Consider the following 72,089-nt stretch of genomic DNA (forward strand, 5'->3'; position numbering starts at 1 on the left):
TTATTAATGCCAATAAGATTACGATGTAGGTATTCTTCAGTATTCGTTTAGCAGTTGCTTTTCTTCCGATGGTCGCGGGTTTGATTCCTTGCATGATGCAAACATTTGTATTCATGAGTCTGATTGTTTGTATCGGTCTGGGTGTTTTCTATATATAATATGTATGCATTTACGAAAAAAATGTATGATTTATATCAGTTATCTAGTACCCATAACACAAGCTCTGCTTACCGTGACGCTCTGTTAATTGTCCAGATTTTTTTTTTCAGACTTCTCTAATGCTGTTGGCCGCAGCTGGCCTTCACAGCTTTACCGGACGATAGAGGCGAGTGCAGATGGCACTCCAAACCAAAGGAAGGACTTATGGAGCGGCTGAAGGCCAACTCCTGCCCGACGGATACGACTTTAGTCTGAGGGCACCACTAGGGGTTCGAACCTCGGCTCAGGGTGTCGTAATTTCGATCCCTGTATGAATTGGACGGGGGATCGATCGGAGGGCGATTATTATTATTTATATTTGTTTTATATATCTCATTCTTTACGGGGGTAATACGTTCAAACACGGGGGCCTTAGCCAAGCGTGGATGAGTGTAAGAGTTATATGCTATGCTACAGGATGATGCATGTGATGACGATTATAATATAAAGTTAATTATTTTTTCTTCAACTTCTTTTCGAAATCGGTTATCTAACAAGAAAACTGAAGACCAGACGCCAAAATACTGATTATAATTCAAAAATTGCGCAATTAAAACGTGGAAAGTTCCACTTACTAGTTACGCAAACAATTAAAAGAATAAAAAATTGTTATAATAAAAAAGAATTGTTGGTAATTTTTAATTGCTTTCCTTGTTACATCTTATATTTTATTATAATGTTGTTTTTACGACGACTTTTTATTGAACTTTCGCTAGATTAAATACTGATATTATAGCCGAGCCCAAATAATGGGATAAAGGCAAGGCAATGATGATTATAAATGCTGAGTGTCTGTTTGTTTGTTACTTAAACTAATGAATTTATTTAATAATTAACCCTTTATTAATAACTAGCTTTTGCCCGCGGCTTCACTCGCGGTAATTTATCCTTTTAGGGGTGGAATTCATCAAAATCCTTTCTTAGGGAATGCCTACGTCATAGTAGCTTTATGCATGCAAAATCTCAGCCCGATTATTTCATATTTCATATTTCATATTACTTTATTCACAAATGTAACAAATCTCGTTACACAACAGCATGTCAATAGTAATTACATTTTCAAGATAATTATGTCACAATTACAATTTTAAGTATTCAAAATAATAAATTAAATAATATATAATATAATAATAAAAGTCACTTAATGGAAAATGTCATAATTGTACATTGGAATTCAGATATTCCGTCACATTGTAAAAAGGATGTTGTTCGAAATATGATTTTATTTTGTTCTTAAATTCTGTTGATGTTAATTGCATTGTTTTATTTGATAGTTTATTGTACATTTTTATTTTTAAGTAAATACCTTGTTTTATTGTTTTTGTAAGTCGTAATCTTGGTAATTCTAATTTATGTCCATTTCGTGTCATGTAATTATGGTTATCCGCCTTTTTACGCAGTGTTTTGCTCTTTTCGTGTATGTCTAACAAGGAATAGTATATGAACAATGATGTAACTGTCATTATACGCTGTTCAATGAAATACGGTCTCACAGAGGTGCGTCTATGGATTCCGCATATAATTCTGATAGCTCTTTTTTGTTGCCTCAGGACTTTTGCTATGAGACTTGCATTACCCCAGACTGTAATACCATATGACAATGAAGACTGAAAATATGCGAAGTACACAGTTTTCAGTACTTTTTTTGATAATACTTGCTTCAGTTTATTCAAAGCATAATTGGCTGATGCTAATTTATTACATAATCTTTCGATATGTGATGCATGACTTACTGTACTATCAATAGTGTATCCTAAAAATGTGGTACTTTGACTATATGTGTTGTCAGAACAGACAGAATTTTGCTTCTTACGTCTGGTGGAGTAAGACATTAAAATACTTTTAGCGGCATTTAATACAATACCATTCGATTGAAACCACTCATGCAGCGTTTCTACAGTGTTAGTCATCATTCTATCTAGTTCCGTTTTATTTGTATTTCTTATTCCTACATGCGTATCATCTGCAAATAAAGTTACAAACGCCTCTTCTGGTAAATTAGCTGGCAGGTCGTTTACATATATAAGAAAAAGAATAGGTCCAAGGATGGAACCTTGAGGAATACCAATACTAATGTTCTGCATTTCTGATACTGTATTGTCATTTAACGATACTATCTGTTTTCTGTTATTTAAATATGATTTCATTATTTTAATAGCATTATGTCTAAGTCCATAGTAATCTAATTTATCAAATAATATGTCATGTCTCAAACAGTCAAAGGCTTTAGTGAGGTCACAAAAAATGCTACCGCATTTCATAGATTTATCAAGAGATTCCAGTATAAATTCCATGGTGTTAGTAATTGCCACACCTGTCGACCTTCCTGATCTAAAACCATATTGTTTGTCTGTGAAGAGATTATTTTCCTCGAAATACTGCACCATATATTTCTTTAATATTGTTTCCATAATTTTAGAAAGTACAGGCAAAATACATATTGGACGATAATTTGTAGGTTCTTCAGCGTCACCTTTTTTGAATACTGGGATAATCTTACCAAATTTGAAAACATCCGGGAATACTCCTTCGTCAATACATGAATTTACAACAATAAGTAATAAATTAATTAATTTGTCATTATTTAATATTAATTCAATTATTCTATAATCCATGTCATAAATATCTTTAGATTTTTTAGACTTTATAGAGCGCATAATATATTCCAATTCTTGTAAAGTAATTCCATGAAAAGTTAGTGATGTACATGGTTTTTTTATCATGGATAGAAATTTCGTGCATTTTATTTTGTCCATCTTTACAGTATTGCTTATTTTTTCTCCAACATTACAGTAAAAATTATTTAAAAAATTTGCGATTAAAATCGGGTTTGTAGCAACTGTTCCATTTTCTGTTTTAATTTTGTCAATCGTACCTTTTGAGAATTGTTTTCCATTGTTTCGCGTCAACTTAGAAATTATATTCCAGCATTCTTTTATCTTGTTATTGGATTGTTTAATTTTATATGATATCTGTATTTTTTTCGCAGTTACCATTACTTTTTTTAAACATTTTTTGAATTTATTGATTTTTTGTTTTCGTCTATTGGATGGGTAAATGCATTGTAATAATTCAAGTTTATTTAAAGTGTCCTTTGATTTGAGTATTCCTTTGGTTTCCCATCTAGATTGGTTTTTTCTTACATACATTTTCTTCTTAGGGAAAGCGATATCATAAAAATATTTTAATCCAAGTATAAAAATCTCAGCTTTTTTGTTTGAGTCAATACAATTATCTACTTCGTCATAAAAATGTTTGTCAGTGTTTACTAGATAGTGAAAATAATAACAGTTACTTTTAGAGAAATTACGTCCTATAAAAATATTATTAACATCCTTTTTACCATTATGTTTTGATTTACATGTATAACTAAGTTTAATAACATTATGATCTGATATTTTATAGTCTAGAACTCTGCTTTTCACAGATTTGTCATGAAAATTAGTTACAAAATTATCTATACAAGATGCAGTACATTCTGTAACACGAGTAGGCTCTTTGATAAGAACGTGTTTCATGCCGAAATTATTTAGTATTATTTTAAAGTCTGTTAAATGTTTACTTTTAAGTTGGAAGTCTAAATTGAAGTCACCTAACAAAACTATTTGTTTATTTTCTTTACTGATTTTATTTAAAACTTTAGAAATCGTGTCGTAAAATATATTTATGTCATAATTTGCCCGGTATATACAAACAATTATAGTATTTGATGACTTCAGTTCAATTGCTGTTAATTCGCAGTGTAACTCTTCAGATAAACGTCCTATATCATTTCTAGTGCGATATTTCATTTCATTTCTGACATATATGGCAACACCGCCATGCTTATTTTTTCTTCTGCAAAAATATGACCCTAATTGAAAGTTATTAATATTTATTATATTAATTTGCAACTCGGACACCCAAGGTTCACTTAAACACATCACATCACAATTCATATTGTTTGTTAATAATTCAATGTCTTCTATTTTATTATTCATGCTTTGTACATTAGAATGTAAAATTATTATTTCTTCATCCTTAGTGGAGGCAGCATTGTAAAATTTTGGGTTTCAGGGTTGTATTCTTCACTATGATACTTGAGAAAGCTGAGTGAAGATGAATTTTGAAACTTATTGTTGATCATATTTGATATTATCAGAAGCTTCCTGTTACGTGGAAGGATACCCTCATTATCATCATTTGATTCAATGTATTTTATTTTATTATAATTGGTAGCTAAAGAATATAACTTTTTATTAATATCATATATATGTAAGTCGTTCCTTTTATTATACTTTAAACTTACAAACATTATTCCATATTCACGGGAGCTATCAGTATGTAAGATATTACTCAAAAGTAATTAGATTAGTTTGAAATTGACAAAGTTTCATACAAACTTTCATCCCCTATTTTATCCCCTTGGGGCTAGAATTAATCAAAATCCTTTCTTAGCGGATGCGTACGTCATAACTTCTACCTGCATGCCAAATTTCAATGCGATCCGTCCAGTGGTTTAGGCTGTGCGTTGCAGAGTGCATGCATAAAGCTACTATGACGTAGGCATCCTCTAAGAAAGGATTTTGATAAATTCCACCCATAAGGGGACAAAATAGGGAATGAAAGTTTGTATAAATCTTCTTAGATTTTCGACTGATTGAACTAAAATAAAAAATTGGAGCTACTTTGATGAAGACGTTCACTTAAATAGGATTTTGATAAATTCAACCCCCATGGGGATAAAATATGGGATGATGCAGGATGTAAATGTATTATGTAGTTTGATCAGTACCTAATGGAACGAATAAATTAAGACGAACAAAATAATTGTTAGTTCTTTAGGCTACTTTATTTTAGAAAAATAAAGTTAAATTCCATGCGGACGAAGTCGCGGGTACAGCTAGTTATTGTATATTCTAGGTCCCATTCCTAAAACTGTACTGTACTGTACTCTGTACAACTTTTACATGTTCTCTGTTTTTATATTATCTGCGATTTTTCACCTTGACCTTCCTTCTTCCGGCTTGTTTGTCAATTAGAGATGTCGTCTTTTGTTCCGATAAGTTTTTAAATAAATAAATACGTAAGTATCAAGTAAATTATTTCACAGTTGTCATCAATTATAATCATTCCAATAAAATAATCAATTACATGTCTTATTTGTGTAATATATAGCAGTCTAACGAAATGGCAACCTACTTTGCCATTACCGGCGGTCATTCACAAATGACGTGGTGCTAACGTTTAAAAAGTTGAAAAAAAAAACTGACGTAACACAAATATAAGTGACCGAGTGACAGTGATCCAGTTTTTATAGCTAACTACATGAACTTATATTGAATACTTAGACAACGATCTCAGCGGCTTGGATGCTGCGATCTTACTTTCAACCGACTTCAAAAAACGAGGCGCTAATTTATTCCACAACATTTTTTTATATGTCATACCTCAGAATTTTAGTTAAATATTATTTTATTGACGGGTGATCTAACGGTCTAGCACACCTGGAAGTAAGGCGTTGCTGGTCGCGGGTTCGATTCCTCGCACGGTACAAATATGTGTATTGATGAGTGTGATTGTTTGTATCGGTCTGGATGTTTTTTTATGTATATTATGTATATACAAAAAAATGTATCTATGTATTTATATCAATTCTACCCATAACATAAGTTTTTGGCTTGGGACTAGATGGCGCTGTGTGTATTATCGTAAGATATTATTATTATATAGAAAACCGATGCTTTTCATATGGAATATAAATTTGATTAAGTTCTGATAGGTAATTATTGAGTTATCTTTAATAATGTAACTTAAAACGATTTTTTATAGTGTATTTGCCACGATGTTCTATCTGACCTGACTTCATGTTCATCTTATCATCCTCCACTGTTTTTTTTATAGTGATATTGCCCCGATATGAGATGAGCATGAGGTCAAGTTAATTACTACAATTAACCTGACCTCATGCTCATCTTATCATCCTCCACTGGTGCCCCGCCAGCCTAAACCGTTAGCGCAGGCGGGTGCACCATTATCGATTAACAAAAAGAAAAATTAACTAACTACTGTCGATTTTTGAAATTGATAGTTTCAATTTAGAACTGGTTTTCTTTAAAAAAACACTCCATGGTCAATTGGCCGTATTTGTCTTCACCCAAATACGTGCGGAATAAAAAAATAAGTTATCTATTTGGTCTATGCTAACCATAGCTATACAGAATAATGTAGTGGACTCGTTAGGTAGCGGCACATCAAAAAAATGGATTAAGTTTTTATGCCATTCATGGGTTTTTTATACAAAACTGTAGCAAAACGTACTCTATTTATACTAGAAAGCCTAAAACGGATATAAGTTTTTATATAGTGGTCCAATTTTGATGATGCTTTTTTGTCCAATAGAATAAAAATTTTTGTTAAATAATATAAACGAAGTAGGTTGCAAAAATGTAATTTTAAACGTTGAAAGAATAGAAATAGATTATAAAATCTTTAGTACTAGATTTTTGTAGAATTTTATGACACTTAGTAAACATCGTTTAAAAAGAATCATCATAAGAAAAGAGCATATTCTTCCTTAAAAAGCACTCTTAAATATAATCGTTTTTATTGTGTTGTGATGTGTGATGTAATAAATGTTATTCTATTCTATTCTATAAATATCCTGGAATTGTGTACTGCCTTTTTTAAATGGTATGAATATTAATCTGTGCGCATATTAAACTATAGAGTAGTCTCTGTATAGTTTTTACTCTGTGCATAATCACTTTCACTGGTTAATGTTATTAAAATGTAGATTATAAATTCGTGTCAGCGCCCAACTGAACTTTCGGTTTCAGTTTCAGTCAGTTTAGTTGCGTCAGTCAATAGCATTTATTAATAAATTAATATTTGAAGCTAACCTTTGTACCTCTTTTTAAGATATACATTTAGATGCATATATCTGAAAGATACTTCTGTTATGAAATTAACTTGGTAATAAATAGTCGTTTTAGGAGTTTAATAATTGTAAAAATATAATTATTGTAAAATTATTGCGTTTAGAAACATTTTCATATTTCAGTTTAGTTAATATATATGTGACGGGAGGTCCGAGTAAGTTTGTTCGTGTCGAAAGTTTATAGTATTTCGTATGTATGTATCGTTAGCATAAGGCTAGCCTGTATTACAGTGTAAATAAATAAATGTAATACTTAAGATAATTGCACACTTATAGTTTATATAGAGACGGAATGCAAAATGATAATATCTTTTTTAAATTATGCCTAAAAATACATTAAATCAATAAAAAAACATACATACCGTGTATATACGCGTGTGTCAAACACGCGTATATACTCTTTTGTTTATTATTAAAGTCTGTGGTCAAGTTGAGAATAGATTAATGTTGTTTGTCTTTAATAGAATTTGTCTATAATTTTTGATAATAGAACCTTAATAACGTTGAAAGTTATAATTTAAATTAATTATAATCGAATTTCGAGCACTAATTAATACAAATACAAAACAAATATATATTTCTATATTTGTATTACTTCAAATTCAAATTCATTGTTTGTGAGGTAAATGTAACAAAGTTTTTTAGAATAAATAACATGTTTCACTTTCTTCTGCAATTACATTTTCGAATATATATATGATAGTAATAATAATAATCTCAGGACAATTCACACAGCGCCATCTAGACCCAAGTTAAGCTAGCTGAACTTTGTGTTATGGGTACTAGATAACTGATAAAAATACATAGATATTTTTTTTCGTAGATAGAGTTTTGAAAGGTCGGTCATTTCCCGCGAAAAGGCTGGTTACAGCGAGGGCCTGACGCATGCCCTAACTCCAAAAAGTTATTATTTAAAAGAGCAACAAATAAGTTTCTTGCTCGTTTTTCTTGCCATGAGACAGTTTTCTGAATAAACGGTAGATTACAAAAAATATTTATATTTTAAATATTCAAAAGTGCTGAAATTTAAGTTTTTTTGAATAAAGAATTTTTTTATTCTATTCATCAAATTGAAAGTGTCAGTAACAGTTTCCGCTAACCCCAAATGGTAACTAATAATCGGTTTCGATTACAAGAACTAGTTTCGTTCGTTACATACTAGTTGCTACTATGTACTGATAATCACTTTCACTCAAGTGTAATGTAGTTTTGCGTGTGTTACGTTCTTAATTGCATGAGATTGGTATCTGTGGGACCTTGAAATAGTTCGACTATTAAGTAGTTCCGTTCATATGATATGAACTAATAGATGCGTGTTAGCGTTGAACTAGTTCTGCTCATATTATATGAACTTGAAACAATCAATCAACAAAAAGTTTTTTAGTTCATGACTGTAATATGTATGTTTATATAAAAAATATCTAAGTTGTCTAGTACCCATAACACAAGCTCTGCTAACCGTGGGACTAGATGGCGCTGTGTTAGTTGTCCACGGTTATTTATATACATTTTGTTGCACAATTCTCCGTAGACTATCAGAAGGTGGTCGCGGGTTCGATTCGTCGCGCGGTACAAACATTTGTATTCATGAGTATTATTGTTTGTATTAATCCGGGGGGTTTCTAAGTATATTATATATGTATTAACAAAATTAAAATGTATTTAAGTATTTATATCAGTTGTCTTGGACTTATAACACAAGCTCTGCTTAGTTTGGGACTAGATGGCGCTGTGTGCATTGTCCTGAGATATTAGTACTATTATTACAAATGCAAGCGACTTATTGTATATTGAACTATGAATGAGTATTCTAAATAAGTTTATACAGGACTTATTAGAAAGATATATGGATCGCTATCAATTAGATATTAATTTTCAATGCAATCAGTCAAAATAATCTGCAAACTCCAAATGGTAACTAATAATCGGTTCGATAACCAGATATAGTTTCGTTCGTTACATACTAGTTGCTACTATGTATAAGTTCATGTAATACCTTGTAACAATCAATCAATTAACAAATAGTTATTTAGTTCATGACTGTAATATATAAAAATATCTAAGTATTTATTTATATCAGTTGTTTAGTACCTTATATACTATACGGTACACAAGCTCTGCTTAGTTTGGGACTAGATGGCGCTGTGTGAAATGTCCAGGGTAATTATTACTATTATTACAAATGCAAGCGCCTTGTTGTTTATTAAATTCTGGATGTGTATTGTAAATAATGTTTCACAGGACCTATCGATACTATATATCGATTAGATTTCGTAATTATCAATGTTTAACAACAGTTTCAGCAAAGCCTACCTTGTAACTAATAATCGTTTTGGATAACAAGAACTAGTTTCGTTCGTTACATACTAGTTGCTACTATGTACTAATCACTTTCACTCAAGTGTAATATAATTTTGCGTGTGTTACGTTCCTAATTGCATGTGATTGATATCTCTGGAACCTTGAAATGTATGTTTAGGGATGCCAGCATACGGATGAGAAGTGGCTTCCACCCTTAATATCCTACAAGTGAGTCTGGGCTACAGAAGCACTGCAGTATTTGACGGTCTCAGTGGTCTAGCGGATTACTTCCAATGGTCGCCTGTTCGATTCCTCGCACGGTACAAACATTTGTATTTATGCATATGATTGTTAGTATCGATCTGGGTGTTGTCTACGTATATATTTACAAAAAAATAGTATCTGTATATTTATATCAGTTGTCTGGTACCCATAACATAAGCTCTGCTTAACTTGGGACTGGATGGCTCTGTGTTAATTGTCCTGAGATATTATATATATATATATATATATATACATATATTACTAACTGACCCCACAATCGTTGTTTTGTCATATAAATGAAAATAGCTATTTAAAAATAGGTGTTAATAGTAGAAGGGTGAAAATTGAGGGTTATATGTATGTTTAATTTATTTTTTATTTTAATAAAAAATAAATTAAACATACATATAAAACATACATATACATTAAAATAGATAGTAGCCGATACTCAGACCTACTGAATATGCAATAAAATTTCATATAAATCGGTCAGGCCATTTCGGAGGAGTATATTAACTAACATTGTGACACGTAGTAGTAGTAGTAGATAGTAGCCGATACTCAGACCCACTGAATATGCAATAAAATTTCATATAAATCGGTCAGGCCATTTCGGAGGAGTATATTAACTAACATTGTGACACGTAGTAGTAGTAGTAGATAGTAGCCGATACTCAGACCCACTGAATATGCAATAAAATTTCATATAAATCGGTCAGGCCATTTCGGAGCAGTATATTAACTAACATTGTGACACGTAGTAGTAGTAGTAGATAGTAGCCGATACTCAGACCCACTGAATATGCATTAAAATTTCAGTCACATTCAGCGTTACTAGTTTTAGCTTTTAGCTTTTCTCCTCTCAAGGAGAGGAGATGGCAACATACCCCCGGCAGATTTATTATTATTATTATTATTATTATTATTATATAAATCGGTCAGGCCATTTCGGAGGAGTATATTAACTAACATTGTGACACGAGAAATTTATTACGGGTCTAAGCGTTTTTGACAACCCTATGCCTTGAACCAGTTTCGTTCATACACATGAACTTCAACCAATCAGTCAATCAATTTAAAATTAGTTTCATTCAATATTATAATTGACATATATATCTATATACATACATATATATTGGACGTAAATCTTCAATCTATTTAATTAAACATATGACTTGCTATATGATGTTGTTGTAGTTATTAGAGTTCTGTACTTAGTTTTTTTTATACTAAGTACCTAGGTGGCACTACGCAAGCATACGATACAATTCTCGTAATAGTAATAATAATAAATAATAATAACAACCCTGGTCAATTTACTTTACCGCTAAAAAGAATCCATTTATCGTATCTCCTCAGTTTCAAGACACTCTCCTTGATGTGACGCCAAATCTCGAGGTCCTTGGCGTTGATATATCCAGTGACGTTCAGTTTTGCGGTCATTTGGAGGACAAGGCTAAAATAGCCTCGAAAAAGCTTGGTGTGCTCAGTAGAGTGAGACGGTATTTCACGGCGGCCCATCGCTTGCAATTATACAAGGCGCAGATCCGGCCGCATATGGAATACTGTTCTCACCTCTGGGCGGGAGCACTACAATACCAGCTACTTCCATTTGACCGCATTCAGAACCGAGCAGCCAGAATCATTGGTAATCAACGTCTATATGACAGACTCGACCCATTGGCTTTGCGGCGTGATATTGCACCTCTGTGCATTTTCTACCGCATATATCACGTGGAGTGTTCTGAGGAATTGTTCGGATTAATACCAGCTGCTGAGTTTCACCACCGTACCACCCGCCAGAAACTGAAATACCATCCTGATCATCTGGATGAATATTATTATTATTATACACTTCTCCGTCTTCCACAGTGCGGTTTTCTAGAAACTTTATGCCTCCCACAACCACATTGTGGAATCACCTTCCAGCAATGGTATTTCCGAACCGATACGATATTGAAACCTTCAAGAAAAGAGCTTATTCCTTTTTAAAAGGCCGACAAAGTACTTGCAATTCCCCTGGTGTTGCGGGTGCTCATGGGCGGCAGTAATCACTTACCATCAGGTGAGCTGCATGCTCGTTTGTCCCCTGTGTTACAAAAAAAAATCAACACAGCGCCATCTAGTCCCAAGCTAATCAGAGCTTGTGTTATGAGTACTAGTCTACTAATCTACTAATACATGTATTTTTTGTAAATACATACATAGAAATACACAGCACAATACAAACAATCATTGTCATGAATAAAAATGATTGTACCGTGCGAGGAATCGAACCCACGATCGGAACTAAGGCGGTATAATAATAATAATATCTCACGATGATTCACACAGCGCCATCTAGTCCCAAGCTAAGCAATGCTTGTGTTATGGGTACTAGACAACTGATATAAATACATCTTTATTTTTGTAACCATATCTATATATACATAATATAAATAAAAAAACATCTACATCCGTACAAATAATCATACTCATGAATACAAAAGTTTGTATGTGCGCGGAATCGAACCCGCGACTGTTTGAATTAAGACGGTGTTTAAACAGCTACACAACCGAAACCCAAGATTTATAATACTAATATAGATGGATAAAGAGTTAACAAATACATTATTTCCACAAAAAAACAGATAATAAATCGTGACGAAACATGTATCGAATTAACAACGAAATAAACTCAATAGTTTACAAAAAGAATCATCGAAAATCGATTCACAATTGGCAAAAATAACGCGTAACGTAACGTAATAAATCGATTGGACCTTCCTTTCTTGAAGAGGTTTAACAAAGATGTCTTGCCGATCTATATAATTCAATTATCTAGAATAACCAACTTCAGTTAAATCTTATTTATATTATAAACGCTATATAATAGTTTGTGACTTTGGTTTGAAAGATGGATGGGTGTTTGTTGGTCTTTCACGCAAAAACTACTGAACGGATTTTGAAACTTTACAGTAACATCCTTACTTCCTTACTAATATTATAAATGCGAAAGTAACTCTGTCTGTCTGTCTGTCTCGCTTTCACGTCAAAACTACAGAACCGATTTAAATGAAATTTGGTACACAGATAGTCTGGACCCTGAGAAAGGACATAGGCTACTTTTGAATGCGACAAAAGGGTTGTAAGGGGTTGAAAGTGGGGATGAAAAATTTGTATGAAAAAATTTTTGAAGCTAAAAGCTATCATATATGCTATAATTTAAAAATATCTTATATATAAAATTCTCGTGTCACAGTTTTCGTTCCCATACACCTCCGAAACGGCTTGACCGATTCTCATGAAATTTTGTGAGCGTATTGAGTAGGTCAGAGAATCGGCCAACATCTATTTTTCATCCCCCTAAATGTTAGGGGTACTCCACCCCTAAATTTTTTTTTTATTACAGTAGTTTTATAGTAGTATGCCTTTTTTATTTCTCTAATACATTTTTGCGCCATCTACCACTTTCTGTCTTCTCTCCTCTACGTTACCTAAAGTTTGTCTGGAAGAGATTACTTAAGCGATAAGACGCCTTTTGTACCTTATTACTTATTATTTGTTTGTTCTTTGTACAATTGTTTGTCTCTCTGGTGCAATAAAGTGTTAATAAATAAATAAAAATTCTAGTACATTAGATATATATTATAAATCTTATGCGGGAAACCGCGGGCACAGCTAATGAACTAGTGTGTGAAATTTCATACTCGTCCGCGCAATTGTTTTAAAAGGGGTACAAAGTTTTTGCTTTAAATATTAATTTAAGTTTTTATTTTGGTTCGGTTTTTTCCTTTTCAGGGAAAGGCAAAAGGACTCAACTTTATTAATAAATGCTATCGACTGACGCAACAAAACTGACTGAAACTGAAACCGAAAGTTCAGTCGGGCGCTGACACGAATTTATAATCTACATTTTAATATTTATAATGTAGATTTCAATAGAAATTTATTCATATAAATAAAATTAGAGTGTCTGTTTGTAATATTGAAATAACTACTTGCATATGAATATTTTTTACTACATGCGTATGAATATAAATACGGTACATACACTAAAATAACATTTTTTACAATTTTTGTCTGTCTGTCTGTTTGTTCCGGCTAATCTCTGAAATGACTGGTGAGTCCATCATCTGCTTCTTCCTTATCCCATTTATTTGTGGTCGGCGTTATATGTTTTTCTCTTACATTTATCTCTGTTCGCAGTCATCTCGTTAATTACTCCCTTTCTCACCATATAATCGTTCACACAGTCCATCCATCTCTTTTTCGGCCTTCCTCTGCCCTTATAACCATCCACATTCATAACATATGCTGAGTGTAGGCGTAATACCAACGACCCTACAACACAGCCTGTGTGTTTTGAATCTACCGTCGAATACATATATCACAATGCAGAAAGCAGCAATATTAAACACCTGTCGTATCATACGTAGATATTTGCAGGAAGACAAAACAACTATAAATTAAATATCTAGACACGCAGTAGCGTGTCAAAGCCGAGTTTCAAGTAAGAGAACTGGCGAGCAGCATCGTGTGTACATTTACATGAACCATTTGGAGCCACTTTTGACCCCCTCATAACTCAAAAACTTTTTCACATAAACTTGTCAAATTTGGTTCATATATTGAGACTTGCGAGATAAATATGTGTTCCAAATTTCATAAACATATTAGAATTCATTGGTCAGTATGATCCGTAACTCTAAACTACAATACCAAAGAACTTCGAAAAAATTTATGAGAAAATAATAAATTATTTATTACGCACGTAAAAGAAATACAATATTATGTACCTTGTTTAATAGATCTATCCACATAGATAAACAATTAGAAAGCAAAAGTACCTATTAAGTAAGTACCAACTACATCTAATTCAAAATGGTTCGCATATCTTTAGGCATAGCAATAAAAAAAGTAATTTAACAATCAAAAAGTACATTAACGAGTTAATCAGGTTTTATCTTGAAGACCACAAGTAGGCTTAGGTTAGGGGTAAGCAGTAGAATGTATAAAACGGTACTGACTTATTAGAGCGATCGAATTGTAATATTGAATAGAGGTCGAATGGTTTTTTTTTATGTAATTGGAAAGCTTAGGCCTACTTAATAGAAAGTGGCTATTTTAACATGAATAAAATTAGTTAATGTAGAGTGGTAACATCAAATATGAACAGTATATTGTTATCATTTCCAATCTGAACCACTGGCACTGCACCCATAGGCCCAAGGTCCTGCTGCTTGCTGCTACACTGACTATGATTGACTGATTAATCTTATTGTGTACTAGCTTATGCCTGCGGCTTCGCTTGCGTTTATTTTTTTTTTATAACACAGGGTACAAATGAGCATGCGACTCACCTGATGGTAAGTGATTACCGCCGCCCATGAGTACCCGCAACACCAGGGGAAATGCAAGTACGTTGTCGGCCTTTTAAAAAGGAATAAGCTCTTTTCTTGAAGGTTACAATATCGTATCGGTTCGGAAATACCATTGCTGGAAGGAGAAAATTTATTATAATATAATAATAAGAAGGAAAAAATGTATTAGGGGTGGAATTTATCAAAATCCTTTCTTAGGGGATGCCTACGTCATAGTAGCTTTATGCATGCAAAGTCTCAGCCCGATCGGTTTAAAATTGACAAAGTTTCATGCAAACCTTCATCCCCTATTTTATCCCTTGGGGGGTAGAATTAATCAAAATCCTATCTTTAGGATTAGGATGTCATAACATCTACCTGCATGCCAAATTTCAGCCTGATGCGTCCAGTGGTTTGGGCTGTGCGTTGATAGATCACTACGTCAGTCACCTATGATTGAGTTATATATCATCATTGCCTTGCCTTTATCCCATTATTTAGGGTCGGCGCAGTATGTCATTCTCTTCCACTGATCTCTATCAATCGTCATATCTAAACATACTCTTCTTTTATTCATATCATCTTTCACACATTTGAGTTATATATATTTAGATTTATATTTGACCCTAATCAAATAGTGCTAGTTGGTAGTTTGTATTCACACGTGTCGACTTGAAAAATGTGAACTTACAATGATTATTTAAAAGAGCAACACGCAAGTTTCTTGCTTGTTCTTCTTGTGATGAGACAGCTTTCCGAATGAGCGGTAGATAAAAAAAATTGTTAGGACTATTTAAAAGTTAAGCACTTATAAATTTATTTAAATAAAGGATTTTCTATACTATTCTATTCATAGCTTCTCAATACATTTATGAAAATATCATCTATGTCAGAAGGAATATAGACAGTTTCAAAAGAGTTAGTGATTGCACTAATAAAAGCTTACGTAACAATAACAAACTGATTTTACCTAAATGTCGTTTGGCTAAAGTTAGTAATTCGTTTTATGGCAATTGCGTAAGGTTTTACAATAAAATACCAGAGTCTGTTATAAATCTGCCAGAAAAAAAATTTAAATGTCAAATAAAACAGTTCCTTTGTAAAAAAGCTTACTATAAAATTGAAGAATTCGTTAACGATAATAATGTTTTTATAGAAAAACTTTAAATCTATAGCACTGACAATATTATCTGATTACATTAATAATGAGTGCGTAGCGACTTTTATGTTGATTATCGCATGCCTCTTACTTGTTATACTGTAATTATTTATATAAAAAAAGCATCTATTAAAAAGATCAACATACAAGTTTCTTGCTCATTCTTCTTGTGATGAATCTGCATTCCGAATGAGTGGTAGAATCAAAATATGACTATTCAAAAGTGCTTGTAATGAGTTTATTTGAATAAAGATTATTTCTACTTCTATTTCTATTTCATAGTAAAGTGCCTGTCCCGTCTACACTACGACACCAAGGATCAGGACATTGTCGACTACATACAGACCAGAAGTGACCTGATATTGAGGGTGACGCAGTTGGCATCGAGCCACAACGCGAGCTTCAAAGCGTTCGTGGCCCGGGTCCCCACCAACTTGCTGCCCACCGTCATGAAGGAGGACTACTGGCCGAAGGGTGTGGTGTATCGGCGCTACCGTGGCAGATTGCCGTCGTCAGTGCCGTGACCATATAGACAATTTATATTTATATTATTATTACATATGTATGTTAGTCTTGAGTTTAGACGACGAGATATCTATGTTAGTTTTGAGATTAGACCTCGGTGGTCTAGCAGTCTAGCACTCCGCTTTACTTCTGATGGTCCAGGGTTCGATTTCTCGCACGGCACAAACATTTGTATTCATGAGTATGATTGTATGTATCGGTCTGGGTGTTTTCTATGTGTAATATGTATGTATTTACAAAAAAATATCTATGTATATGTATCAGTTATCTAGTACCCATAACACAAGCTTTAGATAGCTTAACTTGGATCTAGATGGCGCTGTGTGAATTGTCCTGAGTCTATAAGGTATTCATAATATACGCCATTAGTAGCCTGAAATAAATGAATAAATAAAATATGATGTCGTCGTGTGACGGTCATGGCAACCCTAATATTTTTGGGAAAGGGATAGTTAGAAATGTGGACTAATAAACTTATAGCTAGCAATGTACCATGTCAAGTGGCCTCCACGTAGTTTCCCCTGGATACCATCATGACAAATTCCTGGTTAATTTGCCACGATGGACTATTTTTTTAATAGAAGGGTTAGGGATATTTTTAGGTGCTACAGGGTTGTACAGGTCTACCCTGTAGAACAGCTACCTACATAGATCTATTATGCTATCTGTTTTTCAAAGTTTGCTACCTAGATCTGTCAGGACTGTCTTGGGACAAGAATTGCAGGATATTCTTAGGAGCGATGGTTTTTATCTCCTCAGGATAGAGTGTAAACTTTCCAAAGCAGATATTTCATTTATGCATGAGTGGGCTACAACCACATAGGATGTGAGGTGGCGTCTCCTCTTCAGCTTGGTAATATTTGTAGATTTTTGGACGAGGGATTAACTGGTCTGATCTCATCATATCATCCTCCACTGGTGCCCCGCCAGCGTAAACTATTAGCGAAACGGGTGCACCTTTACATTATCATCCGTTAAAAGTTAAATCCCTCGGGAATTTGTTATTATGGGGTAACTGACCTGACCTCATGCTCTTCTTATCATCCTCCACTGGTGCCCCGCCAGCGTAAACTATTAGCGAAGCGGGTGCACCATTCCATTATCATCCGTTAAAAGATACATTCCTCGGGAATTTGTTATTATGTGCTAACTGACCTGACCTCATGCTCATCTTATCATCCTCCACTGGTGCCCCGCCAGCGTAAACTATTAGCGAAGCGGGTGCACCATTCCATTATCATCCGTTAAAAGATACATTCCTCGGGAATTTGTTATTATGTGCTAACTGACCTGACCTCATGCTCATCTTATCATCCTCCACTGGTGCCCCGCCAGCGTAAACTATTAGCGAAGCGGGTGCACCATTCCATTATCATCCGTTAAAAGATACATTCCTCTTGAATTTGTTATTATGGGCTAACTGACCTGACCTCATGCTCATCTTATCATCCTCCACTGGTGCCCCGCCAGCGTAAACTATTAGCGAAGCGGGTGCACCATTCCATTATCATCCGTTAAAAGATACATTCCTCGGGAATTTGTTATTATGTGCTAACTGACCTGACCTCATGCTCATCTTATCATCCTCCACTGGTGCCCCGCCAGCGTAAACTATTAGCGAAGCGGGTGCACCATTCCATTATCATCCGTTAAAAGATACATTCCTCGGGAATTTGTTATTATGTGCTAACTGACCTGACCTCATGCTCATCTTATCATCCTCCACTGGTGCCCCGCCAGCGTAAACTATTAGCGAAGCGGGTGCACCATTCCATTATCATCCGTTAAAAGATACATTCCTCTTGAATTTGTTATTATGGGCTAACTGACCTGACCTCATGCTCATCTTATCATCCTCCACTGGTGCCCCGCCAGCGTAAACTATCAGCGCAGGCGGGAGCATCATTCCATTAACGTCCATTAAAAATGTTTGCACATTAAAAAAAATAATTAAAAAACCAGTATTTTCGAAACTTCCTGCGAAGCCTACCTATACAGGTAGAAAGGTGAAAGTGAAATGCGAGTACATAAATGTGGTTTGGTACCCATTTGGGTATACCAGTGCGCCGCGTACAGTTCACTATCATTAGAAATTGTTTCACGGCCGTAATTTGCAGTTTGAGAGTTTCTATTTTGAGTTTAAATATATAGTCGCTTCGAAAATGACATTCTCTATAAAATAAAATATCAATTTAGAAATAGAAATAATCTTTTTTCGAATAAAATTATTAGGTCTCAGTGGTCTAGTGGGTTTACTTCTGATGGTCGCGATTCGATTTCTAGCATGGTGCAAACATTTGTAGTCATGAATATGATTGTTTATTGTTTTTATCTTGTTTAGTGTTTTATATATGTATTATGTATTTACAAAAAAAAAATATCTAAGTATTTGCACCATTCGTCTAGCATCCATAACACAAGCTCTGCTTAGCTTGAGTCTAGATGGCGGTCGGAAGGGCGTTGGGCCTCCTGTGAAGATGACAGGAGCCTTCTTGTAAGGGGTAGAAAATGTTGTAACTGGTTAATCAGATATGTATTTTATATGCTAAATTTGTATTTTGAAATTTATAGTTCCTTTTTTTAGATTCTTGTTTTGATACTTTAATTCATTCTTTCTGTTCCTAATATGTTAGTTGCCTATTATTAATATATTTTCTCCGTTTTACAAAGTCTTTTTTCTTATTACTACAACAGAAAGGGGAGATGAAAGGTTGTATGCAAGTGTCGTCATTTTTAAAGCTAGTAGCTTGAAACCTATTTTTTAGGCTGTTGATAATAAATAAATATGATATTCAAGGTTTGTAAACATTTTACGTTTAAGGGGATTAAATTGAATTAGGGGATGAAAGTTTGTATGGAAAATAGTAATTTACGTATTTTGATCGAAAAACTTTTTTCTTTGGATCTTTGGGTTAGATTATTAATTTTTTTATTTATTTGGTCAAGGTCTCTTCTCCATGCGGATGAAGTTGCGGGCACAGCTAATCTATATATATTATATATATAACTCAAAGGTGACTGACATAGTGATCTATCAACGCACAGCCCAAACCACTGGACGGATCGGGCTGAAATTTGGCATGCAGGTAGATGTTATGACGTAGGCATCCGCCAAGAAAGGATTTTGATTAATTCTACCCCCAAGGGAATAAAATAGGGGATGAAAGTTTGTATGAAACTTTGTCAATTTTAAACCGATCGGGCTGAGACTTTGCATGCATAAAGCTACTATGACGTAAGTATTGACGTAGGCATCACCTAAGAAAGGATTTTGATAAATTAACGCGAGCGAAGCTGCATGCAAAAGATAGTATATGAAAAAGAAAAACACTACAAACTGGGGCCAGAAAGGGAAACCGAAACAATGAAGGCACAATTTAGAATTTGATTATAAGCTTTATAAATATATCAAAATTTGCATCCACGGACATCTTCCTGAACAAAAATCCAAGAAACAGTTTAATTAAAAGTTAATTTTATTCAAATATCTATAACATATGATACAATATAGTAATACATAATATAGAAGTGGATGCAAATGTATTGTCGCTGCCGGCCCTCTGTGGGGCGAACAAAGCGACGTCGTGGTAGTTGGAGCTCCAGCCTATGAGCGACTCATCACGGTTTTGCACTCGAAGCCACAGTTCCAGAGGTCTGAAGTACCTGTAAAATTATTGTAACATTATCTCTTAATTATAAATAAATTATTTATTAAATATATTTCAGCGCGGCTCATTGAGGTTACTTGTGACCCGAGAGCTGGTAGCTATTTTGCCCAAAGGCTAAGTATGGCCATTCAAAGAGGCAACGCTGCCAGTATCTTGGGTACGCTGCCTCGATGTGCCGCGTTGGATTACAATGATTGTTTTTTGTAATTGTTTAGAAAATTGATATTGAGGAATTATGTATATTTGAATAAAAGGATATTATTCCAAAAAAAAAAAAAATTATAATTGTTTAAAACATACATAAAATCGACGTTCATTCGATTAATCTATACATCTATATGTATAAATAAAATCGGAGTGTCTGTTTGTGATATTGAAATAACCTATATTTATATTTACGTTTTTAAGTTTTAATTTGGTGAAGGTGAGTGTTGACGTACTTGGCAAGGGACTCTCATTCTGTAGTATTAGTTTAGAAAAAGAATAAAATATCTTTACAATAACAAAAGTAGTTGTATTTTTTTAGTGAGTAATTAAACACATTTGTAAGGTATCGTACCTTGGAATTTCGTACCAAAAATGGACTAATGGAACTAAATTAATAAAGATTTAAAAAACTTACTTCACAAGCGACTCCGGTGAAATCCTATTGGTTTTTCCTTTCGTCATGGTTCTGATAATTTCTGATGCTGATTTCGATGACCCGGGCTGCATTATTTCACTAAAAAAACAACAATTTCAGACATTATCTTCATGTACGTATATTATACATATAAAAAGGGAGATATATAATATACTAGCTACTCGCCCCGGCTTCGCACGGGTGTACATGTATTATATATATAAACCTTCCTCTTGAATCACTCTATCTACTTAAAAAAACCATTTCAAAATCAGGTTGCGTAGTTTTAAAGATTTAAGTATACATAGGGACAGACAGCGAGAGCGACTTTGTTTTATACTGTATAACCAGCTTCTCGCCCGGGCTTTGCACGGGTGTACATGTATTATATATATAAGCCTTCCTCTAGAATCACTTTATGTATTAAAAAACCGCCTCAAAATCCGTTGCATAGTTTTAAAGATCACGTATCACGTGATAGAGATCACGTATGGCCACGTAATGCGTAGGAATGAAGATAATATTTTAAGGAAGGTGTTACATATGAATGTAGGTAAGGGTAGAGGAAGTCCGAAAAAGATATGGATGGACTGTGTGAAAGATGATATGGTAAGAAAGGAAATAAATAACGAGATGACTGCGAACAGGGATGAATGGAAGAGAAAAACATATTACGACGACCACAAATAAATGGGATAAGGAAGAAGCAGATGATGGTGATGATGGATGTTACCTGAGTATTCTTCCAGCCTCCCTGCTTCTATATACATCACATTCATGCAGATGTCCCACATGCCCGGCCGCTGTGCACAGTTGCTCGAAGATTTGGAACTCCAAGATGGTGGCTAGGAAGTATTTGATGTACTCCTGTGAAATAATAATATTCTAATTAATATAATATTGTTTTTGTAGAAAAACTTAAAATTCATAGCGCTGACAATATTATCTGATTGCACTAAATGTGAATACGTATCGGTTTCGATGTTCATTCAAAATTCAAAATTCAAAAATCATTTATTCATGTAGGACATTTTAGCCGCTTATGAACATCAAGTTCTATATTGTAATTTTATTTTTTTTCCCTACCGTCTATTTCGGTATATAGATCCAATTGGGAAGAACTGGCAAGAAACTCAATTGATTTCCTTTTTTTTAAAAGCCAGTTTATTTACAATGTATAGGTATTTAATAGGTGTCTATGTCTAACATTAAATGAAAATCCCGTGCATGAACAACTATTGCCATGCACGCTCGTCATTCAAGTAACCGTTTAGTGAGTAATAGGCTTTGCTCAGTAAATATGATTTAACAGATGTTTTGAATTTATTTAAGGCTAATTCCAATATATCCTTTGGTATCTTATTGTAATTTTTTTATACCTATTCCCATAAAAGACCTATTGACTTTTTCTAAACGATACTTGGGGACAGCAAGACATTATTGCATGCCTCTTACTTATTATTGAAATAGAAATAAAAATAAAAATAAGCTTCATTCAAACAAAACAAACTCAGTACAAACACTTGAATAATCATATTTTGATTCTACCACTCATTCGGAACGCAGATTCATCACAAGAAGAATGAGCAAGAAACTTGTGTGTTGCTCTTTTTAATAGACAATTTTCTAATTGTGTAATTATTTATATAAAAAAAATCTATTCAAAAGAGCACGTAGGACACTTTAGCTGCTTATGAATGTAAAATTGTTTTATGTTATAATTTTAGGAACTGGCAAAAAACTCAATTAAATTTCTTTAAATGATGTTTAAAAGATGAAACTGACCGAATAGTATATTGTATCGGGAGAGGTAAATTTTACCAGCATTTCGTGGCAGTATATTTAAAACTTCCACAAAATGCTACAGTATTATATTGAGGGCATTACATTATGCTTAATTAATAACAATCGTTCTAATTACTCCATCTGTACTGGTATTCTGTAAGCAAGAAGTGAATAAATGAAGCGATGAGTGAAGTGGTATATAAACATCATCTCACTTCACCCACACCTTCACTCGAGGCATGCGTATCACTTGTCAAATATAAAGTGCCTACTGTAGCTCAGTGGACTTTATATTTGACAAGTGATCGAGTTTGCCTATACAGTGGACCCCCGGTAGTCCGACAATCATTTTGCAGGGCAGTGTCGGACTATAGAATTTGTCGGATTATAGAGTACTGCCTAAGACCCCTTATAGTCCGAATTTTTTTACAAAAGAGTACCTTGTAATCCGACAAATTATAGATCCAATGATGAATCTTTATATTATATACATATACAGTGGACCCCCGGTTATCCGACAAACGTTTTGCAGGGCAGTGTCGGACCATCGTATTTGTGGGATTATAGAGTGCTGCTTAAGGGTCCTCTGCTTATAGTCCGGAATTTTTTACAAAAGAGTATCTTGCAATCCGATAAATTACAGATCCAGTGATAAGATTCTATGTTATATATGTATGTATGTATATGCACTCTGAAGTATATTGTCAAAGTAATATTCAATAACAAATAATAGACAATGTCGGATTACAAGGGGGGCCGGATTAGACAGGGGCCGGATTACTGCGGGTCCACTGTATTTCTAAAAACATCACTAGTGCCTGTTTTATTACCTCCATCCCGCTCTTGAGTGTGTGTTGCAGTCGCTGTCGATTTTTATAATGTACCAATGTACAATCTCAGCGCGGATTCAGCTTTCGAATTCGTAAATGATGCTTTCAGAATAACTCTACTGGTACTAGTGTTGTGAAGGTATATTAGAAGAAAAGAAAGAAAGAAAATATTTATTAAAGTCTTATTAAATACTTACTTGGTCAGAAATGATATGATACTTAGAACCAGGATCAAAGTCCGCCTCGGATCTGGACATGGGTGGTACAACGCCCTAGAAATAAAAAAAAATGCCACAAACATTTCAATATACCACAAGTTTTCACTTAAAGCAGATTACGAAGTGTTCAGATTGGTCGGCTTCAGTGGTCTATCGAATTAGCATGCAGTATTATTTCATGCAAAAATGATTAACTCGAATGATTAGGGGGGGGGGGGGGTTGTTAGTAATGTGGACTGATGGTCCCATTGCTAGCAATGTACCATGTCAGATCGACCTCCACGCGGTTCCCCCTGGAAACCATCGCGATACATGTCCTGGTGAATTTGTCACGTTGGGCTAACTGATCTGACTTCATGTTCATCCTATCATCCTCCACTGGTGCCCCGCCAGCGTAAACCGTTAGCGCAGGCAGGAGCATCATTCCATTATCATTGTGGGGGTTTAAGCCCACAGTTCCGTGATAATGCTATTGATTGATTGATGAGGGGTTTTTGTTAAATAAAACCGCCTTGGTTGAATGCTACTCGAACACTGATTTTTATTACTAAAATAAATATAATGAGGTGAAATGTATAGAAGTGAAATTGCATGTGTCGGCAATTGTGTATTGCACAGTAAGCAGGCACAGTGTTGCCCGTACAATCTAACTTTAAAAAAAAACTCGAATGATTGTTTGTATTGGTCTGGGTGTTTTCTATGTACAATAGAACCCCGATTATCCGGATCAATTAATACCAGGGGTATTCCGTCTAATCGAAATTCTAGATAACCAATTTCAAAGCAAATCAAACGATATTTAAATTTTAATAATTCTTCATTAAGTAATGTGTTCTACTTAGATAACTAGCTTTTCCTCGCGGATTCGCTCGCGTTAATTTATTCCCTTAGGGGTGGAATTTATCAAAATCCATTCTTAGGGGATGCCTACGTCATAGCAGCTTTATGCATGCAAAGTCTCAGCCCGATCGGTTTAAAAGTGACAAAGTTTCATACAAACTTTCATCCCCTATTTCATCCCCTTGGAGGTAGAATTAATCGAAATCCCTTCTTAGCGAATGCCTACGTCATAACAACTACCTGTATGCCAAATTTTAGCCCGATCCGTCCAGTGGTTTGGGCTGTGCGTTAATAGATCACTATATCAGTCACTTTTGGGTTATATATATTTAGATACGATATATAAAAAACGAGCTATAACTATAGATAATGAATTACATAATACGTATGTAATTTAAAATTTTGGTTGTAAATTTGTTATTGATCATAGACGTAATGAATCACATCTCATTGCGGCCAAGTCCCTGATGCGCTTCAGTTGTGACAACTATGGGATCCGATTCGTCCTGTCTTTCAAAGTACTTAAAAGCAATATCTAGAGCTTTAAAAGCTTCTACGTAAGTACTTGACATACAACCCCAGTTTCAGTCTTTTTTTCATCTACTCTCTCGTTAGATACTGTACAAATCCTAAAATATTTAAATTGATAATTAGAGAGAATGAGTCCGGATAATATACTATATATTTACAAAAAAAAAACATATTTAAGTATTTATATCAGTTGTCTAGTACCCATAACACAAGCTCTGCTTACCGTGGGACTAGATGGCGCTGTGTTAATTGTCCAAAAATTTTTTAATTTGGATATATTAAAAAAAAACATATTTAAGTATTTTTATCAGTTGTCTAGTACCCATAACACAAGCTCTGTTTACCGTGGGACTAGATGGCGCTGTGTTAATTGACCAATGTTATTTATTTTGTATTTATTACAAAAAACATATTTAAGTATTTATATCAGTTGTCTAGTACCCATAACACGAGCTCTGTTTACCGTGGAACTAGATGGCGCTGTGTTAATTGTACAAAGGTTATTTATTTTGTATATATTACAAAAAAACATATTTAAGTATTTTTATCAGTTGTCTAGTATCCATAATCAAAGCTTGATGATAATGGTGACCGTTTACCACCGCACCGCTCGCCATCGACAGGGAATTCATCCCCACACGCTGGAACCTAAGTGGTCTCGGACAGTGCGGTTTCAGAGGAGCTTCCTTCCGCGTACACTTACATTGTGGAATGAATGAACTACCTGCCGAAGTTTTCTCTAGAGACTACAGCATGGGGTTTTTAAGAAGGGTATATTCGGGCTTCTTTAGGGTCGGCAACGCGCACATGACACCCCTGGTGTTTCAGGCGTCCATAGGCTATGGTAATCGTTTGCCATCAGATGGGTATGCTTGTTTGCCATCATCGTAGTTAAAAAAAGCTTTACTTAGCTTGGGCACATGTAATATTATACATAAACTACCTGACCCCTCAAACGATGTTTTGCCATAAATGTTAGGTTAGGTTATAACCTAATTTAATTTAATTTAATTTGTCCAAAAAATATATATATTTTTTGGACAAATTTTTTTTTTAGTATGTGGCATTAAAAAATTCATACATCCCTAACCATTATCACTTATTTCTTATTATTAATTTACCTGATATCTTAATTTCATTTGCCACCATCTGGTATTCATATTTTGGACGCCATCTTCAAATATAGACCAGCGCCACTGTGAACAATAGAACATAAATAATATTTACTCAGACTTAAATTGAAGCACTTATGAGAGACTAGACTAGACTTAGATATAGCTGAAAATCATTGTTTTGCTCCTTGAGTGATTCTGCACACTGAGTTATGAACCATTTTGTATTTCTGTAGCTCACACATGCAGGTTTACTCATATTGTATTGTTATTGAATGAGTAGTCATACTCACTAAAATGTCCAGACATGTAGTGGCGTGGTGGGGCGGGTTTTTTTATAGATGATAATGGAATGGTGCACCCGCCTGCGCTAACGGTTTACACGTGGCACCAGTGGAGGATGATAAGATGAACATGAGGTCAGGTCAGTTAGCACATCGTGACAAATTCACCAGAAATTTATCACGATGGTTTCCAGGGAGAACCGCGTGGAGGTCAACCTGACATGGTACATTGCTAGTAATATGGTCATGGCATGACCATATTACTATTACTAACAACCCCCTCCCCCCCTAGTGGACCGGGTCATTGGGCTCCCTAAAATATGGTCGAGCGCAGTGATGGCTGGCTCATCCGTCATACTTGTGAACGAGTGCTGCTTGTAGGGACTGGTCTGCTCTTATCACTACGACTGATTTAATCTTATTGTGTATTTATATTTGACCCTAATCAATTAGTGCTGGTTGGTAGTTTGTATTCACACGTTTCGACTTGAAAAATGTGAACTTACAAGGATTATTTAAAAGAGCAACACACAAGTTTTTTGCTCGTTCTTCTTGTGATGAGACAGCTTTCCGAATGAGCGGTAGATAAAAAAAATTGTTATGACTATTCAAAAGTGCTTAAATTATTAATTTGACTAAATCATTTTCTATTCTATTTCTATTTTATTATATTGGTTTAAATAATATGTATTGTATACTATTTGTAACGAAGCCTATATGTGTAATTGTGTACTAAGATACAAATATGGACCGAATCGATGTGCTCCCTCATTAGAGGGAGCACATCGGTTGAGTGCAATGATGGCTGCTTGTGGGGACTGGTCTGTTTAGGTTGCGAACACTAATTAGTTTTTTTTATATGGCATATGCTGGTGTTCACTCTATTCTCCCAAATTTCAATTTAAATGTAATAGTATTATTGTAAATATGTACAACATTTAAAAAAAAATACGAACTGAGTTTCTTGTCAGTTCTTCTCATCTCGAAATCATTCCGAACTGACGGTAGATTTGACATATCCTAAGAGTCTGTAATAGACCTACATGAATAAAGATATTTTAATTTTTGAATTTTTAAAAATAAAAACTCTTATCTATCTATCTATCAATTATAAATTGTAACATTTTTTAATCCAACACTAATTTGGAATTATATTGAAGAGGGAATGTCAAGAAATTTATCTGTTGCTTTTTCAAATAAATGCTTACATTTACTTATTTTTAAGTGTAAGTTTGGTGAAGGTACGTCGGCCAGAGGCCCCATAAACCTACACCCGGGTCACAAGTCCCGGGAACTGGAGGAGTTTCCCCCTCTGCCACACCGCCGTACTACACGTTCATCGCGGGTTCGATTCCTCGCACGGTACAAACAGGTATATTCATAAGTTTGAATGTTTGTATCAGTCTGTGTGTTTTATATGCATATTACATATGTTTAAAAATATCTAAGTATTTAAGTATATTAGTTATGTAGTGTCCATAACACAAGCTCTACTTAGCTTAGGACCAGATGGCGCTGTGTGAATTGTCCTGAGATATTATTATTGTAAGATTATGAATATAATTGAGTATCTAATGTGATCTATTTTGTAAATAGCGCCATCTAGTATTTATAGACCGAACTAAGTTGTTTGTCATAAGATAACAGTTCCCCGCTTCTGTCCCTACTACACTGACTTCGATCTACAAATGCGGAGGTCGGTAGTTGAATAATCCTCTTTCGTTGGGTGAGCCGCGGCATTCAGTCGACGAGCGCAGAGCGTGCCGGTTGTGTTTTGGATACTAAAGTGAATTGTATTAGAAATGCGTTTATCTCGGTCTTAGTTGGGCCTGGGGGGAAGCTGCATGTAGTGAAGGTGAGTGTTAATGAATTTTAAAAGGGCCTTTTAAACCTACACCCGTGTCACAAGTCACGGGCGCTACTTGGGGTTTCCCTTGCGGTAGCCGGCTTCAAAGCCTAAGTCGTCATCATTATTAGTTGATCTTACTAGTAACCATGATTCGTCCGGTATCAATACCCGATCTTACATTATATAGATTGAATATGCTTTATTTGCATTATAGAAAATAGGTACAATTAGTCAACTAAATATAAGTACTAGATGGCGCTGTGCAAATTGTCCAGGATTACCAAAGTTACTATAATAATCTACACCGTTTTGTAACATTATTATAAATAAATATGACTGACCTGATCAACCATGAATGCGAATGGTAGATATGCCACCTTCTCCAGCGCCATACTCATCAGGAAGTTCATACTCACTTCATAAGGGTCGTGACTCCTGTGAACAAAGATTTCAGCCTCGTAAGAACAGCATATTACAGACAAAAACAATGGTATACTCATTTTTAAACTTTCACGTTTACACTACGTATACACTAGCTGTGCCCGTGGTTTCACCCACTTTAAATTTCAATATAAAATATAGCCTGTGTTATTCAGATGCATAAACTATATTACTGTAAAGTTTAATCAAAATCCGTTCAGTACTTTTAGTAGTTTTTGCGTGAAAGAGTAACAAACATCCATCCATACTCACAAAGTTTTGCGATTATAATATTAATAATCGACGGCCTCTGAGCTTGACCACTAGACTGGTGGTTTAGCACACTGCTTTGCGTCTGATGGTCGCGGGTTCTATTCCTTGCTAGGTACAAACGTTTGTATTCGTGAGTATGAGTGTTTGTATCGGTCTACGTGTTTTCTATGTATATTATGTATGTATGTACAAAAAAAATATCTGTCTATATCAGTAGTCTAGTACCCATAACACAAGCTCAGCTGAACTTGGGACTAGATGGCGCTGTGTTTATTGTCCAAGGATATTATTATTATTTCTTAAACTTAAAAAAAAATCTCATCTCCCCTCTTAAGGCGAGGAGATGGCAACTTACCCCCGGCAGAAGCACAGTTATTATCATTATACAAAAATTCTTATCTCCCCTCTTAAGGAGAGGAGATGGCAACTTACCCCCGGCAGAAGCACAGTTATTATTATTATACAAAAATTCTCATTTCCCCTCTTAAGGAGAGGAGATAGCAACTTACCCCCGGCAGAAGCACAGTTGTTATTATTATTATTATACAAAAATTCTCATCTCCCCTCTTAAGGAGAGGAGATGGCAACTTACCCCCGGCAGAAGTACAGTTATTATTATTATACAAAAATTCTCATTTCCCCTCTTAAGGAGAGGAGATGGCAACTTACCCCCGGCAGAAGCACAGTTATTATTATTATACAAAAATTCTCATCTCCCCTCTTAAGGAGAGGAGATGGCAACTTACCCCCGGCTGAAGCACAGTTATTATCATTATACAAAAATTCTTATCTCCCCTCTTAAGGAGAGGAGATGGCAACTTACCCCCGGCAGAAGCACAGTTATTATTATTATACAAAAATTCTCATCCCTCTTAAGGAGAGGAGATGGCAACTTACCCCCAGCAGAAGCACAGTTATTATTATTATACAAAAATTCTCATCTCCCCTCTTAAGGAGAGGAGATGGCAACTTACCCCCGGCAGAAGCACAGTTATTATTATTATACAAAAATTCTCATCTCCCCTCTTAAGGAGAGGAGATGGCAACTTACCCCCGGCAGAAGCACAGTTATTATCATTATACAAAAATTCTCATCTCCCCTCTTAAGGAGAGGAGATGGCAACTTACCCCCGGCAGAAGCACAGTTATTATTATTATACAAAAATTCTCATCTCCCATCTTAAGGAGAGGAGATGGCAACTTACCCCCGGCAGAAGCACAGTTATTATTATTATACAAAAATTCTCATCTCCCCTCTTAAGGAGAGGAGATGGCAACTTACCCCTGGCAGAAGCACAGTTATTATCATTATACAAAAATTCTTATCTCCCCTCTTAAGGAGAGGAGATGGCAACTTAACCCCGGCAGAAGCACAGTTATTATTATTATACAAAAATTCTCATCTCCCCTCTTAAGGAGAGATGGCAACTTACCCCCGGCAGAAGCACAGTCGGTGTATTATTAATAGCTATAACATCACTGTTACTCCAGTCAGCTCGTGACCACGGCTAGTGCAACTTAATCGAAACATCGACAGAGGTAAATACCTTCATTTACCATAAAATTATTCGTGTTAAAACTCGTTTAACTATATAAATGGCATACTCACTTGTTTTGATAAAGTCCAACTCGCTGCAAGTGCGGCAAGTTGTATACAGACAAAGCCGCAGCATTAGCGACTGCCTCGTGGAAAGCTGAAATTATTTATAACTAAAATTAATGAGAACTTATTTAGAGGATAGGGTCCAAACTGTAGATATTGACGGTATAAAATCTAAGGGAGCTAATATTGGGATGGGCGTTCCACAAGGGTCAATCTTAGGCCCCTTTCTCTTTTTAATTTACATAAATGACCTTCCCTTTATGGTAGAGAAAATTGCAGATATAGTGCTGTTTGCGGATGATACTTCGTTAGTGTTTAAAATTGGACGTCAAACTAATCAATTAGACGATGTAAATTGTGCTATGTCTGCTATATTAAATTGGTTTACATGTAATAACCTATTATTAAATTCCAGCAAAACAAAGTGTATAAAATTTACACTTCCTAATGTAGGACCAATAAATACACAGTTATTGCTTAATGATGAAATAGTAAATTTTGTTAATGATACAGTTTTTTTAGGTATAACAGTGGACTCGAAATTACAATGGGGGCCCCATATTTCAAAATTGGCCAATAGACTCAGTTCAGCTGCATATGCAATTAGAAGAATTAGGCAATTAACAGACGTGGCGACGGCTAAACTTGTATACTTTAGTTATTTCCATAGCATTATGTCATATGGTATACTACTGTGGGGTAAAGCAGCCGATATAAATACTATATTTATTTTACAAAAGAGAGCCATACGTTCTATTTATGGTATGGGTTCAAGAGAGTCATTACGTCAGTGTTTTAAAGATTCAAATATCCTCACCGTTACTTCACAATACATTTATGAGAATATCATGTATACACGGAAGAATTTAGAGAGTTTTAGAAAACTTAAAGACTGTACAAATAGAAACTTACGCAATAAAAATAAGCTAATTTTACCTAAATGCCGCCTGCACAAAGTCAGTAATTCATTCTATGGTAATTGCGTAAGATTTTATAATAAACTGCCAGAATCTGCACTAAATCTGACAGAGAGGCAATTCAAATCTTATATTAAACAATTTTTGTGTAAGAAAGCCTATTACAGGATAGACGAATTCATAGACGACAACATATCAAGTAAATAACTAGTTTATTAGCATACAACGTTATAATTTAATTTTCTCATTGCTTTCTTGATTTAATTGATTGATTTTAGAAATATGAAAGCGTAGCGGTTTTTGTATTGATTGCCGCATGCATTCTTATGTAAAATGTGAATACTATAACTATCAGATAGCAATTGTAAGTAGCTTTGACGTAGTCTAGTGTTTTGAGTAGTCATGCTCACTAAAATGTCCAGACTTGTGGCGGCGTGGTGGGCCGGGTCATTGGGCTCCCTAAAATATGGTCGAGCGCAGTGATGGCTGGCTCATCCGTCATACTCGTGAACGGGTGCTGCTTGTAGGGACTGGTCTGCTCTAATCACTATGACTGATTTCCTCTTATTAATTGTTTAACCAGTTTGTTATATATTCAATATTATTTCTATTTGAGTATTTAATAGAATTAGTGCTAATTGGTGGTTTGTATTCACACACTTAAACTTAAAAATGTAAAGTAATAATAAAATTATTTAAAAGAGCAACACGCAAGTTTCTTGCTCGTTCTTCTTGTGATGAGACAGCTTTCCGAACGAGCGGTAGATTAAAAAATGTAATGACTATTCAAAAGTGCTTCAATGTAAGTTTATTTGAATAAATGATTTTCTATTCTATTCTATTCTATTCTATTCTATAACATATTCATTACTTAATAGATTTATATTATTTTGTTTAATTCCGCTGCCATTAGCATGTGTGAGACCACAAATATTCAGTGCGGAAACCTGACCACAGCTACTGGAAGCGTTACGACCTTTTCTATTGGTGATCAAATTCCGACCGTTATTGAGTCTACACCCATACTTTGATGGTACCTAGGAGAATAAGGTAGAAGAAGGAATTAAAGTAGAAGAGCTGTGATACTTTAGAATAACTTAAATTATTAAATAAATTAAGTTGTTTTACGAAGAAATTTAAATCTCTGCTACTATTTCTCTAATAACCCAACCTACAGGTTGGAATTTGACAATTTTTCGGAGACCAGACTGGGCCATGGGCCGTAAGCTAGCAACAGTTTAAAGAAATATTTCCCAGCCTTCTTTGAGCTATGCCCCACCTTAGCCTTCTTAAATTCTTATGTCTACATGCCATATAACAAGGGCCAAGATGGGGGAGTCTCGTATTCCGTCCTCCGTGTGTCTCCCCCACGGTGGGCGGAGGCGGGGGAGCTGGACTTTGGAGGGAAGAGTTCCCCCTACGCGTTGATTAACGATTCACACGATTGGGGTTGAATGCGAATTCGTTCCCGCGACCCCAGCGCTATGGCGGCGAGGAGAAATTCGTTCAAGGTGGAACCAGGGCGGGGTTCATGGGGGTCATGACCCCCCCCCCCTGAGCTAGTTCCAGGACTTAGGTGGACCACTAATTGAACATAATCATTTTATTTATATATTTTGACACCATACAGATTTTATGTAACTACATACCTTCAATTTTAAAATAATATAATAACTACTAATTGTACATTATTAAAATACCTACTTTTTACTTGTATCTATTGTTATCAAAATTAAATTATAAGTTCTTGACTTGACCACGACTATGTGACCCCTCCTGGCGCCAAAGCTGGATCCGCTCTTGAATGCCTTGGAGTTTTTAGTGAGTAAGAGTCTCACAGTACCCGATATCAGTGCCCGTTTAAAGCTTTTTGAATACCAAATTTTAAACATTTGGTTTCCGCAGCGCGTGAGTGGTGCCCCGGGCCTAACAAGATAAGGTTAGCTGTTCTTGTATGTATGTACGACCAATGAATAGACTTACCAGGGTTAGCTCCATCCCTGAACATCTGAGGCTGGTCAGCATACTGGAGGTAGTATTGGATGTGAGCCATTTCATGATGTGTGGAGATCAGGTCCTGCATTGTCACTTCTGTGCATTGTTTTATTCTAAAGAAGAAAATGGTTGTTAAATAAGGGCACCATTACATTATCTACTTAAAATATATATATATACCAGAGCAATGAACGTAAAAACCTTTAAAAAATATAATGTAACTAGCAGACCCGGCCAAGCGTTGCTGTGGCTAAGGTTCTTGAATAAAATAATATTGCGACAATAAATTGAGATGTAAGCTATCCTATCTTTCAAGTTGGATCAAATTGTACACAATATGCAAATCAAATTTGCAATCGGTTCAGTAGTTTCGCGCCCCTCAATGGTTTTAGTCATTTTTATTGACCATAGATTTTATCTTGTTTGGACAGCCCTCATTAAATTGGAATAACTTATTTTTGTATTCGAATAGGGCTATATCTAACTAACAGTAGGCTTCCAAGATCTCATGGTGGTGATGATGAGCATTCAAAATATACTGACCTGTAATCAATTCTGTTGCAGAAGTCCCAAGCGCTAGCCGTACATTGGACGCTGCGCTGCGCCGGTCTCACCAACATGGAACCGCGCCAGAACTCTGGTGGCACTGGCTTCAGACCCATAGACGTGTAGAACTCTTCAGCCATTTGGAACATTCTAGAATTTGAAACGCTTTTATTTACTGGACGGTAGGGAAAAAATTATACTATAACAAATTTGACGTTCATAAGCTGCTAAAATGTCGTACATGAAAAAATGATTTATGAATTTGAATATTATTGTTTTCTTTTTATACTACGACGTTGGCATATAGCCTATCATCTGCGAAAGAGCCAATTATCGGACTCTGACACTATAGCCCAATCTGTGTAGCATCTAATAATTTTTGAAACTGAGGTATGCTCCACAGATAGTCACAAACCCCCATTTGTAAGAGGTCTGTAATTAGTCTCACAGATGGGCTGGTAATGTCTTTTTGACAGCCAGCAATTGAAAAGTTAAGCATACGGTCCATCTGAAGGTAAACGGTTACCGTAGCCTATGGATGCCTGAAACATCAGAGGCGTCAACTGCGCGTAGCCGAGCCTTAAGAAACCTTAATGTACCCCTTCTTAAAAAACCACACGCTGTAGTTTCTCGAAAAACCCGCGGCAGGTAGTTCATTCCACAATCTAAGTGTACGCAGGAGGAAGCTCTTCTGAAACTGCATTCTCCAAGACTACTTAGAGTCCAGCGTATCGATGGCGAGCGGCGTGATGGTAAATGATAGCCGTGGACATCATGTCAAAGAATTCTTCAGAACACAGTCCGTTGTATATTCGGTTGAACACAACACGCGATGCAGAGTGAAACAAACGAATACTGGCTGCTTAGTCTATGTTATATTTAGAAAGCTTTATATTTCGAATTTGGTGATCGAAATATGAAGTTATTTTGTTGATTTCGAACACAATTCTAAACTGTTGCTTCATGTTTGTTTGTTCCAGGGATATTAGGGAGCTCCGTAATCGTAACCAAAACTATCGGATATCCGTAAAAAAATATTCGTAACCGTAACCGAATCCGAAATAAAATCGGATAATATCGGATAGGGGCGGAGCCTAATTGAGGCAAACGTGCCGAAACCATTTTATTAGTTACTTTGATTTTTCTTTTGAAATTACTTAAAAAAAATAATATCTGTAACCGAAATTATTCGAAACTAACGGATAATCCGAAATATCCGTATCCGTATCGGGTATAATAATCACTCCTATATCCGAAATTTCATATCCATAACATCCCTGGTCTGTTCAATCGTTTCTTTCGGCTGTCCTTTCTGGCCTTACTATATATGTATATTATAATATATTTCTATTTCTACTTTTATTTAGTAGGTACTTAGTGTAAGGTGGAATGTCCAAAATGCCCAATAGATATTGGGCATTTTTAGATACATATAAAAAAGGTATGTATTGATGAAGTTACCGTAAAGGAGTAAACCCCTGACGCAGCATCTCGGCTGTCACATCTATGTTGGATGATTGTGGAAACGGCATCACTAGGTCCATGATTGATTTCCAGTTTTGTGCCCACATGTTACCTGAAATGTCATCCAACCAAATATTTATATCATCATCTGCTTCTTCCTTATCCCATTTATTTTTAGCGTAACATGTTTTTCTCTTCCATTCATCCTTGTGCGCAGTCATCTCGTTATTTACTCCTTTTCTTACCATATCATCTTTCACACAGTCCATCCATCTCTATTTCGGCCGTCTGCCCTTATAACCATTCACACTCATATCTAACACCTTGCTTAAAATATTATCTTCATTCCTATTAATATTTATTATTCTATACCAATTTTTAGTAAATAAACAGAAATAAGTTCATTCATTCATTCATTCATTCATTCATTCATTCAATGTTTACAATCTCCTCACCGCTTTATGAATGATCAAAGAATTTACCAAGTAAATGAGCTGGTATAGGTCCATCACTCCGCACGCTGGTCTCTCCGTACCTCTGCACCAGTTTCCTCCTCACGTACGTGAACAGCTGCTTGTAGAGTGGCACCATCTGATTGTATACCTCCTCGACGCTGGCTCGGAATGACGAGTCCTCGTATGCTGCCCTCATCTGGTCTCCAGCGTCGCTGTAGCCTGAAGATGGAAAAGCTGTTAGGACCATCAATAATAATAATCTCAGGACAATTCACACAACGTCATCTAGACGCAAGTTAAGCTAGCTAAAGCTTGTGTTATGGGTACTAGATAACTGATACAAATACATAGATATATTTAATTTTCGTAAATTTACAAATTATATGTAGAATACACTCAGACAGATACAAACAATCATACTCATGAATACAAATGTTTGTGCCGTGCGAGGAATCGAATCGACCGTCGGAAATAAGTGTGCTACCGCTAGACCGATGAGGATGTTTAATTATATGTATATATGATAATGTAATGGTGCACCAGCCTGCGCTAACGGTATACGCTAGTGTTGATGACTCGCAAATAAAATGAGTAGTAAATCATTATATTTAATACGAGGAGTTATAATATTACAAGGAACATTATCTAATTAATAAGGTACGCGTGCGGTGACGTCGTAGGCGCAAGGCAAAGTGAAAGGTGTCCCGGCCTAGCGGCTGTCAATAGCTCATCTTCGATAGCGCTCGAACAGCTAGCGGGACGTGAGTGGAGGATCAGTGGCCGTTCTAAGCACCCGGAGACTTACAAGGATTGCCGGCCGTCTAAGAAGGAATAATCGCTTTCAATATCGTATCGGTTTGGATATATCATTGCTGGAAGGTGATTCCACAATGTTGGGCGTAGCAAATATTTTCGGTGAACGAGCGCTATTGATCCAAATGATCTGGTTGGTATTTTAACTTCTAGGAAATTCAGCAGATGGTAATAAGTCAAACAATTTTGACACTCTCCGTGATATTTCAATATACTATTAGAGGAGGCATTGATACGAATTTCAACTAGTCTAAAGTAAAGAACATACTTACCAGTAGCAACTGCAGCTTGGTTAGCCAATTGTACATATCTCATAAACCTGTTCTTCAGTTTCGGACCGGTCTGATCGCGGAAACTCTTCCAAACGTACAACAATTCGCTTTCTATTCTAGAATGTGCTAGAATTCTTGATATTTCCGGATCCAACTGCATATCGCAATAGTTAGCCAGCTCTGGGTTTTCCTGGTGACTTGGGTAGTGCTGATATGCCTGAATACTCGGCTGGTGAGCCTGCATCATTTGGTAATCGGGGTACTGTGGTCTTTGAACATGAGCGTCGTAGGGCTTCTGGCCGTAGGGGCAAATTTTGGCGGAGTTGTAAATCTCTTTCATTTCTGTTATTAATTGTTGAATCTGAAATTTGATTGTTAAGTTTGTTTGTTATTTCAAATTAATAGATAAATTTATTATTGTATACAAGTATTTGAGTGTATATACGGTACTTATATAAAAAAAGAATCTAAACAAAATTGTTGAATTTGAAATGGCGGACCGATTTTGGAGAGATTTAAATTCGCAGATAGCTAATGTTATAAGGAGTAACTTAGGCTACGTAACATTAAGCTCCGATAGATAGTAGCAGATTTGTGACGCAGATGAAGATGAATCTACCCAACTAAATAAAATTGAAGGATCTCTTTGTAATTTAAAATTAATAGTTATTCACTAAATTTTTATGAAAGCACATACAGTACTTTCATAAAATAAAAAAATTAAAAAACTGTTTGTTCTTGATAATCTCTGAAACGGCTCCACAGATTTTGGCAGGACTTGACAGATTATAAAGAGTAGCTTAGGCTACTTTTTTTTAATTTTTTTTTTATATTTATAAAAAATCTTTAATTCTATGCAGACGATTCCTTTGGAAAACTTGTTTAGTACAGCAGTTATAGAAGAGATATCTTCATATTTAGAAACAAAAGCATTGCAACTCACCTCGGAAAATTTATCATCTGGTAAAGCAGCGCGGCTGGATTGTACTATTTTAACCAACTGCCTCCGGCCCTGAGGGTCTGGCACTCTTGACGAGTCGAAAGCGGCAGCCTTTCTCCACGACAACTTCTCAAATTTGGAGCTCAGGGCCAACTCTTCGAGCATTCTGCGTCGGTTGTATTCAGTAATGTTGGTAACGAATTTCCACTGAGACATTGTGACTCTGCAACAGTATCAAATTAAAAATATGTTTACTAATGTAGGTAGGACTCAATAAAGCTTTTAATTTAAAATTAAACGCATTACATTAAAAATAAAGAGCTACCTGTTACTATCAGACAATTACAACCAAAAGAATTTAAATTGAAAATAAAATATTATTTTGAAAAACATTCTTTTTATCATATTTCTGAATTAATGAACTGGTAATATATAGGTCGCAGTGTCAGGTTCTAGCACCAGACAGTAGCCCAAACACCCAAAAGAAAAAAAAGAAAAATACATTGAACAATTGAAGCATTTTTAAAGTTAGTCTTACTGCACATTTCAGCAATAGATAGAGTGATTCAAGAGGAAGTATTATAATCATTATAATCAACATCATCTCTATTGGTCTTAAATAAATAACTCTGATGAATAAATTAACTCTTCTAGTTACCTATAGCACATTCCAGAAGCTTCTCTGTCATACTCCCGAAGAAACTGCACAGCATCGGCCGTATTTGTATTTGTGCCCTGTAACAAGAATAAAGTTTCTTGATGATTTTTAAAAATAAATTACATATAACATATTATACTTCTTACACAGAAAACTGTGCTGTGATATGTCTGCACTCCAAATGCTGAGTTTTCTAAGAGGAAGTTTGTATGTATAGTACATGCGTGTTATATTACAGAACAAGCCGATAAATTCAAAGATTTGAAATGTATCCGTGCTACCCTGCTTAGACTAAACTCGTATCCGTCAAGAAGGAGTTCTCCTTCAGCCTCTCCATATGTCCTTCGTTTGATTTGGAGCGCCATCTGCACTCGCCCCCTATCGTCCGGTGAAGCTGTAAAGGCCGGCTGCGGTCAACAGCATAGAATAGAATAGAAAATCATTTATTGAAGTAAACTTAATTGAAGCACTTTTGAATAGTCATAACATTTTTTTTAATCTACCGCTCTTTCGGAAAGCTGTCTCATCACAAGAAGAACGAGCAAGAAACTTGCGTGTTGCTGTTTTACGTAATTATTGTAACTTTACATTTTTGATTCGAAACGTGTGAATACAAACTACCAATTAGCACTAATTTATTATTGTCAGATATTAAATCTATACATATAAATAAAATTGAATGTCTGTTTGAAATATTGAAATAACCGTTTTTTACTACATGCATATAAATACGGTACATACACCAAAATATCATTTTTTACAATTTTTGTCTGTCTGTCTGTATGTTCCGGCTAATCTCTGAAATGTCTGGACCGATTATGACGGGACTTTCTTGGGCAGGTAGCTGATATAATAAGGCGTAACTTAGGCTAATATAAAAGTATTATTTTTATTTAAAAAAATAAAGGTAAATTCCACGCGGACGAAGTCGCGGTAACAGCTAGTACACAATAAGATTAAATCAGTCGTAGTGATTAGAACAGACCAGTCCTAACAAGCAGCACTCGTTCACGAGTATGACGTATAAGCATTAGTCCGAAAAAACATGAACATAAAATATTCAACACCGTGCAGTGACATTGAGTAACGGCAAATAGGCCCTTCTCCGATTATGACGGGTAATTATATGTGACGATCTACATTTGGTGTAACACAAGTGACCTAAATACAACGCCATGATCTTAGCTGTGACAAAGACAATGTCAAATAGATTTTAAAGTAAAGAAAGGTAAAGTTTAGAATTAATATTATAGCGATAGTCTGTTGATTTAGAATTATTTATATTTCTTTTCTACGATTAATAGGCTACTAGTATAAAAATAAGCCTTTATATTTAACTAGGTACCCACCCCGTCTTCGCACGGGTGTACATGCATAATACATATAAATATTCCTCTTGAATCACTCTGTCTATTGGTAAAAACTGCATTAAAATCCGTTCCGCAGTTTAAAAGATCTAAGCGAGTCGACAGTGGAAGCAACGTTCATACTGTGTAACACAAATAACATAATATTCTATGTAATAAAGATTTTTAATGATTGATATATTTAATTCATAACTTTAATATTCATTATCTAGTATAAAACAAAGTCGCTGTCGTTGTCTGTCCGTCCCTATGTATGCTTAAATCTTTAAAACTACGCAACGGATTTTGAAGCGGTTTTTTTTAATTTGATAGAGTGATTCAAGAGGAGGATTTATATATATAATACATGTACACCCGTGTGAAGACGGGGCGAGTAGCTAATCTTATATATATAATTCTCGTGTCACAGTTTTCGTTCCCATACTCCTCCGAAACGGCTTGACCGGTTCTCATGAAATTTTGTGAGCGTATTAAGTAGGTCTGAGAATCCGCCAACATCTTCATCCCCCTAAATGTTAGGGGTAGTCCACCCCTAAGTTTATTTTTTTTATTTTAAGGCAAAGCGTTTGCCGGTACAGACTAAAACTGGAATTTTTATGAAAATAGTGCCATCTATCGGCTAATAGATACACTAGATATTTGCTTCGTTGTATCTAGGTAGCACAAGATGGCGCTATAACCAAAGTGTGACTTTTAAGATGAGAATATGAGTATGACTTCAGGACAGTTATCCCATCGTGACCAGGAGTTTATCACGATGGTTTCCAGGACCGTACGGAGGTCAACCTGACATGGTACATTGCTAGCAAATGCTAACAAAGGTTTGGAGTAATCTATTAATAACGAGATCCCCGACCGATCCCCGACCCCCCCCTCCCGGGGGGAAGAGAGTTGTTAGTAATGTGGATTGATAACCACATTGCTAGCAATGTACCATGTCAGGTCGACCTCCACGCGGTTCCCCCTGGAAACCGTCGTGACAAATTTCTGGTGAGCTTGTCACGATGGGCTAACTGACCTGACTTCATGCTCATCTTATCATCTTCCATTGGTGCCCTGCCAGCGTAAACCGTTAGCGCAGGCGGGTGCACCATTCCATTATCATAAAAAAAAAAAAAACCCGCCCTCCCCATTGGTGAGACGTAGTGATGTTTAGGATAATCTCCTAGGGGTTTGTTCTAAACATCACTTGTTAGGTTATTAGGTTATATAATCGGTCAACTGCGTCTATTGAAGGAATTTTGTCCTCTATTTGTAGTAAAACAACCTTTCTCGAAAAGCAACCAGGCCATTACTTTCAGGTTCCCTTCAGTAAACTAGTAAGGAGGGATCAACCCTTAAAACTTATACAAATAAAAGAACACTTATAAAACATGCCATCACGTTTTAATTTTCGTATTACGAAACTAGAAATTTCAACTATTAAAATGTGACCGACTGTGACAGTGGGGGGAGTTTGTTGTAATTAGCGTGACATTGTTTATGGATAGTCCCAAAGATCTCCGTTCGCTGTTCACGTAGTAATTTTCTTAGAAATTTCAACTATTCAATTGTGTCCGACTGTGACAGTAGGGGGTAGGAAGTTTGTTGAAATTAGTGTGACATTGTTTAAGGATGATCCCAGACATGACCGTTCGCTGTTCACGTTTTAATTTTCATTGAAATTTCAACTTTAAAATGTGACCAACTGTGGCAGAAGGGGTGGAGCCAGTTTGTTGAAATTATTGTGACATTGTATATGGATGGTTCGAGAGATGTCCGTTCGCTCTTCACGCGTCGAGCAAGGTCACGTCACCTCGTACAAGATGTCCTCAAATTGTCTTGTAACTCGTATAATTATATTATTACAGTATTCCGGTAAGTTGATAAAACGTTTATATCCTATTTTCAAGATTTAAAATAAGAATAGAATAGACAATTTTATTTGTTTTTATTTATTTTACTGCAATGGCAGACAACACAACGGCCTACCTGATGGTAAGTGGTTACGTTCCAAAATACATAAAAAATGTACATAAAAATAATACATGAAATATAATAATAATAATAATCTCAGGACAATTCACACAGCGCCATCTAGACCTAAGTGAAGCTAGCTAAAACTTGTGTTAAGGGTACTAGATAACTGATACAAATACATAGATATGTTTTTTCTTCATATTATACATAAAAAACACCTAGATCGAATTTTTTTATTGGTTTATTGCGGCTAGTCACGTGCATGGACCTGTAGCATTGCGACCTACCTATATTGTGCCCGCCCTTTTCAAAGTTCGCTACCTACCCGTCAGGGACAAGAATTGAAGGATAATCTTAGGAGCGATGGTTTTTATCTCCTCAGGATAGAGTGTAAACTTTCCAAAGGTGATATTTCGTATATGCATGAGTGGGCTACAACCACATAGGATGTGTAGTGGCGTTTCCTCTTCAGTTTGGCAGAATCTGCAGATTTTTGTTGTGCACAGGCCTATGCTTGCTATGTTTCTTTAATTGGCAGTGTCCTGTGAGGGCCCTAGTCCACATGAATATATTATATTTACTCAATAGCAATTATTTTAATTATTAAGTATTTGTTCGAGGAGCCCGATATTAGTGCTTTCCAACCCAGACCGATACAAACAATCATACGCATGAATACAAATGTTTGTACCGTACGAGGAATCGAACCAGCAACCTATGGACGTAAGATGTTATTCTACTTAAAAATACTACATCACGTTATCATGTGACGCTCGTGATATCTCTCATGCGTTGTCATTCCAGAGTACTAAGATGTCATGCCTCTTACCCTGTAATATTACTGCTTAATCTGCACCCTACATCTGAAACGGGTGACGATGGTAGCCACCCAGCAGACATACTTTCGCATCTATACATATATATAATAAAATTGGAGTGTCTGTTTGTAATATTGAAATAACCGTTTTTTACTACGTGCCTATGAATATAAATACGGTACATACAACACATACGCCAAAATAACATTTTTATACAATTTTTGTCTGTCTGTCTGTTTGTTCCGGCTAATCTCTGAAATGGCTGGACCGATTTTGACGGGATTTTTTTTGGCAGCTGATGTAATAAGGAGTAACTTAGGTTAATATAAGAGTATTTTATTTTATTTTAGAAAAGTTAAATTCCACGAGGACGAAGTCGCGGGTATAACTAGTTTATAATATAAGTAATACAGAATACGCGGATTGTTACAGTTACACAATTTTTTCCAATTAAAACGTCATTGTTTCAGCGTTACGTCGTGACAGACAAACGGACGGATGTCGAACAATGCCCATTTTAATTATACTTTCGCCAAAGCGTTAACAATTTTAGTATATCAACGATGTATACTTTGTAAAAAGTCGTCTGCGTGTGTACCTCAGTCTCACCTACTTCTGCGTTGCTTTAATATAGACACTATTGATTTTTTATTATGTTTATATGTATTTATTGGCTAGTTTCCAAAATCGATTTTGTAAGCTGTTTGGTGGCAGAAGTAGGTGAGACTGAGGCTTCGGTTGTGGGGTGCAGATTAAGCAGTGGAATTACAGGGTAACAGGCATGACATCTTAGTACTCTGGAATGGCTGTAGTTCCACGGGCATCACAATATGCCGTGACGATAATCCCCATCGACAAGGAATTCATCCCCACACGCTAGAACCTAAGTGGTCTCGGACAACCCTCCATCAACCCACAGCCATTCCAACCTCTCGGTTATACTGCTCGAATCTACGGGGAATGCGCGCTGTAAGCACGCATTCTCTTGATCCCTACAAATTATTTCCATTCCTGTCCCTTCTGTCGCTTTCTCTCCCTTCTGGGGCTCTCTCCCCTTTCTGGGGCTCTCTCCCCCTTCTAGGGCAGCGGACGAAACATTGACAGCTTCGGAGCCGGGCAGCACTCCGTCTTCGGCAGCATCCTTCCTTCTTGAACGTGTACCACCGTCAGTCTCTCGCTCCGCCTCCGGTGCCACGGATGCGCGAACTCCCGCAGCCTCCTAAAACTCCATAGGCACCAAGTCCGGGGAGTACACCGAACCCTCTCCTTCACCGCGACGTATCCCCTCCAGCAGCTTCCCCCTAAGGTCGGAATACAGCGAGCACTCCCACACAACGTGGTGGAGGTCCTCTTCCGACTCCCCGCAACTGCAGCCACTCGACTCATAGAGTCTCATGGCATGCAGTTGCTTACCGAAACAGCCATGTCCAGTCAGGATCTGTGACGTCTCGTAATCCGGTTTGACCCATGGAGACGCTAACCTAATAGTGGTCTCGGATAGTCCGGATTTCCTCTAATACCGCACTCCTTAACTTGAAACTCAATTTTTTCACATATTGTTCGTAACAGTATTATAACTTGCGCTGCTCATTGCCAGACACTTAGTATAGTTATAAACCCTGCCGGACACCCCCAAACTATGTTATTTTGAATTAAAATTTTACAGAAAAATGATTTGTATTGGGCAGAGTGTTTTCTTATGTATATTATGTATGTATTATAAATATAATCTATTTAAGTTAGTCTACCAATTGTCTAGTACCCATAAAACAAGCTTAATGATGCCCACGGCTACCTTTTACCATCGCCATCGGCAGGGAATTCATCCCCACACACTAGAACCAAGTAGTCTCGGACAGTGCTGTTTCAGAGGAGCTTCCTCCCGCGTACACTTACATTGTGGAATGAATGAACTACCTGCCGAAGTTTTCTCACGAGACTACAGCATGGGGTTTTCTAGAAGATTATGTTAAGGTTCAGCAACACGCACATGACGCTCATGATGTCTATAGACTAGTAATTGTTTGCCATCAGATGGGTCGTAAGCTTGTTTGCCACCATCGCAGTATAAAAATAATCTCAGAACAATTCACACAGCGCCATCTAGTCCCAAGTTAAGGTACCTAAATCTTGTATGGGTACTAGATAACTGATAAATACATAGATATATTTTTTGTAAATGCATACATATTATACATAAAAAACGCCCAGAGCGATACAAACAACTCATGAATACAAAAGTTTGTGCCGTGCGAGATATCGAACCCGCGACCATCGGTAACGCTGTACTAAATCGCTAGACCATCGAGGTGGAAAAACTTTAACATTAATATGTAGGTAATTTATATAGCCGGTCATGCCATTTTGACCACGGTATGAAGGTTAAACAAAAAGTGTCATCACGAGACGTTTAGTTCGAGCATAACTTCGTGACAATAGCTTGGAAATCAGGTCGGATGGGCAATTATGATAGGTTTCCGGTGCTGATGAGTATGTGACATTGAAGATCGCAATATACAAAGAAATAAAAATAAAACAGCAACATGTGTAGTGTACGGGAGATATGAAAAAAATATTAATCATCGCAGCTCGGAAGACGTCCACTACTGGTCATAGGCCTCCCCTAAAGATCTCCACGACGATCGGTCTTGCGCTGCTCGCATCCAATGCCTTCCAGCGATTTTGTCCAGATAGTCGGTCCACCTTGCTGGAGACCTTCCCAAGCTGCGTCTTCCGGTCCGTGGTCGCCACTCGAGGATTTTACTGCCCCAATAGCCATCTGTCCTACGAGCTATGTGCTCTGTCTATTGCCACTTCAGAGTTCAATTCTTCGGGCTATGTCGGTCACTCTGGTTCTTCTGCGGATCTCCTCATTTCTGATTCGATCACGCAGAGTAACTCCGAGCATAGCCCTCTCCATTGCCCTCTGAGTGACTCTGAGCTCATGAGGCCCATAGTTAGCGACCACGTCTCTGTGCCGTAAGTCATCACTGGCAACACACATTGGTCGTAAACCTTCGTCTTGAGACACTGCGGAAATTTGGACGAAAAGATATATCGGAGCTTCCCGAACGCTGTCCAATATATGAAGCCCTATATATGAATATGAAAAAAACAGCGCCATCTAGACCCAAGTTGAGCAAGCTAAAGCTTGTGTTATGGGTATACAAACAATCATACTCATGAATACAAATGTTTGTGCCGTGCGAGGAATCGAACCCGCGACCATCGGTCGTAAAGCGTTGTGCTAGACCGCTAGACTACCGAGGTCGATATATATATATATATATATATAGGAAAAAATCAAAATAAATTCTAAATCTTTTCTTGAGTTACATGCTACGACTTGAAATAAGTTTGATTTTAGAGGTACATTTGAACTAATTCATTTTATATATAAAAATCAAGGTATTAATACAACGCGTAGCGTTTTATAACCATTACCCAGCAAGAACTAAGTTAAATTTTACCGTACCAAAATGTATGTCGTTTTCAAACAATAGTTTTCAAATATATTACGTACATTCTATTAATATCTCAACAATGTATCTAGATATTTCTCTGACAAAGTCTACATAGTTAATTGTCCATATCTATTTCTATCTATTATATGATAATATCAACAATGCAATTTATAACTCACCATTCGAAAATAATCTTCAGAGTACGCGAGCCGTGTGAAGAAAGCAAGCAGTATGAACGCACTTCCTTTGCCACGCTCCATTTTAAAAAATAAACTGTCAAATCAATTCATCTATTCAATACACTGCCCGTTAAACTAAATAATTGCGTACATAAAATACACCTTCGCGTAATTACAACATTTATGTTTAAATTATTTTACATTAGCATTACGAAAGAGTTGCAAGTATATCTACTCGTATTATGTTAATTAGATATGCAAGAATTTTTGGCGGTAATTTTGACAGCCCACTTTTTTTCTATATGTGTTTAAAAAAATGTTGTTCTTCTCATATATTTTTAAACAAACCTGAGGCACAAAAATTATAGATATACGGTTATATTTTAAACTTGTATTTGATTTATGATGTCTTTAGGAAACTGTCTCGCGGTCTTTCTTGTCGTCGACTGGAGGGATATTTCCGTTGCTTTTGTTTTCTGCATGGTTTGATGAACACGGCCTGATGTATAGGGGAGTGGCACGAGCCAAGATAGCTAGCTGCGGATCTATTTTATAGTATTTTATTTATTAGGATTGCAGGTAATATACATATATGCAAGAATTACGTACATATTAACCAATGTAGTTACATTTGTTAAATATCTAATATATTATTATTAGAGAAAAAAAAAATGGTATTTATAATAAATATTGAAGTTATTATATTTACATAGTATAAAATAAAATCGCCGTCGCTGTCTGTTCGTTTATATCTTTTAAATTACGCAACAGATTTTAATGCAGTTTTCAGCAATAGATAGAGTGATTCAAGAGGAAGGTTTATATATATAATACATGTGTGTTATAGTATAGAACAAGGCGAGAAATTCAAAGATTTATAATTCACCCGTGGGAAGTCGGATAAAGCCGCTAGTATAAACATAAAATATATCTTCAGATTATATTCTCGTGTGCAATCACGCATCGGAGTCGCGCCATCGCGTGCCTTACTGCGACATGCGTTGCATAGATTAATTCGTAATATAGAGACCAGATGGTCTATGCACTTGAAATGTTGGATATGTTTTTTATCTGTTGCCACTTCCATCATTAGATGGGCCGTCAGCTTGTTTGCCAATCCATTTGGACATAAAGAGAATAAATAACCCTGGACAATTACCACAGCGCCATCTAGTCCTACAATAAGCAGAGCTTGTGTTATAGGTACTAGACAACTGACATAGTTTTTTTTGTAAATACATACGTAATATATATAGTGCTTTCTAATACACACTTTGTTTTTAAAAAATATGAACCGAAATCTCTATTTTTTTATTTTATTTTTAGTCTAAAGTAGATATCATACACTATCATAAAGTGGATAGTCTTTTCAATTGAATCTGTATACTGAACTGGACGGTAGGGAAAAATTATAATAAAAAAAAATTATGTTCATAAGCGGCTAAAATGTCCTACATACAATTTAAATTCAAAATATCTTTATTCATGTAGGTCTTTTACAGACTCTTATGATATGTCCAATCTACCGTCAGTTCGGAATGATCTCGAGATGAGAAGAACTGACAAGAAACTCATCTCGTACTCTTAAATAAATGTTGTACATGTTTACGATAATACAGATTCATTTTAAATTCAAATTTGGGAGAATAGAGTGACCACCAGCATATGCTATTGCAAAAGCAAATAGTCTAATCAGTGTTCGTAACTTACCAGTCCCCACAAGCACCCGTTCACGAGTATGACGCCTAATGAATAGATATATCTTGTATATAAAATTCTCGTGTCACAGTTTTCGTTCCCTCCCATACTCCTCCGAAACAGCTCGACCGATTCTCATGAAATTTTGTGAGCGTATTGAGTAGGTCTGAGAATCGGCCAACATCTATTTTTCATTCCCCTAAATGTTAGGGGTAGTCCACCCCTAATTTTTTTTTTATTTTGAGGCAAAACAACGTTTGTCGGGACAGCTAGTAAATAGATAAATCAATCGTTTTTGATTTGATTTGTTTGATTTGAACATATGACAACAGATACGTAGTTACTGCCTCCGCCTAAGTCGCTGTGGACTGTCATTGCGATCCAGCGACTCTAGCAATAGGCCCTTTGCCGGGATACCTTGGAGTTTATAGTGTTTCTCTCAGTACTCGCTTGTTCCCCCGGGGCGGACGGGTCTCCATGAGGAATTATCTTCGAATAAAAAAGGTAGTTACTGCCTATTTTCTAATTAGCACATCTGTTAATATTTAATCTATGGTTTCGAATAAGATTTAGAACATTTTCTATTGCTAACACCATCTCAAACATTAATAATTATATGTTACAAAGATGTGATACCTAGTGAAGCTTATTGTATTATAATATAATACTAGCTGTATCCGGGACTTTGTCCGCGTGGAATTTAACTTCATTATTCTAAATTAAAGGTTTTTCCTAAAATAAAAGTAGTCTAAGTTACTCCTTATTACATTAGCTACCTGCCAAAAAAAGTCCCGTCAAAATCGGTTCAATCAACAGACAGACTGAAGTTGTAAAAATGTTATTTTGGTGTATGTACCGTATTTATATTCATATGCATGTAGTAAAAAACGGTTATTTCAATATTACAAACAGACACTCCAATTTTATTTATATGTATAGATTATAGTATAATAAGTCAACTATTAAGCCGTCACGGCTTCGTTATGCGATTTCATTATTTTTTTTTTATTTATTTATTTATTTATTTACATGCTCTCGGTGAGTATTACAGTATAATACCAATGCACTCATCAAGGATTAAACTTACGCAATACATAGATTAATAGTAATAATAATTATAGTAACAATAACTGTTTTCTATATATACATGCATACATATATACATACATATACATATATATATATATATATATATATATATATATATATATATATATAACATATACACATACATACATACATATATATATAGAAAACAACAACTACAGAAATTACAATAACAATAATAATTTAGACAAGAATAATACCTATTCTAATATTGTGACTCCACAAAACTTGTTACCGCTCTGTGAAACTCTGGGGCAGTACAGTTAAATATGTCAAGTTGACAAATTACAGATACCTCATTAAGCAGACGAAGTGCTCTTGGGATTGGTGCATGATCAGCACCTGAGGTTCTGCACCGGGGCAGAGCAAATATTATATGTTTACGATCGCGTTTATTAATTTCTGGGACCTGAAAGCTGATCAGACCCAAGATATTTGGATCATATCTAATTCCCTTGATTATTTTATATATGAACTCCAGAAGTGATATGTTTCGTCTTACCTCAAGGGCATTATATCTCAACATACCTAACAAGAAGGTGCTCGGATATATATGAGGATAACCTACGCGATAACCATATTGTTTATGGTATAACCATCTCATAAACTTTTTTTGTAATTGTTCAATCATCATTGAATATTTTGCCTCGTGTGGATTCCATATGATAGCATTACTTTCTAAAATACTCCTAACGTAAGCATTATACAAAATTTTGATAGCTTCAATACTATTCAGGTTTTGGGCCTGCCTCAGCACAAATCCTAGAGATCTGTATGCTCTGCGACACATCCCTACGATATGTTTACTAAAGGATAAATCCTCACTCATTAATACCCCTAAATCGCTAACAGAGTTAACTCTTGGTAAGCACGTGGAGCCTAGACAATAATTGAAATTAATAGGCTTTTTTAGTCTACTAAATGTTAATACTGAACATTTGTTAGTATTAAACATTAAGTTATTCTTCTCACTCCATTGTTTGACGCAATCAATATCTCGTTGGAGACGAATGCAGTCAGAGTAACTATTAATTTTAAAAAAACCAGACCTTACTCCCTACGGTCACGGGTTCGATTCCACACTGCCAATCGAATCTCTAGCGTTAGGGGGAAATGTGATTGTTAGTAATGTGGAATAATAACCCAATTCCTAGCAATGTACCATGTCACGTCGACCTCCACGAGGTTCCCCAGGAAACCTGATAAATTCATGGCGAATTTACAACGATGGGCTAACTGACCTGACCTTATGCTCATCTTATCATCCTCCACTGGTGCCCCGCCAGCGTAAACCGTTAGCGCAGGCGGGGGCATCAATATATTATTATTCTTAAAAAACCCCTAGCGGTGCCCTCAGATTAAAGTCGTATCCGTCAGGCCGGAGTTGGCCTTCAGCCGCTCCATAAGTCTTTCCTTTGGTTTGGAGTCATCTGCACTCGTCCCCTATCGTCCGGTGAAGCTGTAAAGGCCAGCTGCGGCCAACAGCATTAGAGTAGTCCGAAAAAAAATCATGACCTAATTTACGAAGACACAGTATGATCTACGACAGACAGAATTACTTTCGCATTTATATATTACGTGTACACTTAGATTGTGGAATGAACTTCCTGTCGAGGTATTCCCACGAGACTACAGCATGGGGTTTTTCAAGAAGGGTATATTAAGGTTTCTTAAGGGTCGGCAACGCGCAAGTGATACCCCTGGTGTTTCAGGCGTTCATAGGCTACGGATACCATTTACCATCAGATGGGCCGTATGCTTGATTGCCACCATCATAGTATAAAAAAAAATATGTAATATTATTAGTAAGGACATATCCATCTTATATATAAAATTCTCGTGTCACAGTTTTCGTTCCCATACTCCTCCGAAGCGGCTTGACCGATTCTCATGAAATTTTGTGAGCGTATTGACTAGGTCTGAGAATCGGCCAACATATATTTTTCATCCCCCTAAATGTTAGGGGTAGTCCGCCCCTAGATTTTTTTTTATATTTTAGACAAAATTTTTAATTCCATTTTTTTTATGATACAACATACAAAAACACATACAATCCTAAATTTTCACCCTTCTATCATCAACCCCTATTTTTTTATAGCGTTATTAATATATATGGCAAAACAACGTTTGCCGGGACAGCTAGTCTAATATATAGAATTCTCGTGTCACAGGTTTAGTGTTTATACTCATACGAAACGGCTTGACCGATTTTGATGAAATTTTATATGTATATTCACTAGGTCTGAGAATAGGTTTATAACAATTTTTTATATCCCTACCCCAAAAAACTTTTTTCCACTTTGGTCGACTTTTATTTTCTTATGGCATTTAAAAATTATGTATTTTTAAATGTCATAAGAAAATAAAAAAACAACCCTAAATTTTCACCTTTCTATCACCAGTACCTATTTTTTAATAGCGATATCATCATTACATAGTATAAAACAAATTCGCTGTCGCTGTCTGTCCCTATGTATACTTAAATCTTTAAAACTACGCAACGGATTTTGTAGCGGTTTTTTTTAATAGATAGAGTGATTCTAGAGGAAGGTTTATATGTATAATACATGTACACCCGAGCGAAGCCGGGGCGAGTAACTAGTTACATAGTACAAAACAAAGTTGCTGTCGCTGCTGTCCCTATGTATGTTAAATCTTTAAAACTACGCAGCGGATTACGAAGTGTTTTTTTTAAATAGATAGTGATTCAACAGTAAGGTTTATATGTACATATAATACATGTACACCCGTGCGAAGCCGGGGTGGGTTAGTTATAATATATATTTAAACTATCGTTTTGCACGCGGCTCGCTCCCGTTAATGTATCCCCATAGGGATGGAATCTATCAAAATCCTTTCTTAGAGGATGCTTACGTTATAGTAGCTTTATGCCTACAAAGTCTCAGCCCGATCGGTTTAAAATTGACAGAGTTTTATACAAACTTTCATCCCCTATTTTATCCCATTGGGGATAGAATTAATCAAAATCCTTTCTTAGCGGATGCCTACGTCATAACATCTATCTGCATGCCAAATTTCAGCCCGATCCGTCCAGTGGTTTGGGCTGTACGTTGATAGATCACTATGTCAGTCACCTTTGAGTTATATACATATATTTAAATTAGATAATGTCATTGCAAATAGTAAGTCACGTTTGCGCTAATCCTTCAGACCGTAAATTCTCGTTGAGTACAACAAAGTCGGTTTTCTGGAGCGTGAATGATATCGGTTTACATGCTGAGTTTTCGAGATGAGAACACTAATCCAAGCAGCGTATTGTATCCTATGTTTATATGAATACATCCTTATATATAAATAGCTGTTCCCGGAAACGTTGTTTTGCGTTGCAAAATAAAATCGCTATTAAAAATTAGGGTTAACGGTGGAAGGGTGAAAATTTAAGGTTGTCAAATATTATAAAAAAAATAAATAAAAGTATCCAAAAAATAAATGTTAGGGGTGGACAACCAACTGGTAAGTTAGGGGCATGAAAACTAGAAATAATTTAAATTATTAACCGGGTCTTAACACGAATAATTTTATGGCAAATAAAGGTATTTACCTGTCTCGACGTTTCGACTAGGTTGCACTAGTCGTGGTCACGAGCTGACTGGAGTAACAGCGATGTCAATGTAGATAGGTGACAGCAGATTTTCTTCATCTACCGTCACTAGATTGTTTAACGAAAGTTCGCCGAAAGTTCGAAAGTTGTTAACACCCGGTTAATCATTTAAATAATGTATATTAGACACGAAAGTTTAAAAATAACAAATAATCCCAAAAAAAGTAGTTTAAAAAAAATTTAATACTTTCATAACCATATAACAGTTTCCGATAACGTAATTGCGTTACGATTCCGTGCATTGATTGACAACCGACTGGGTAAAACTCAGCAGAAAAAACAGTTTAGAAGTTAGGAAGATAGACAAAAAATTACGAGGTTTACAACCCGTCGAGCAATTCATCCATACGTTACGATTTCCTGCCTAAAAACCTATTTAAAATTGGGAGTTTACAGATAATTATACTGGCGGCCAGTTATTTAAAACATCGTTTCTTTTATGAGACTAGCTGTGCCTGCGATTTCGTCCGCGTCGAACGAATAGTGACCTTAATCAAATAAAGAAAATATATTTAGTTAGATTTAACCCAAAAAAGTTTCATCGTTGTACTTAAAAAAATGTGATATTATATACAACCTTTTATCTCTGCTTTCAACCCCTTACAACCCTTTTTTGCGCTAAGAAATATGTCTCTCAGGGTTTAGACTATCTGTGTACCAAATTTCATTTAAATCGATTCATTAGTTTTGGCGTGAAAGCGACACAAACAGAGTCACTTTCGCATTTATATTAGTAACTAGCTCCTTACCCCGTCTTCGCACGGGTGTACATGTATTATATATATAAACGTTCCTCTGGAATCATTCTATCTATTAAAAAGAACCGCTTCAAAATCCGTTGCGTAGTTTTAAAGATTTAAGCATACAAGGAACAGACAGCGACAACGACTTTGTTTTATACTATGTAATTAGTAGAGAGAATTATACTGGCGGGCCAGTTATGTGTAAAATTATGAGAGACGTGAGACACTTAGCATTCCAGGAGTCAATCGTGTTGTAGAAAGGTTTTTTTCGGAATATTGTAACGCTGTTGGCTGCAGCTGGCCTGTACAGCTTCACCTGACGATAGAGGGCGAGTGCAGGTGGCACTCCAAACTAAAGGAAGGAAATATGGAGCTAATTCCCGCCTGACGGATATGACTTTACTCTGAGGGCATCGCTAGTGGTTCGAACCTCGGCTCAGGCCGTCGTAATTTGGATCCCCGTTTGAATTGGACGGGGGATTAGAGAGGATGTGGCAGAGGGAAACTTCGAACACTTCCCGGGACCTCCGAAAAGTTCCGAAAGTTTGTGAATATGAATGTTTTTTACTCTTTCACGCAAAAACTACTGAACGGATTTTGACGAAATTTTACAATAATATAGCTTATACATCAGAATAACATATAGGCTATAAATTTCACACGGGTGAATCTGCGGCACAGCTAGTAATTAATAATCTCAGAACAATTCACACAGCGCCATCTAGACCCCAGTTAATCTAGCTAAAGCTTGTGTTATGAGTACTAGATAACTAATGTCAATACATAGATATTTTTTTTGTAAATACAGACATATTATACATAGAAAACACCGACACCGATACAAACAATCATACTCATGAATACATATATTTGTGTCGTGTGAGGAATCGAACCCGCGACCATCGGAAGTAACGCTGTGTGCGAAACTGCTGGACCACCAAGGCCGTTGGTTCTTTAGAGTTTTTAGACTTAGTTCTTTTAAATGTTTTTTTTATTAAATTATAAATAGACTTTTATTCTACTGCAGTCTTAAAAAAAATAAAACGATAGTTTATACACAAAATATATTTTTTCCTTTTGTGAGACTACCTTAATATCATAACTAATTGTAAGTAGTAAGTAAAACAATTTAGAATCTAAGTATGTATATAAAATATATTTTATTTACAAAAAAACAAATAAAAATCATTGTTGTTTGTGAGAATTGAACAAAATTGTGATGATTTAATTAAATATTTGTAGATGAGACATAATTTCTATAAAAATAAATAAGATTTAACTGTCCATTTGTATTTTTATACCAACAGCTTCTCACTAAATGCATATGAAAGTGTACACATTGTATATAGTTATATGTCTGTTGTTGCTAATCTCTGAAACGGCTGGACCTATTTTGACGGTTTTAAAATATTCAATTTTATAATTTTCTGTTTGTTTGTGTATGTTTTTTAGTCTAATCTGACTGTTTTTTCTTAAATCGTTTGTATTCCTTTAAATTCATGATGCTGGTCCAATGAGTCAGCTCTGAGGCGTTATCTAGTAATGTTTCTAGTCCCTGGATGTCTTTTAAGTAAGTTTGTAGTAGTTTAAACATTTTGAAAATAGCTATAAGTTCTAATTTAGAAAGCTTATATTAAGTCTGATTACTATTAACTTCATCGCTACCATCTAAGCTTTTTTCACTCACAATATTATTGTATTTTTTCCGTGATGTATCAATATTATGTCTTCTTTTCATATGTTTTTTAAAATTAGAGCCATTCGTGAAGTCTCGTTGGCAGTAAACACAAGTATAGGGCTTTGCCCCCGTATGCTGACGTAGATGTAAGTTTAACCGAGTCTTAAAACGGAAAGCTTTATGGCAATATTCACATTCATATGGCATTAAGTCTGTATGTACAATAGAATGGGACTTTAAGTGACGTTTCACTCGGAAACTCTTGCCACACTGCTCGCAAACAAATGGCTTCGCAGCTGAATGTAGACTTATATGGGATTGGAGGTTACCACGAGCACGGAATGCCATTGGACAGTACTCACACTTGTATGGTTTTGTATCTTCATGTGTCATCATATGGGTTCCTAGAGTTCCTTTCGTGTAAAACATCTTGCCGCACACATGGCACGAGAAATCCCTTCTCCGCTCAGTATGAACGAGTTTGTGTTGGACTAAATTACTTCTAGATTTAAATTCTTTACTACAATGGTCGCATTTCAAGTCCGTCTCCACGTCTTTGTGTTTTAACGATTTCTTCTTCAAATTCTTCGAGTATATTAGAATATGGTCTTTTAACTGTTCGTGTGTATCAAATGATGCACCACAGTTACCACACATCGTTAGGAACGCATCTCGGTGAACGTTGTTTCGGTGTTTCTTCGTGTATGCAGATCGTGTGAAACGTTTATTGCAGAATTCACAGTAATACCTTAATATTTTATTATGTATCCGTACATGGTTCACGAAAGTCCTAAAGCTGCCGATTACTTTACCACAGTCCGAGCATTTGAAGACACAACAACAGGAATGTATATGCAACGAGTGCAATCTTAGCAATGACATGTTTTTACACTGGGCGTCACAGTTTGCACACCGACACATATAGTTATCCCAACTTAACTCATCATCTCTATCATCTTCATTTGTTACCTTCTCCGTTACTTTTTTGGTTTTCTTCAATTTCTTCTTCTTCACAGACAATTGGAGTGGTATATCACTGTCTGTGGAATCGAACCCATCACCTATAAGTTCTACATCATCCTCACTGTCAGGTTCAGCCTTAACTATGTTCAAATCAACATCCATTAGGGAATTTGGATCAACTGTAATGATCTGTAGACTGTCGATAGGAGATTCGTCTTTTGCCTCCAATTTCGTATCCTGGAAGTCTTCCCAATCCTTATTGATCGGCTTCCCAGCGTCTATAGAGTTATCAGTTTTGATTTCAGGTGTGGAGGAATCGTTTTCGGTTTTTTTACAGAAAATGTCGTTCAATTTCTGCTGTGCGCAGCGCACGTTGTGTAGGAACTGCCAGGTACGCTCCAACATGTCGAAACAAGCAAAACATATAGCAGTAGGCAGTGAATTATTAATTTTAACGTTAATCCAAAGCATTTTTGTGGAGATTTTAGAATTTTTACCAACATCCCCATCGCTTTGTATTAATTGTTCCGCGGGTGTTGGTTCTGCGCATAGACGACAGTAACTTTCGTCTTCTTCCGACATTGCTTTAAATTACAATTACAATCACATTTAATAAAAATTACATAAATTTACGACAATTACTATAAACACAAAAACTGAAGCACTGATAAACAATTTTTGACGTTTAGGTTATGGTGTTGCCATTGTAAATAACTTTCTATTATTAGTTTTGATTTCATTTTAAGTTACTTATCAATATTTTTTACTAAATATTATTTATCAATTACATTATTATATGAAATTTTATAGTGTATTTTTAATTTAATGTTTTTAATTATACTATATGATTTTTTTAAATTATTAACTAAAATATTGGTATTAGAGCCATCTAGTGAAATATTATATTACTATTACGTACTAAATTAGACATTTTGTATACACTGGGTAGATGGTTAGTTCTTCTTTGCATTTGAAACAGCTTGCAATTTTATAAATGACAAAAAATAAGTTATTTCATATTAATTTCTATTATGATTTTTGTATATTTTAATTAATATACGATATTTCCAATTTACATGGATAATAAATATCTTTTTTTTTTTCGAAAGTCTATAATTTAAATTTTAACAATGTTTTTATTTTTATTCTAACATTCATTTGATGAAACTATCAATAACTTACGGAACTCAGGATAAGAGGCATGTCATCGTACTCTAGAATGGCTACGTATGAGAAGTACCAAGACACATGACAATGCCACATACCACTTATAACGGTTACCACTTACCACTAAGTGGTACCCCATCAGCTTATTTACCATTCTAATTACGACGACCTCGATGGTCTATCGGTTTAGCACACCGCTTTAGTTACGATAGTCGAGAGTTCGATTCCTCGCACAGTACAAACATTTGTATTCATGAGTATATTTTTGTATCAGTCTGGGGAACAAACACATGGCAAACCTAGGCCTGTGCACAAGAAATATCTGCAGATTTTGCTAAACTGAATAGGAAACGCCACTACATATCCTATGTGGCTGTAGCCCACTCATGTATAAACGAAATATCTCCTTTGGAAAGTTTACACTCTATCCTGAGGAGATAAAAACCATCGTTCTTAAGAATATTCTCAATTCTTGTCCCTGACGGGTCTAGGTAGCGAACTCTAAAAAAGGCCGAGCACAATAGATCTATACAGGTCGCAGACCTGTACCACTACAGGTCTTAGAACCTGACAATAGCCTAAATCTTTCAACAAAAAGGACACTCTGGATGTTTTCTATGTATATTATTTATGTATTTACAAAAAGAATCATAAGTATTATATCAGTTGTCTAGTACCCATACCATCTGCTTATGTGGACTAGATGGCGTTTTGTAAATTGTCCTGTAAAAAAGACTTAAAAAATGTGGACATGTCAAATGTTGTATATAGGGGTCGTTCAAGTGTTACGTAAGCACTGTAGGGGGGCGGGGGTCTTTGCTTTGCTTATTTTGCATGACATGGGGGGTGGGGGAGTCTAGATGAAGATTACGTCATCTGTAGTTATTTACTTTTTTACACGAATGGCAACACTCACACTATCTTTGCTAAAAAACAATATATTAATTGAAAAATGTTTACGTAATCATAGGGGGTAAGTAAACAACGCTCTTAGAGGGGGTAAGGTTGTTTACTTTTGCTGAAAAAGGGGATGGAGGAAATAGAAATAATCTTTATTCAAATAAACTCATTACAAGCACTTTTGAATAGTCATATTTTGATTCTACCACTCATTCGGAACGCAGATTCATCACAAGAAGAATGAGCAAGAAACTTGTGTGTTGCTCTTTTTAATAGATGTTTTTTTTTATATAAATAATTACAGTATAACAAGTAAGAGGCATGCGATAATCAACCTAGAAGTCGCTACGCACTCATTATTAATGTAATCAGATAATATTGTCAGTGCTATAGATTTAAAGTTTTTCTATATAAACATTATCATCGTTAACGAATTCTTCAATTTTATAGTAAGCTTTTTTGCAAAGGAACTGTTTTATTTGATATTTAAATCTTTTTTCAGGCAGATTTATAACAGACTCTGGTATTTTATTGTAAAACCTTACGCAATTGCCATAAAACGAATTACTAACTTTAGCCAAACGACATTTAGGTAAAATCAGTTTGTTATTGTTACGTAAGCTTTTATTAGTGCAATCACTAACTCTTTTGAAACTGTCTATATTCCTTCTGGCATAGATGATATTTTCATAAATGTATTGAGAAGCGCAGGGGGTGGTAAATAACTGTAATAAATCTGCTTACTTAATACTTGAACGACTCCATATCGCGAGCAGTTAATCTGGCTCTGCTTACCTTATACATCGAAGACTTAAGTCGTGAAGCCTTGTCATTGGGAAGTTTCTGTCCAAATGTCACCTCAACCTTTCCTGGCACGCATTTGCACGTTCACACATAAATTGTATTTGTAATGTTAATAAATTTCTCCGTATCTCAAGAGTGTTATTCAGATGTTTTCTGAAGCCTGTACACACGTGACTGGATTTAAGATTGCACAGTTTCCATTGTAATCTTTAATTGAATCTATATACCTATACGGTATTGTAATTTGGTTACTAAGTCGAAAGGTTTGTAGAATTCTTCCAATGGTCGGGGGTTCGATTCCAGAAAGTTCAAGCGCAGTAGAACATTTGTAGTCATCTGTATGATTGTTTATATAGGTGTGAGTGTTTCATGTGTATAATAATAATAATAATAATCTCAGGACAATTCACACAGCGCCATCTAGGCCCAAGTTAACCTAGCTAAAGCTTGTGTTATGAGTACTCGATCAGATACAAATACATAGATATATTATTTTTTCATAAATACATACATATTACATATCTAAAAAACACCCAAACCAATACAAATTCATAAATATAAATGTTTATGTCGTGCGAGGAATCAAACCTACTACCATTGGAAGTAAGGCAGTGTGCTAAACCGCTATACCATCGAGGCCGTCAAAATGTATGTATGTATGATAATAGAATGATCCCGCCTGCATAACGGTTTACACTGATGACAGGATGAACATGAAGTCAGGTCAGCAAATCGTGACAAATTCACCAGGAATTTATCACGATGATTTCAAAATCAAATCAAAAATTATTTATTCATGTTGGACATTGTAGCCGCTTATTAACGTAATTTTTTAATTTTATATTTTTTCCCTACTGTCCAGTTGAGTATACAGATTCAGTTGAGAAGAACTGGCAAGGAACCCAACTGAATTTCTTTTTTATAAAGACAGTTTATTTACATTTTTACTTATATAGGTGTCTATGTCTAACATTAAATGAAAATCCCGTGCATGAACAACTATTGACATGCACGCTCGTCATTCAAGTTGGATTTTTGGAAAACCGCGTGGAGGTCAGCCTGTATCAACATTACTAAAAATGGTGTAATTAGATGTTACATAAATACTTTTTTTTTCTTTTTGAATACTGCTAATTGGCTGTAAATTTAAAATAAAGGCTAAAATAAATCTGTTATTTTATATACAATCAGATGGCGTATTTGTACGTTTGAAAATGAACCTGACCTCATGCTCATTTTATAAAACCCTTAGTAACATCATTTCATTCTTATCCATAAAAAAATACACGGTCTAAATCGTACACTAGCGAACATTGCGAACAGACCGAAGAAAACATCGATTTTATGTAAAATGTTATATTTCCCTAGGTCGACGCCATTCGCCTAGCATTCTTGGTATTCTATTTGAATATATCTTGCGATTCCGCATTCAACTTGAATTTAAATAATAGTTATATTATCTTATTATTTATTTTATTTTGTAGGTATTTCTGTATAGCGCCAAACTAGGTCAGCCATTTTGTATTTTGCTGCCGTGTATGTATACTATCGATAGATTTAAAAAGTAAGTAAAGTAAGTTGTAATAAGATTTGTATACCTGTTATATATAAATTTAGCATATAAGTAATTTGTTGTATTATATACGGCCCTATGCACAAAGCATTCATGCTTTTTAATATACACAGTCACATAAATTTATAGGTCATTGTTGTTTTTAATAATAAATATATAAATAATAATTCTATAGACTTTTTGGCCCTCAGTCGCTTCATAAGTCCTTCTGCAGGTTTGGTGTGCCATCTGCACTCGCCCCCTATCGTTTGGTGAAGCTGTAAAGGCCAGCTGCAGCCAACAGCATTAGAGTAGTCAAAAAAGAAAATACAATACGTGTAAAGAAAGTTACTTTCGTTTTAAAATATTTTAATATTATTTTAAAATACTTATTAAATATTATATTATTATTGACGCAGATCCTATTATAGTAACACAGAATCAACGCTATGAAAAATTAAATATTTAGATTAAATTATTTATATATATATTCGTATATTCGACTTAATAAATTTCGTGTTTTATAAATTTCGGTGGCGCCATCTAGTAGTTACAAGTGGAGTTCGTTAACGTGCTAGTACATGTTGCTTTAGAGATCCACTAGATGGCGCTGTACACTAATCTACAAGTTTTAAATCGCAATTTCTCAACTTTCAACTGTTTATACAACCGACTTCAAAACAGAGGGATGTTCTCCATGGCGTAATGTATTTTTTTATTGTTTTTATGCGAGTTAGATTTAACTTTATTCATTATTATAAACTCAACTGATACAGTTGTAATATTTACATAGTATAAAACAACATTGGGTCTTTTAAGTCAAGAGTGAATAGGTATTATTTGAGGTTGCGTGTAACAGCTTAGACCACATCATCACTTAACATCAGGTGAGATTGCGGTCAAACGCGCTCAAATTATGATATAAAAAAATAAAAAAAAAACAAAGTTGCCGCTGCTATTTTTCGCTTATATCTTTTAAATTACGCAACGGATTTTAATGTAGTTTTAGCAGAAGATAGAGTGATTCAAGAGGAAGGTTTATATGTATAATACAGGCGTGTTGTAGTACAAAATAAGCCGAGAAATTCAAAGATTTGTAACGAATATAATTTTATATGCAAATATTAGATCCTTGATTTTCTAAATTTTCGAAATTCAATTTTCAGATATTATGCATTAAAATATGAAAATTAAAATAACATATAAACCTTCCTCTTGAATCACTCTATCTATTAGGTTTATAAGTATAAACCTTTCTTGTGATTCACTCTATCTATTTCTGAAAACTGCATTGAAATCTGTTGCGTAGTTAAAATAGTAAAGATGCCTGTCTGTGCGTTACAATGACGTGATATACGTTATAAGACAATGAACTTAACGTATTACCAAAGTTAGTGCCAGGCGTGATCTATTAACAAAATATTTGGAATTTTACCAACCAATGGTAACCTAGTCACGTACATACCTCTAAATAATGGACACTTATTTCACACGGGTGCAATCAACTCTAGAGCAGAACAGCAGTGTCATGGAGTCGTTATTTACAGTATATACATATTTTTTTTAAAGAATCTATTGAAACCAATACAGAATTTTAACAATAAGAACAACAATATCATGGAGTCGTTATTTATAGAATATATTTTAAAGATTTTTTTTAAAAGAATTTATTGAAACCAATAGCATGTAAAACGTAAACTACATTAGTTTATACAAAACTGTGTTGCAGTTATTTGCGCCCATCTCCAGAGCGTTGTATACAATTTAAATAAAAACAAATGAATATTCCTACTTAAAAACACGTTATATGTACTTTAATGCAAATGTGAGCAATCTAGCCCTGACATAAAAACCTAAATTTATTTATAAAGAATAGTAACTTACACTCTTTCGGAAAGCAGACTCATCGCAAAAGAACGAGCATATTCTTAAAATAAAATATTCTCTATTCAAATAAACTCAATACAAACACTTTTAAATAGGAAACTGGCGAGTATTTCTTTTAAATAAATGTTGTTCAGCATTACATTTTTAATATTTTCTGTGAATACAAACTGTATAGTAGCAAATTTGACAAAAGTAAATAAATAGTTACAAACTAAAGCAGTCGTAGTTAACAATTTTAGTTAATTAACACAGATTTTTAAAAAATCTACTTCGATGCAGCTCTACGGTTTTCTTTCTTCTAGATGATTATCATTACAACTTGATAATATCACACAGGATTCAATATTTAGGGTATCGATAGTCGAACTACAATAGTTTCAGTAGGTTTATTTAATTACTAGCTGCACCCGCGACTTCGTCCGCGTGGAATTTAACTTTATTTTTCTAAAATAAAAGTAGCCTAAGTTACTCCTTATTACATCAGCTACAGCTGCCAATAAAAGTCCCGTCGAAATCGGTCCAGCCAATTCAGAGATTACCCGAAACAAACAGACAGACAGACAAAAATTGTATAAAATGTTATTTTGGTGTATGTACCGTATTTATATTCATATGCATGTAGTAAAAAACGGTTATTTCAATATTACAAACAGACACTCCAATTTAATTTACATGTATAGATTACTTTACGTGTGCTAATGCATATACATGTAATTATTCATAATTACATAGTAAACTTTTTGCCTCGCACAACCACATTGTGGAATCACCTTCCAGCAATGGTATTTCCGAACCGATACGATATTGAAACCTTCAAGAAAAGAGCTTATTCCTTATTAAAAGGCCGGCCGCACTTGCAATTCCCCTGGTGTTGCGGGTGCTCATGGGCGGCGGTAATCACTTACCATCAACTGACCATCAAGCTTTGTCCCCTGTGCTATAAAAAAAAGCGTAAAACTGACATATATACCTTTTTAGGTATAGCAGTGTAAATGAGAGAGACAGATATACACAGAAGACTAGAAAAGAAAAGAATAGAATGGATATGAAATTTTTTGTTTCATTAAACTTAATTTTAAGCAAATTATTTTGTAGTCTATATACATAAATGATACTATAGACATCACGTTATCATGTGACGCCTTTGATACCACTCGTGTGTTCCATTCCAGAGTACTAAGATGTCACGCCTCTTACCCTGTAATTTCACTGCTTAATCTGCACCTTACAACCGAAACAGCTTACAAAGCAAGCTGCTTAGCCGCTGAAAACGGTAGAGGTGGTATAGAGGTCTAGGGATGATGATGGAATGGTGCTCCTGCCTGCGCTAATGGTTTACCCTGGCGGGACACCAGTGGAGGATGATAAGATGAACATGAGGTCAGGTCAGTTAACCCATCGTGATAAATTCACCAAGAATTTATCATGATGGTTTCCAGAGGAACCGCGAGGAGGTCAACCTGACATGGTACATTGCTAGCAATAAGATAATCAATCCACCTTACTTAAAATCCCTTTTCCCCCCGATGGTCGCGGGTTCGATTCCTTTAACAGTATAAAAAGATATGAGTATGATTGTTTGTATCGGTCTGGGTGCTTTCTTTAAGTAATTATGTATGTATTTAGAAAACACACATTTATGTATGTAATTATATCAGTTGTTTAGTAGGTACCAATAACACAAGCTCTGCTTAGTTTGGGCCTAGATGGCGCTGTCTGAATTGTGGGTTATTATTATATGAATGTTTTTTAAACCCACGATTTTAAATTTTTGGTTGTTTTTTTCGGTTTAAATTACGAAACAAGCTGCAGATACACTGTGTACACAAACACTGTGTTATTTTTAACATGTGGGAAATCTTCAAAAGACCGCCACCCCACGGAGGGATGGAGGGGTGTTGTGTTGGATTTTGACCCACTAAAAACCACACGATGTACCTGCAAGCACCTATGCTGGAGTTGGGGTTTCGCATGTTCCACCCTGGCTCCGAGGGTGATGGCCCGCCCTGTAGGTACATATTGTAGGGTAGCCCCAACTCGCTGAGCTCCAACTGCAATTGTCAGTATGTAAATTGCAGTAAAACTGACTATTCAAAAATGTTTCAATTTAAGTTTATTTAAAGAAAGAATTTTCTATTTTATTCGTACATTTTTTTTGTATTATTTATGTGTGTTGGGGCAATTTTTTTATAGATGATAATGGAATGGTGCATCTGCCTGCGCTAACGGTATACGCTGGCGGGGCACCAGTGGAGGATGATAAGATGAGCATGAGGTCAGGTCAGTTAGCCCTTCGTGACAAAATCACCAAGAATTTATCACGATGGTTTCCAGGGGGAACCGCGAGGAGGTCAACCTGACATGGTACATTACTAGCAATAAGATAATCAATCCACATTACTAACAATCCCCTTTCCCCCCCCTGTTGTGGCAATTGTCAGGTGCTAAGACCTGTTACATCTTTACAGATCTATTGTGCTCGCCCTTTTTCAATGTTCGCTGCCTAGACCCGTCAGGGACGAGAATTGAAGGATATTCTTAGGAGCGATGGTTTTTATCTCCTCAGGATAGAGTGTAAACTTTGCAAAGGAGATATTTCGTTTATGCATGAGTGGGCTACAACCACATAGGATGAGTAGTGGCGTTTCCTCTTCTGTCTGGCAAAATCTGCAGATTAAAGTTACACTAAGGCCTAATTTCGCCATGTGCTTATTCAGTTTGCAGTGTCCAGTGATGGTCCTAGTTAAAAGTCGCTGATGTTAGGGCGACCTATTTCGCCTACTCCATTGTGGAGGCCACACGCCTATATGCGACACTGCACTTGTATCTAAATGTATTATATACAGAACCCAAATAATATTATTTTATAACGAAATTCTAGTACTACCAATTGTTTTAATATTCCGACAGTGTACAGTCGACGCCAAATTTTTGGGTCACGTTGTGGTACAGTTATCGACCTTTGAACAGTTATGGTGATTTATGATTTGGGTATTTGGGATTAGTATTGTGTTTTATCCGACAACAAAATATAAAAAAGGCTCCCAATTTTTTTTAAAGTAACTTACCATTGATCCCTAGGAAAGTGGAAGTTATTGACTTATAGAGCCACAGAAATCTCTATTCGTATAGGTGTATTAAAGATATTTATAAGTCAATCTACCGATGTACAAGCTCATTTGAAAATAATACGAGCTAAGTTACTTATCAGTTCTTCTCATCTCGAAATCAATCCGAACTGACGGTAGATTTGACATATCATAAGAGTCTGTAACAGACCTACATGAAATATTTTGATTGGATTACCGTCTCTTCGAAATATATACAAGAAACTGTTTTTCTTTTTTTAAATGAGATGGAATAAAACCTGATTACAAAAATTAATGTTTAATTTATTCAATCAGAATGAGATGAGCAGATAGATAGATAAATCTTTTTTGATACTCAAAACATTATTACTCCATACAAATTTGACGGCCTCGGTGGTCTAGTGGTTTAGTACACCACGGCACCGCCTTACTTTCGAAGGTCGCAGATTCGATTCTTTTGTATTCATGAGTATTGTTTGTATCGGTCTGGGTATTCTCTATGTATAATATGAATATCATTATCATCATCATCTGCTTCTTCCTTATCCCATTTATTTGTGGTCGGCGTAATATGTTTGTCTCTTCCATTCATCCCTGTTCGCAGTCATCTCGTTATTTACTCCATTTCTTATCATCTTTCACACAGTCCATCCATCTCTTTTTCCCTTTCTTACCATATCATCTTTCACACAGTCCATTCATCTCTTTTTCAGTCTTCCTCTGCCCTTATAACCCTCCACATTCATATGTAACACCTTACTTAGGATATGATCATCATTCCTACGCATTACATGTCTATACCAGGATAGACGATTACTCTTCAACCTCTCCGACACCAGCGCCAATTTCATACTTCCTCTAATGTATTCATGTATTTACAAGAAGTACCAGTGTTCGTCGTGTAGTTTGGTAGTAAAAAGGACAAGGCAAGATCGTATTATGCGGGTTCTGTGAGCACTCGCCAAAGTGTATCCTATAAAACACCGACAGACTGGCCACTTTGCGTCGATGTTCTAGCGTCTGCAGTCTAGCATTTATTAAAGTATCATCTCCAATTAACCTCAAAGCTCGGTGCTCAACAGAGTCCAGGGCAGCCAGCTGATGTTTAGCAGATCCATCCAAATGGCTACAATACTCCATGCACGATCGAACTTGAGCTTGGTTTTAGGAGCTGTTCCGGCGTAAAGTATTGCTTTAGCTCAATTGAGCGACCAAAAACAATTAATTTAAAGAAATATAACACAACACTGATTTTCAGTGGTGCGAATGTAGACAGCGACACACTACCAAAGACGCACTACAAAGTTGCAAGTAACAGCGAATTTCTAATATTACTAGCTGACCCAATAAACGTTGTTTTGCCATATATATTTTTTTATAACACAGGGGACAAACGAGCATGCGGCTCACCTGATAGTAAGTGATTACCGACGCCCATGAGCACCCGCAACACCAGGGGAATTGGAAGTACGTTGTCGGCCTTTTAAAAAGGAATAAGCTCTTTTCTTGAAGGTTTCAATATTTTATCGGTTCGGAAATACCATTGCTGGAAGGTGATCCACAATGTGGTTGTGCGTGGCAAAAAGTTTCTAGAAAACCGCACTGTGGAGGACCGCCATTCATCCAGATGATCAGGATATAGTTCAGGACCATATAAATTAAAATCGCTATTAAAAATCAGGGTTCATGGTAGAAGGGTGTAAGTTTACGGTTTTTTTTATGGATAATGGAATGGTGCACCCTCCTGCGCTAACGGTTTACTGGCGGGGCACCAGTGGAGGATGATAAGATGTACATGAGGTCAGGTCAGTTAGCCCATCGTGGTAAATTCACCAGGAATTTATCACGATAGTTTCCAGGGGGAACCGCGTGGAAGTCAACCTGACATGGTACATTGCTAGCAACGGGGTTAACAGTCTACATTACTAATAATACCCTTTCCCGCCGAAACTTTAGGATTCTATGTTTTTTCTTGCCACAATATAAAAAAATTATGACCCTTTTAACACTTGACAACCCTTATCACGTAGGGGTATGAAAAATAAAATAGATAGACTACTGAATAAGCATACAAAATTTCATAAAAATCGGTCAAGCCGTTTCGGAGGAGTATGGTAACTAACATTGTGACACGAGAGTTTTATATATAAAGATAAAATACAGTCCCACGATACGTTCTCTGTATTTCGTGATTAGTTCTTAAAAACCCTCTATTCAAATAAACTTAATTTAAGCACTTTTGAATAGTCATAGCTTTTTTAATCTACCGCTCAATCGGAATGCCATCTATAGAGGTGTAGATATAAGAAGGACAAGTAAAGAACTTGTTGCTCTTTTAAATAACTGTTGTCCTATGTAAATATACATTAACAAGGATTAGGCATGCGATAATCAACATAGAAACCACTTCGCACTCAATCTTTGTTCAATCAGGTATCATTATAATGATAAATATCAATAAGTGTGATGCAGACGAAGTATGCGGGTCAGTCATAGTGATCAGGTCCTACAAGCAGCACCCGTTCACGAGTATGACGAATGGTTTAGGGAGTTATTCAATGGTGTTTTATCAATTAGATGACCTCATTAGTGGACATGATCGTCTGATAGAATTTAAGCTCAATTGGTTTTCGGCTCACATACTGTTGGACAGCGCCAAAGCTCATTTGTTGTGGCGTCAGCAGAAAAATTGCATAACATTTTTGCCATATGTGCACGTCATACTTTTTTATCACTTACAGTCCGATTCGGCTAGTTATTTCAGTTGAGAAGAACTGGCAAGAAACTCAAGGGTTCTTGCCAGTTCTTTTTTCTTTGTTCTGTAGATTTGACGGGTGTGGTGGTCGAGAGGTTTAGGTCACCGTTCTGATGGTGTAGGTACATATACACGTGACCATCGGAAGTAAGGTCAATTCAATTTCAAATGTATAATATCTATCTAAATATATATAACTCAAAGGTGACTGACATAGTGATCTATTAACGTACACCCCAAACCACTGGACGGATCGGGCTGAAATTTGGCATGCAGATAGATGTTATGATATAGGCTTCCGCTAAGAAAGGATTTTGATTAATTCTTTTTCTCGCGGCTTCGCTCACGTTAATTTATCCCCTTAGGGGCAGAATTGATCAAAATCCTTTCTTAGGGGATCCCTACGAAATAGTAGCTTTATGCATGCAAAGTCTCAGCCCGATCGGATTAAAATTGACAAAGTTTCATACAAACTTTCATCCCCTATTTTATCTCCTTGGGGGTAGAATTAATCAAAATCCTTTCTTAGCGGATGCCTACGTCATAACATCTACTTGCATGCCAAATTTATCTATGTCAGTCACCTTTGAGTTATATATATTTAGATAGATATTAATAAGGCAGACAAGGTACGAATGATTCTTTTTTTGTTAACTGTACTTAATCTCTCATTGCGAATTCTTCAAACACTGCTGTGTCGTTTCAACGTTTATAAAAGAGCGAGATGCCATGACGATTTTCGCATTCCTATATATTTTGCGATACAGCCAGGATAGCGTGTGTGATAGTGATTATTATATATATAAATATAATATATAAATTATATAACAATAATTATAATTTGTTTGGGGACGGTACCAAGTGTTAATTTTGGATGAAGCTCTAAGGGCAGTTTGGGTATATGAAAGTGAGTATTTTTGTTTATATCTCAAAGAGTTATGTATATGTATATTTTATGTATATCTGTCTGTTGAGTAATACTCAGTATTTATAATTTTATAATAATTTATTTATTTAATTCAGGCTACATGGCCCATATTATAAATACCTTATAGACTAACATACATAAGAAATAATAATCAAATATGTAAAATAAAATTGTCTCTATGGTCACGGCACTGACGACGGCAATCTGCCGTTTATGATGTAGTATTATTTTTTTTTATTTAAAACTTTATTGACCAATATATTATGCTACAAAAGGCGGACTTAATGCTACAGGCATTCTCTACCAGTCAACCTTCAGGAAGTTCAGAAATACATGATGGTGGCTTAACATTAATTATATAAATAACATATATACAAATATTAGATTAAACTATAACTAAACAAGAATAGAATACACGCGAATATTATAACATATATACACAACATACATACAATACATAATATGTATTGTAATACATATTACAATAAGCATGTGAATACAGGGGTTTAGGCTCTGAATATGATTTTGACCCATTAGGTGTCGAGACCCTTGGTCCGTGGGGTCCTAGCGCTATAAGACTTTTCAAAGAAATAACGAAAAGGTTAGTCGACATCACAGAAGACCGAAGAGCTGGCAGCTACCTCGAACAAAGAATTAGTTTAGCCATTCAAAGAGGGAACGCTGCCAGTATCAACGAAACTTTGCCTAAAGGGACCCCTTTTAATAATATATTTTAGTTATACTACATACTACATACAATACTACAAACGTTATTATATTATATTTTTTATACCTTTTAATTTTATGGAGATAATATATATATACACATACATTAAATATGATGAATACATTACTTGTTCTATGACAATTAACTTAAAAGATAAGCATGAATATTTTTTTTTAAAGTATATTTATTGGTGATAGTTTGAATGCGTTCAGGGAGTGAGTTCCAGAGCCGTGAAGATTGTAGACTAAAAAAGTAAGATACAAAATTAGTTTTATGAAGAGTTTGGACTCAAAGAGAGTCTTTAGAACGCAGTTGGCTGTCATGAGAGTCCCGGAGATATTGAAATTTGTATTTCAAATATTCCGGGGAAGCAGGATCAAAAAGAATTGAGAAAAGAGTAAAAAGTAACCGCTTTTGCCTACGCTGACGTATAGGGAGCCATTTTAGTTGAGAACGGTGCAAAGTTATTGGAAATTATAGTTATTTATATATTGACGACCTCGGTGGTCTAGCGGTCTAGCACACCGCTTTACGTCCGATGGTCGCGGGTTCGATTCCTCGCACGACACAAACATTTTGTATTCATGAGTATGATTGTTTGTATCGGTCTGGGTGTTTTCTATGTGTAATATGTATGTATTTAGGAAAAAAAAATGTCTATGTACTTGTATCAGTTATCTAGTACTCGTAACACAAGCTTTAGCCAGCTTAACTTTTAAACTACTTAAAACGAAAATACTCGATCGATTTTAAAAACTCGCATATAGATAGATAAAATATTAGGGAGTAATGAGGACTCTTTCTAATCAATGAGATATGTGGGCTGTTGTTTATAAAAAAAAATCTAGAAGATAACTATATACATAAATAATTTTAAAATTTCATTTCGTATAGAAAATTACATTATGAGAAATACGCATGGGCTAATATTTCTTTAAAAAAAATATTTCAAAGAAATAAAACTACCTCACGTGCTAGTAAAAACTGTGTTACGGTATGTAATATTATGTTATCTGTGGTTACGGCAACAATGATTCAAAATACAGATCAATAAAAAGTATTTTTTAAACATCCAGAGATTTTGTAATAAAAGCACCCGTACAAAATCAAGATGGGTTATTTATTGGGTTGCAAATGAATCAATCAAAATCCCATCTTTTAATTACTATATCTGCGTTAAATATCCTACTTATAATATTATTTCAATATTATAATTTGTTAATTTTTATAATGTAAATATAACTTTTTGATGTCGTTCTGTTGCATTTAGTCGATATTAAAAAAGTAAAATAACTTTGGCGCCAAAAAACTGACAAAAGCAAAAAAAAAATTGTATAGAGATTATAAATTGCAGAGAATTTTGAGAGCAAATATACATTGTTATATTTATTATTTAATTGTATTATAATATTCTCGAATTGCAAATAATGGATTGAACGGGTTTAAGGATACATCATAAAAAGATTACATTTTTATAATGGCCATACATTTAATTATTTCAAAAACAAGATATCCTATTAAACAATTTGCATAATTGTTTACAATAACAATTTTATCATTTTCAGAGAGAAAAACATATGAATTGCGAATAACAAGATGGCGTCGATCACGTGGAAATGTGTTTTAGTACTTCTAATAGTGTGTTATGTAAAAGCAGACGATATTGATGTGGAATTAAGCACGGGAATGATGATTAAGTTATTAAGGGTAAGTGGATAAGTTATTACATAGATTTTTTCGTAAATACATAGAATAGAATAGAATAGAAACAGAAATAATCATTATTCAAATAAACTCATTACAAGCACTTTTGAATAGTCATATTTTATTTTACCACTCATTCGGACTGCAGATTCATCAAGAATAATGAGCAAGAAAC

At 35.5% G+C, this 72,089-nt stretch overlaps 3 protein-coding genes across 3 annotated transcripts in view; 1 reads left to right on the forward strand and 2 right to left on the reverse strand.

Annotated features, from left to right (window-relative positions):
- Nucleotides 1–20,196: 20,196 nt before the first annotated feature.
- Nucleotides 20,197–47,014, reverse strand: LOC131855296 (angiotensin-converting enzyme-like). The gene is made up of 15 exons (XM_059206549.1): nt 46,591–47,014; nt 38,804–38,880; nt 38,149–38,368; nt 37,206–37,566; nt 36,148–36,339; nt 35,663–35,777; nt 34,199–34,351; nt 33,644–33,768; nt 30,750–30,834; nt 28,789–28,882; nt 26,324–26,398; nt 23,811–23,885; nt 21,732–21,865; nt 20,999–21,097; nt 20,197–20,371 (listed from the first exon to the last, which is right to left on the reverse strand). The coding sequence occupies exons 1-15, from the start codon at nt 46,669–46,671 to the stop codon at nt 20,197–20,199; spliced, it is 2,061 nt and encodes a 686-aa protein (XP_059062532.1). The 5' UTR covers nt 46,672–47,014.
- A 7,958-nt stretch (nt 47,015–54,972) lies between these two features.
- LOC131855310 (gastrula zinc finger protein XlCGF26.1-like) lies at nt 54,973–57,074 on the reverse strand. Its single transcript, XM_059206565.1, has one exon. The coding sequence runs from the start codon at nt 56,981–56,983 to the stop codon at nt 55,394–55,396; it is 1,590 nt and encodes a 529-aa protein (XP_059062548.1). The 5' UTR covers nt 56,984–57,074; the 3' UTR covers nt 54,973–55,393.
- A 14,707-nt stretch (nt 57,075–71,781) lies between these two features.
- The window catches only part of LOC131855343 (uncharacterized), a 4,768-nt gene continuing 4,460 nt past the window's right edge, over nt 71,782–72,089 (forward strand). The window contains exon 1 of the mRNA XM_059206598.1: nt 71,782–71,917. Coding sequence (XP_059062581.1) covers nt 71,807–71,917 — 111 coding nt within the window. The 5' untranslated portion in view covers nt 71,782–71,806. The remainder of the gene's footprint in view (nt 71,918–72,089) is intronic.

The sequence above is a fragment of the Achroia grisella genome, unplaced genomic scaffold, assembly GCF_030625045.1.
Source record: "Achroia grisella isolate CSIRO2021 unplaced genomic scaffold, CSIRO_AGI_Agris_v1 utg1360, whole genome shotgun sequence".
Lineage (NCBI taxonomy): Eukaryota > Metazoa > Arthropoda > Insecta > Lepidoptera > Pyralidae > Achroia > Achroia grisella.

Excerpts from the sequence above, each read along its gene's own strand:
- LOC131855296 (XM_059206549.1), bottom strand. The coding sequence starts at position 46,671 with ATGGAGCGTGGCAAAGGAAGTGCGTTCATACTGCTTGCTTTCTTCACA. Across the intron at positions 35,778-36,147 it reads TATACCAGCTCATTTACTTG|GTAACATGTGGGCACAAAAC; the intron begins GTAAATTCTTTG and ends ATGACATTTCAG. Across the intron at positions 34,352-35,662 it reads CAGGGGTTTACTCCTTTACG|AATGTTCCAAATGGCTGAAG; the intron begins GTAACTTCATCA and ends TTCAAATTCTAG.
- LOC131855310 (XM_059206565.1), bottom strand. The coding sequence starts at position 56,983 with ATGTCGGAAGAAGACGAAAGTTACTGTCGTCTATGCGCAGAACCAACA.